This window comes from Rutidosis leptorrhynchoides, chromosome 4, assembly GCF_046630445.1.
Source record: "Rutidosis leptorrhynchoides isolate AG116_Rl617_1_P2 chromosome 4, CSIRO_AGI_Rlap_v1, whole genome shotgun sequence".
NCBI classification, from domain to species: Eukaryota; Viridiplantae; Streptophyta; class Magnoliopsida; order Asterales; family Asteraceae; genus Rutidosis; species Rutidosis leptorrhynchoides.
In genome coordinates, this window is record NC_092336.1 from 450504097 (window position 1) to 450576185 (window position 72089).

Below are 72089 nucleotides of genomic sequence, written 5' to 3' on the forward strand. Positions count from 1 at the left end.
GAGCAGTGTGGAGGACCACATTTGACAAAAGATTGTCTCAGTATTGAATTAACAATGGAACAAAGAGAGAATATTTCATACATAAACCAAAGGCCTGGAAATAATTATCAGAATAATTATCAACCGCCAAGACCGATTTACAATCAAAACCAGAATTATAACCGAAATATTCCATACAACAACCAACAAGGTCCTAGCAATCAACAAGTATCCAATAATAATTACAATCAGCAAAGACCAAATTTTCAAAACAAACCACTACAACAAACCGATGATAAAAAACCGAATTTAGAAGATATGATGACGAAGCTAGTTAAAACTCAAACACAGTTTTTCACATCTCAGAAACAAACCAATGAACAAAATGCTCAAGCATTTAGAAATCAACAAGCTTCTATTCAAAATCTGGAACAAGAAGTAAGTAACCTAGCAAGGTTAATAGGTGAAAGAAAACCGGGAAGTCTACCTAGTGATACAAACGCTAACCCCCGGAATGAAACAGCTAAAGCTATTACCACAAGAAGTGGTACAACACTTAAACCACCTGAAATACCTGTAACTTCTGATGAAACCATTCCTACTCCACAAGAACCACAACCTGATCAAGATAAGGAAAAAGAACCGGTAGTTGAAAAGGTTAATGAAGATAACACAGTTAAGGATAAACCTTATGTTAAACCATACCAACCACCACTTCCTTACCCGAGTAAAATGAAGAAAGAAAAACTTGAAGCCGAGCAATCCAAATTTTTGGATATGTTTAAACAGATAAATGTAAATCTTCCTTTCATTGATGTGATTTCAGGAATGCCTAGATATGCTAAATTCTTGAAAGATCTAATCTCAAATAGAAAGAAAATGGAAGAACTCTCGACTGTTACTATGAATGCTAATTGTTCAGCAGTGCTGTTGAATAAGATACCAGAAAAACTATCTGATCCAGGAAGTTTCACAATTCCATGTTTTCTGGGTAGTCTTAGTTCAATAGAAGCATTGGCAGACTTAGGTGCTAGTATAAATCTAATGCCGTATTCACTATACGCTAAACTAGACCTTGGAGAATTGAAACCAACCAGAATAAGCATACAACTAGCCGATAGATCAATAAAATATCCTAGAGGGATAATGGAGAACATGCTAGTTAAAGTTGGTACTTTAGTATTTCCAGTAGATTTTGTTGTTTTGGACATGGAAGAAGATTCTCAAGTTCCTCTCATATTAGGAAGACCATTCTTAAACACGGCTAAAGCAATGATAGACGTGTTCGGTAAGAAACTGACCCTAAGTATAGAGGATGAGAGTGTTACCTTTTCAGTTGATAGAGCAATGCAACAACCACAATCTGCAGATGATACATGTTATTATATTCAAACTATAGATGCACATGCAGAATTATTAGAAGAATTTCCAGAATTACAAGGAACAGGAGAATGTTCTTTAGGAGAAGGTAATGAACCAATTGATGAAGCTGAAATGTTAGCTACACTTATAGCTAATGGATATGAACCAACAACAGAAGAAATTCAAATGCTAAAAGAAGAAGACAGATATCGATATAAATCATCGATAGAAGAACCTCCAAAATTAGAGTTAAAGCCACTTCCAAACCATTTGGAATACGCTTATTTACATGGTGAATCTGAATTACCTGTAATAATATCGTCTTCTCTTACTGAAAATGAGAAATCACAACTCATTTCTGTGTTTAAAGCTCATAAACCAGCCATTGCATGGAAGATTCATGATATTAAAGGAATAAGTCCTTCGTATTGCACACATAAAATCCTTATGGAAGAAGGTCATAAAACGTATTTGCAACGCCAACGAAGACTAAATCCTAATATGCAAGATGTAGTTAAGAAAGAGATTATTAAACTGCTAGATGCAGGTTTGATATATCCAATTTCTGATAGTCCATGGGTAAGCCCAGTTCAATGCGTGCCTAAGAAGGGTGGCATGACTGTCATTACAAATGAGAAAAATGAGCTTATTCCTACTAGGACTGTAACAGGATGGCGTGTATGTATTGATTATAGAAAATTAAATGACGCCACCAGAAAAGATCACTTTCCCTTACCTTTCATAGATCAAATGTTGGAAAGATTAGCCGGAAATAGTTACTATTGTTTTCTAGATGGATTTTCCGGATATTTTCAAATTCCAATAGCACCCGAGGACCAAGAGAAAACCACATTCACGTGCCCTTATGGTACTTTTGCTTACAAACGCATGCCATTTGGACTTTGTAACGCCCCTGCAACCTTTCAAAGATGCATGATGGCGATTTTTCACGACATGATAGAAGAATGCATGGAAGTATTCATGGATGACTTTTCAGTCTTCGGTGATACATTTAAATCATGTCTAGTTAATCTGGAACGAATGCTAATTAGATGCGAAAAATCAAATCTAGTACTTAATTGGGAGAAATGCCATTTCATGGTTAAAGAAGGCATCGTTCTTGGACATAAAATTTCAAAAGAAGGAATTGAAGTGGATAGAGCTAAAGTAGATGTAATTGCTAAACTTCCACATCCCACCAATGTTAGAGGAGTTAGGAGTTTTCTAGGGCATGCCGGTTTTTACCGACGTTTTATAAAAGATTTTTCTAAAATTGCCACTCCTATGAATAAACTCCTAGAAAAGGATGCGCCATTCATCTTTTCAGATGAATGTATCAAATCTTTTAATATTCTTAAAGAAAAACTCACTAATGCACCGATCATGATAATACCAAATTGGAATCTACCATTTGAACTAATGTGCGATGCAAGTGATTTTGCAATGGGAGCCGTTTTAGGACAAAGGATTGAAAAACGATTTCAACCTATATATTATGCTAGTAAGACGTTACAAGGAGCACAAACGAACTATACAACTACTGAAAAAGAACTCCTTGCTATTGTCTTTGCTTTTGACAAATTTCGATCATATCTCGTTCTAGCAAAAACGGTGGTCTATACCGACCATTCTGCTCTTAGATACCTATTTTCAAAACAAGATGCTAAACCAAGATTAATCCGTTGGATCTTACTCTTACAAGAGTTTGATATTGAAATCCGAGATAAAAGAGGAGCAGAAAATCTCGCCGCTGATCATCTTTCTCGTCTTGAAAATCCTGAGTTAGAAGTTCTAAATGAATTGGCCATACAAGACAACTTTCCTGATGAATATCTATTGAAGATAGATTATAAAGAAATCCCATGGTTTGCAGACTATGCAAACTACTTAGTTTGTGGATTCCTTGAAAAAGGATTATCGTACCAAAGACGAAAGAAATTCTTCAGTGATATAAAACACTATTTCTGGGAAGATCCACATCTGTTTAAAAGTTGTCCCGATGGAATAATACGCCGATGTGTATTTGGAGATGAAGCTAGTAAAATTTTAAACCATTATCACACAGGACCAACAGGAGGGCATTATGGGCCTCAACTAACAGCAAGAAAAGTTTATGAAGCTGGATTCTATTGCCTACAATTTACAAAGACGCACACCTTCTTTGCAAATCTTGTGATGCATGTCAAAGGGCCGGAAAAATAAGTCAACGTGATGAAATGCCACAAAATGTCATCCAAGTATGTGAAGTATTTGACATTTGGGGTATTGACTTTATGGGTCCATTTCCAAAATCTAATAATAATCTATATATACTCGTAGCCATTGATTATGTATCTAAATGGGCGGAAGCACAAGCTCTCCCAACTAACGATGCACGAGTTGTAGTCAACTTTTTAAAACGTCTTTTTGCAAGGTTTGGAACACCGAAAGCTTTAATAAGTGATCGGGGTACTCATTTCTGTAATAATCAACTTGAGAAAGTTCTTAAAAGATATGGAGTAACTCATAAAATCTCCACCGCATATCATCCACAAACAAGTGGACAAGTTGAAAATACCAACCGAGCTTTAAAACGTATTCTAGAGAAAACCGTAGGATCAAATTCGAAGGAATGGTCCATTAAATTGGAGGATGCACTCTGGGCTTTTAGAACAGCCTACAAAACTCCAATTGGAACCACACCTTTTAGACTTGTTTATGGAAAAGCATGTCATCTTCCAGTAGAAATTGAACACAAAGCATTTTGGGCTTTGAAAACATGTAATCTTGATTTACATGAAGTCGGACGTCTACGATTAAGTCAACTAAATCAATTAGAAGAATTAAGACATGAAGCATACGAAAATTCGTTAATCTATAAAGAAAGAACGAAGAAATGGCATGATAAAAGAATCAGAAGTTCAAAAGAATTTAAAGAAGGAGACAGAGTTCTTCTTTTCAATTCACGATTCAAGCTATTTCCTGGAAAATTGAAATCAAGATGTTCTGGACCATTCATAGTCAAAAGAGTTTTCCCATACGGAACGATAGAATTGATAAATTCAAATGGGATTGAATTTAAAGTTAATGGTCACAGAGTTAAACATTACATACATGGTCCGATGGAAGTCGACAACGAAGTTAATCACAATTTCGATACCACAGCTAACTAAGTGTGGGGAGAATCAAGTCTTTAAAGGATAATATGTATTTCTGTTAGAGTTAGATTGTCTGTTTTCGTGTAGTTCTCGAAAATGGAACCTGAATGGTCTTTCCCTAGCAGACCCTAAAGAACTAGTCTTCTCCCCCCATTCTGAATTTTTATTTTTTTTAGGTTTTTACGAAATGAAGACTGCCTGTGAACTAAACCATGGTCTAATGCTACACGCTTTGATCACTAAACGTAGTAATGACATACTACCGAGTGAAATAGTATCAGTAATCAGAGAAAGAATGGACGGAGTTAGAAAAGAATCCAGATGCGAAGATAATAAGTTACAATTTGGTAAAGGAAAATCAAAATCCGCAGCGAAAAGAAGAGCACGACACCTAGAACGATGTCACAAATGCGGAAAATGGTCACATGGAGGTAAATGTTCAAATAATCAAACCTATTCAAATACCGAATTTGTTACTTTATGCAGAGACGGACCGTTCATATGTTTAGAAGAAAAGACACTGAATGCTCGAGATTACGCCTATGTAGCCATGGAAAACCAATTAAACCGACTATCTTATGAATGGGATAGATCATATAACTAAGAAATCTATTTCACAGGTATGTCTGTACAGTTTTTATTTTTATTTTTTTTATTTTTAACCTTTTGATAATAAACGCTAATTTGTTCGCTAAAAAGTATTAAATTGGTATTGAATAAAATTAGGTTTGGCGACCGAAATTATTGATATCATTCAAAAATTTATTACATCACTGCGAAATTTAACGTTTATTACATCACCGTTTCAAAGGGGGAAATTACTCCTATTTGGATATAGATAGAGCCGAGTTAAGAGTGATACATAGGTTTTTAGCTAATTCGATTACACAAAGGGGTAAAAACAAGGAAAAAGTAAATGAACAAGATTTGTTTTACCATATGTGTATTCGAGACCCACAAAGCGCTGTAAGTATACCATATTGTGTGGGTTATTATTTATCAGCTATGGTTCGGGGGATGCGACCACATAGCATAATAGGAGGTGGTATTTTTATTACTTTGATTGGTGAATATCTCGGTGTGGATATAAGTCGGGGGGGATTATTACTAGAAGAGCCGGAACCCCGCGATACTATAGGTTTAAATGTATACCATGGTGCGAAAGTTTTGAAGAGGCGAAATAACGCCGCAGTACGATACCATGGTAGACATCCACAGGTGGAGAGAAACCAGCAGCAAGGTAATGTAGGAGGGGGGAATGAGATGCAAGAAATGCATAGGTTTATAGCTTCTCAGGAATACGAAAATGCTAGACAGAGAGCATTTGAAGATTGGCAAGTTCATCAGAACCAGATCATAGCTCATTGCCAACATATAGGTAGAAACTATATTCCTACACCGAAACCCATCTTCCCTCCTTGGTCGATAGAGATGCAGCCACCATATCCTACGTATGACCCTGCCGAAGCATTCTATAGCACTTATGGTTATGCCTGGAACCCCTATTGGTACCAATATCATCCTTAGTTTACTTATTATTTTTTTATTTTGTAATTTGTAATTATTGATACGTTTAATACTTTTGTTAATATTGTAATCATTTTTATAATTATCTAACTTTTATTCTTAGACTTTAATAATTTTTGAATGTGGGGTAATATACCAAACTTCAAAAATATGTATATATGTTTGCAGTTTATCTTATGTACACAACAGGGTAAAACAACGCATTTTCAAAGACTGGCATTAAGTTCAGCAAAAGCAACTAATTTTGACGACAAGATGCAAAATATATGTGAAATAACAACAAGACGGAATGAACAAATGATGTGCACCATTTATCATTCAGCAAACAAACGCCAATATATTTGGAAACTTTGGTAAAAATTTAATCATTTTCACACAAATCACCCTCAATAATTTAAATTGTTACTGATTTCTTACAAATGAGGGCATTGCAAGATCTTAAGTGTGGGAAGGGGTTAAATTCTTTCGGATTTTAAATTTTTTTTTTTAAACACTTGGTTACCATTAAAAATGCTAGTAATGCAGTAGTTGTGTTAGAATCTAGTGCTCTCCGATAACAAGGAACAGCCCTAGTCTTATATACTGACTACCCACTTCTAGTAAATTTTTCAAAATTTTTAACAAAATGGATTCAAAATCATGTTTATACATATTTATGAACGATTAAAACTAGGTCATTGAGCCGAAATTATCGTTACCTCGGAAAGGACATAAATTGAGAAACAACCAAAACGTTAGAATTCATTTAATAAGAATGGAATAGAAGAGAAAAAGGCAAAGAAAAATATAAATAAAAGCCAAGTGTGGGAAAAGTTTGCCAAGTTATTCAAAACATATCACATATTTTTGTACAAACAATTGAAAATACTTTTGTTTTGAACAATAATCAAATGTTTTACCCGATGAAAGAAAAGAAGAGATGGATCTACATGATGAATCAATTCCATCATTAAAAGGAAGTAAAGTCTTCCGAAAAAGACACGCGCTTCTTGATTTAGGTCATGAAGTTGTCGTCCAGACCAGCTGTAGGTTGACGAAAAATCTAGAAAAGTCATCACTAAAATCAGCAGGAAATCCACGGACCTCAGCATAAAACAGGGTCGCCAGGTGGTCAGATTTATCCTAACCATGAGAAGGATTTATCTCGTACAATGGGGGGGCACCGTGCAAATTAGCTTGATAAGACTAATGAATCAGATCCCCAGAAAGGATAATCTCCTTAAAGATTAAAAATCAGCTTTTAAGACTGATATTACTCAATCCTTGAGATTGACCTTAAAGATTGAGAATTTAAACTCATGGAATTCAATGATATCTAAACTCGAGCTTGAACGAGAAAATATTTTGATCAAAAATACAAACCGATTTGTTTTATGAAAAACCATTTTCAATGCGTTCATTACCATTGAACGTAAAATCCTAGGAATTCACCTGGAATTCATTAGGTCACCTGAACTAAATCGGGTGTCAACCGTAAGAACGGTGGTTGCATAACATGGTCAAAGACAGGACCTTGTGCCAGGCCGAAAAATTATAAGGGTGAGCTTTACTATTGCTCCTACCAAGGATAGTAATTGCGTCCGACACATTATAGACCATAATTAAAAGCATGTCAGGGGACATTGCCTTAACAGTTGCTTGTTCAACGCTTTCCTTTACAACCGGACGGTAGTTTACCGAAAGGTAATATACGGAACAAGTAAACTGGACGTGTTGCTTTCCAAATACAAGGTTAGCAAGTGGGTGACACAAAACCGCAAGTTTTGAGCTAAAATTTTCAAATCTGAAACCCACCAAACCCACAAAAATATTTTGCAAACACCGGTAAAGGGTTATTCCGGAAAACTTATCTAGGGTAAAAACTAGATTTCAAAAGATCAAATGTTTTCATAAAGATCCAATTTCCTTAATGGATCTAAATTTTTATAGTCATGTGGGACTGTAAACCATATCGTTACTACCATTGTTTATACCGCCGTATAGAAATCACTGATGTATAAAGTGTGAAGAATAAAGAAGTGATTCTAGTATTTCAAGACAATATTGCTTGAGGACAAGCAACGCTCAAGTGTGGGAATATTTGATAATGCTAAAAACGAACATATATTTCATAGCATTATTCCTCAAGAAAGACAAGCTTTTAGTTGCAATTGTTCTATTTACAAGTGATATTCGTTTAAATAATAAAAGGTGAAGACAAAAGACAGATTCGACGAATTGAAGACGCAAACGACCAAAAAGCTCAAAAGTACAAAAGACAATCAAAGAGGTTCCAATTATTGATAAGAAACGTCTCGAAATTACAAGAGTACAAGATTCAAAACGCAAAATACAAAATATAAAATTGTACGCAAGGACGTTCGAAAATCCGGAACCGGGACCAGAGTCAACTCTTAACGCTCGACGCAACGGACTAAAAATTACAAGTTAACTATGCATATAAATATAATATAATATATAATTAATTATATTAATTATATATATATATTATATATATATATTATAAAACCGTCGGCAGAGAAACTCCAAGGGTGTGAGCTGTAAATACATTCTCCGCGACTCGCGGAGTTTGAAGAGTATTTTGCCGCGAGTCGCGGAGCCCCAAAAATCAACTCTGGCTATAAAGCAAACCGAATTCTGATCAAAATTATATATTCTATTTCTCTCATCTCTCTATCTATACGATATATATATATATATAATTTATATTTTAATTTTAATTATAATTCTAATAATAAGGGTATGTTAGCGAATGTTGTAAGGGTGTAAGTCGAAATTCTGTCCGTGTAACGCTACGCTATTTTTAATCATTGTAAGTTATGTTCAATCTTTTTATATTAATGTCTCGTAGCTAAGTTATTATTATGCTTATTTAAAACGAAGTAATCATGATGTTGGGCTAATTACTAAAATTGGGTAATTGGGCTTTGTACCATAATTGGGGTTTGGATAAAAGAACGACACTTGTGGAAATTAGACTATGGGCTATTAATGGGCTTTATATTTGTTTAACTAAATGAAAGTTTGTTAATGTTAATATAAAGATTTACAATTGGGCGTCCCTATAAATTACCATATACACTCGATCGGACACGATGGGCGGGGTATTTATATGTACGAATAATCGTTCATTTAACCGGACACGGGAATGGATTAATATCCACTAGAATAATTAAAACAGGGGTGAAATTACATTCAAGGGTAATTGGTGTAATTGTTAACAAAGTAGTAAAACCTTGGTTTACACGCAGTCGATAACCTGGTGTATTCATTAAACAAAGTATTAAAACCTTGTTACAATTCGAATCCCCAATTAGTTGGAATATTTAACTTCGGGTATAAGAATAATTTGATGAGGACACTCGCACTTTATATTTATGACTGATGGACTGTTATGGACAAAAACCAGACGGACATATTAAATAATCCAGGACAAAGGACAATTAACCCATGGGCATAAAACTAAAATCAACACGTCAAACATCATGATTACGGAAGTTTAAATAAGCATAATTCTTTTATTTCATATTTAATTTCCTTTATTTTATATTTAATTGCACTTCTAATTATCGCACTTTTATTTATTGTTATTTAATCGCACTTTTAATTATCGTACTTTTTAATTATCGCAAGTTTATTTTATCGCACTTTTATTATTCGCAATTTCATTATCGTTATTTACTTTACGCTTTAATTTAAGTCTTGTATTTATTTTATATTTTACATTAGGTTTTAACTGCGACTAAAGTCTTAAAATCGACAAACCGGTCATTAAACGGTAAAAACCCCCCTTTATAATAATAATATTACTTATATATATGTTTGTATTTTTATATAGCGTTGAGCTTTGTTTAAAGATTTCCCTGTGGAACGAACCGGACTTACTAAAAACTACACTACTGTACGATTAGGTACACTGCCTATAAGTGTTGTAGCAAGGTTTAAGTATATCCATTCTATAAATAAATAAATATCTTGTGTAAAATTGTATCGTATTTAATAGTATTTCCTGCTAAAATTAATAACTATTTTATATACACCTCGCATAACATCAAAAACGTTAACAAAGTATTAGACGTATGATACTTTAAATGAACGTATTTGTTTCAATATATGTTTAATATATTTATCGACGGAATTAAAAGATAATATCAAATGATTGAATTATCAGATACATTGTAATATGATTACGGGTCTATGTTATGAGGTCCACCGTGATTTAAGAAATCTATTCTTTTTGACAACATTCAGAAAATGGTAAAGTGATTTATAAGTAAGAACAAATGTGTCAATTAACGGGAAATAGACAAGGGTTAGTGGAGTTTCCTGTTCAATTTCCTATATAGGTGTTAACTAGTTAACTTTCATATTATTTAGGGTGAAAGTGAAATTTGGGAATATAGATAACTTAGGAAATAAATATCGAAAAGTTAAGTAAATCAACATTTTACATTAAGATGGTTTCATACGCTTATATTAATCATTGGACTTTATCCCACGTTTCACTAACAAACGGTAATTTAAAAAAAAAACTTGAAACCTATTATGAGTATATTTTAATTCTACTTTTCTTAAAAGTTTTATGATATGACGATTTCCATTATTTTAACATTTTAACAAAATGATTCTTAAAAATATTTAGTTTTGGAAAACAAAATTATCGTATTTAATTGATTTAGTTTCAAACGTAAAAAAAACGTTTTCAGTTTAAAAAGAACTTTATTACTAAAACGTATATAACTTTTATGAATATCTAGAACCACTTTTGACAACTCATTACTTAACCAGTATGATAAAGATAACGCTTTTTATATTTTATTTTATTAAATATATATAACGATTTAGATTAATATTATATATATTTATACGCGTATTATACATACATAGTTTTATACTTTTTAACTTTACATTTACTTTACTTTAACTTTAATAATTCACTTTAATAATTCATACTTTAATAATTCACTTTAATAATTCATACTTTAATAATTCACTTTAATAATTCATATTTTAATAATTCACTTTAATAATTCATACTTTAATAATTCACTTTAATAATTCATACTTTAATAATTCACTTTAATAATTCAAAAATCTATTATAAATAGAATTCAATAGGTTTCATTATTTCATAGAAACTTGAAAATATATTTCTCTAAACTCTCTCAATCGATTTACATATATATATTTACTCCACATTATTATTAGTATTATACATAAAATATTACGACGAGGTCATGAGCGAGTTATTTCAAAACAGGTTTTTCAAGCGGGATGGAATTAAGAAAATTATGGGTTGTAGCTATGGAGGTGATGGCTATTATTCGGGGGTATACTCGTGAGAGAAATCTAGTGTTTATCATCTCCGTTGCGTCTACGTACCTTCCTGCAATATTAAATCTCAATATTGATACGTGAGCACTCATAACTTAACTTTTATATATTATTAGTGTATCCCTGACTAGTGCTCGAGTATATAGGATCATGCATGATTGTATGTTTATTATTGTTGTTAGATAGGTTATGTTGAATCTTTAATTAGATACATATGCTACTGAGATAAGGTATATGATATGCATGTCGTTGGAAAGCTAGCGAAAAATTAAGAACTTTTCCTTTAGAACTCGTGTGATTTCGATGAACGGATTAAAAGATATAGTCAACTGAATTATTATTAATTTTAGTATATTTTTTGTTAAAATGATTATTATTACTATCGTCGTTATTATCGTCGTTATAATTATTATCTAATAATTATTATTATTATCAATATCATTATCGTTATAAGTATTATTATTAAGAATTGTCATTTTTAATATTATTACTACCGTTATTATCATTAAAATTATTATTTAACATTATCATTACTATTATTACCATTATTATTATTATTATTATTATTATTATAAATGCGATATAAAAGAGGATTAAAAAATATTAAACAAATCGATTAGGAAATAATGAGTATGAGTATCATGATGAAATTAAAATATGGTAAGTTATTGATTTAGATAAAAATATCATTTTCAATATTTTTATCATTACTATTACTATTACTATTAAAAGTATTATTAATATTAAAACTATCATTTTTACTAAACCTATTATTGTTAATAGAAATATCATTGTTATTATAAAATATGATTTTTATTATCATTTTAGTATTATTATTAATAAAAATTATCATTTTTAATAGAATTATTATTTTTATGAAATATTATTATTATTACAGTTAATATTAAAAAGTTTCGTTATTATTAAGATTATCATGATTAGAATTATCATTTTATCATAATTAATATTGTCTTTAGTTAATATAAATATTGTTATTATTATTATTAGTAGAATAATAATAATTATTATTATTACGATATAATACAACTTTTACTTATTATTGTTATTATCAATAACAAATAAATATGTGATACAAAGATATTTTTACCACACGTAATATAATTTACATTAATATTACATACCACTATATTTTTATGATATTAAGTGAACTTTATAAATTATATTACTTAAGATATATACAAGTATATTTTTATCATATATAAATTTTAATATAAATTTCAATATAAATTTTTATTTATTAATAAATGACTTGTATTATTTTTACTTTAATAAAATCTGATAAATATATTTAAATATATAAAATGACTATTTAAGTTATATAATAAACATGAATAAAATTTTGTAAATCATCTTGAGTCAAATAGACTTTTGTTGACTTTTGCATATCGATCTCGAGCATTAGGATTGCGATACACTCTAGCCTGACCTAAATTATTAGACAGTAATTGACCAACATATATATATATATATATATATATATATATATATATATATATATATATATATATATATATATATATATATATATATATATATATATATATATATATATATATATATATATACACACACACTTAATATAGGTTCGTGAATCTGAGGCCAACCTTGCACTTGTTCAATGACGTTATATGTATTTTTACTACGAGATACAGTATTGTGAGTTTCATTTGCTCCCTTTTTAAATGCTTTTGCAATATATATTTTTAGGACTGAGAATACATGCGCTACTTTTATAACTGTTTTACGAAATAGTCACGAGTAATCAAAACTACATTCTATGGTTGAATTATCGAAATCAAATATGCCCCTTTTATCATGTCCGAAGTTGTCCCTGAATGATGGCAAATTTATCATGTCTGAAGTTGTCCCGGATTGATGGCGAATTTATCATGTCCGAAGTTGTCCCGGAATGATGAAAATATTCTATATGCATCTTGTTAAGGTCGATTACCAGGTGTTCAATCCATATGAATGAATTTTATGCATGATATTTATGGGAAATGAGAATATTAAATCTTGTGGTCTATCAAAATGATGAATTTTATTGTTTACGATAAACCTATGAACTCACCAACCTTTTGGTTGGCACTTTAAAGCATGTTTATTCTCAGGTATTAAAGAAATCTTCCGCTGTGTATTAGCTCATTTTAAGGATATTATCTGGAGTCATTCATGGCATATTTCGAAAGACGTTGCATTCGAGTCGTTGAGTTCATCAAGATTATTATTAAGTCAATTATAGTTGGATGTATTATGAAATGATATGCATGCCGTCAACTTTCGATGTAAAGAAAGTTTGTCTTTTAAAAACGAATGCAATGTTTGTAAAATATATCATATAGAAGTCAAACACCTCGCGATGTAATCAACTATTGCAAATCGTTTATAATGTATATGAACGGGTCCTTTCAGTTGGTATCAGAGCGGTGGTCTTAGCGAACCAGGTCATGCATTAGTGTGTCTAACTGATAGTTGATAAGATGCATTATGAGTCTGGACTTCGACCTTAGCTGCATGTCAAAAAGTTTTGGTTATCATTTCTTGTCGGAAATTACCTGCTTATCATCCTTAGGAAATTACCTGCTTATCATTCTTAGTCTAGACACATCTTACTACATTGATTGCATGAATAGTGTATAGACAAAAATTCATATCTTATCGTATCTGCTAATTCATATCTTAACGTATCTGTTACTGTAAACTTTACCTGGTATTTTTCAAAGATTCCTCCGTAAATTATGGGATTTTGGTATTATATATGCATATGCAAATTATGTATTGAAGAATACCAATCTAAATCCTATAATCTATCTCATACAAAAAATCATTCCCCTAATTATACAAGATGGATCACGTATCTAGTTCAAATTCTTTAGATTCCGGCAACTATTCCGATATGGAGTTTCACTCAAGCTCCGAAAGCAGTGTGACCGGAATGGATCAACCAATTAGCCATCATCTATTGTGGATGAATTGGGGATGGGTTCGTAGCCTACTTAATCATTGGAGACAAGAAGAAGGCGATCCCTTCCATCCACCACATTGCCCTCTTGGCGATGAACCTGAAGCACTTACCGGTGAACCTATTCGAAACACCATTTTCTCTCTCATTTCCAGAGTATCTCGTCATGATTATATACTGTCTCAAATTCGAGATCTTATTCATCCGCTCGTCCGAACCGACAACCACCCCGGTGTAATAGAAGAAGTCAACGAGCTTCGCGCTCGAGTATTGGCTTTGGAGAATATGGTGCAAAGATTACAAGCACCATCAGGAACACCAGTACCACCAACAACATCCACATCGCAAGCCTCAATACCACAAACACCAACATCATCACTGGCATCAACAGTACCACCATCATCAACATCAACAATATCATTACCATCACCAACAACAATATCCGCATCTCATGATTCAACATCACCATCTGTACCTCGAGCATCAACGTCATACGCACCATAGATACCAAGGAGTACCAACCACAATAATCGATGAAGTATTGATTCGTAACTTCATCAGAGAAATATTCTACCGTGATTATGTAATCTCTAAAGTTTTAGAGATTATTTATTCGAATCAAAATCGTAAATCAAGATGAGTGAACGGATAGGAATGATAGAAAGAAGAATAGAAACTCTGACAAAAATGGTGCGTACGTACAAAATAGATTTGTTATACAAGCAGTACCAGCAGTACCATCAGCATCATCAACATCATCTGTACCGACAGCATCACCCGCACCAACATCACCTATAACATCACAAGCTCCGCCAGTTCAAGAATCACCGTGGACATCATTACGAATCAACAACGAGTATATTGTATTAACGAGTTATGAAGTATTAACTCAATTCCTCTGAAGAATTTATATGTATACCTTATATATATATATAAATTCTGAAACCATAATATATCTTTTCGTATTAAGCTATTATGTATGAATTAAAAAGGGGTAGATACTACTCGGGTAAATTCATATTATTAATATGCTATGATATACATCATTCGTTAACAACTTAACCATCGTTAACTACAATCTCTGTCTCAACTCAATGAATCCTAATTCATGATAAACCAAGTGTATTATTCAATTACATGTTTGATTTTATACTTTCGATATACTCAAAAACTTACTAGAAAACATCAATCGTATTTTGCGAAGTTAGCAAGAGTTCTATGAGCATCAACATGATTCACTAAGGAAATATCTATAAGAATAAATAATGAAGTATTAATCACAGTAGTGAAATACTCTGTGAAGATTATGTAATCTCTAATGTTAGAGATTATTCACTTCTAACTCCAGCCTAAGATCAAATGAACTTAACTCATCAAATCTGTATTACTTCTGAAGAAAATATACATATATTTTCATAAAGATTGTAATAAAAATTCTCTGATACAAAATATTACTTGTGAATTTTTTTTAACGGGTAGGTAATACCCGAGAGATATATAAAATTCACAATTAATATGTTATATCTTTAGATTCTGATTCAATAAATCATCAACTATACTCACTACTTTCACAACAATATACATTCTTTCATAGAAATCAAAACAACCATTCTAATCCAAATTTGATTACATATTCTGATTTTTGACAAATCAAAATCCAAGTCAAGAGTTAACAGAAGGCATCACTCTTAGATTCCTACATCTTTTCAAGTTATACATTGACTTCAAAACTGTGCTAGAACATCATATGTATATCAACGATTACAATCTGTGTTCAAACCCTCCGAAATTCCTGAAGACATTTCAGTTAATGAACAATCGAGATGATGATCCAACCACATGTTACCCACAATTATGTACCTGAAAAACTCCCGAAACCAATGTCATAGTTTAACACGTATCCGTGTCAGACCCTTTGGCATTTATTAGCAAAAATAACTTTTCAATACTTTTCCAAAGTAGTCAGTTTTGTCAAAGCTCCAACAAGTCAACCTCGACTTTTCAGTTGAAACAGTCTTATTATAACCCCGATATATACGTTGCCCTTTCGCCATCATTACCGGGGAGCCGTTTATATTCCATCATATCAGCAATAAACTTACCAACAACTTCACTGATCTTTGACTTTACGAAAAATCATTATATTTATCGAAACCCCATTATTTACTCATTCGCATCTTGTAACAAGAATTGTCACGCCAATTACTGGGATTCAGCAATCAGTATTTTGAAATCTCGCAGCATGTCTATGCCAACAATTATATGTGTACATATAACGTCTAGCTCCTAGACTTACATACTTCGAATGTGAAGTTTCTGAAAAACACCCTAAACTGCGAATTAGTTCTCGAAATTTTGAAAAATGCTGATGAAGCAGCAAAAACTGTAAATAACCTTAACAGTAAAAAGTTTGATGATAAAGAATAGTGTGTTGGCAAAGCTCAGAAAAAGAGAAGGTTTGGAACTGGAAAACGGATTGAGCAAACTATGAAGGAGGCTGTGGACAAATCACAAAAACTAAACCTGCTTTCAAAGAATCCAAATGATTCAGTATCTACTGAAGTCATTAACGAATACCTTGCTCCTGACTCTAAACCCTTGTGGACAATATTCTTCATCATCCTCTTATCTTAAATATTCTAAGATATCATCGTACCTTTCATTATAAATATTCTCCATATTTCTGAAGATATTTTCATAACCATTCTTATCTGAAATCATTTATTTCCTCGCATTATCTGTATCACATCATAAAGTAAACTGTTTTAGTTTCTAAATTCTGAAACCTTCGAGTTTAAAATAAGAATATTTTGGAAGTAGTGATGGGAACTGAAGCATGAGTTAGTATAATATAATGACACTTGATCAACGTGATTATATTATAGTAAGTCATGCTAAGTTTCTAGATGGAACGTGATGATTCACAGATCATAACATCATCATGTACCATGTTACACGACTCTTGTATTCTACTCAACCTTTAAACATATCAAGAAAATATTTTTCTTGATGATTCGGTCTTTTCTGAGGTATTCTAGTAATTTGACAAATCAAGATCGTGCCATTATGATTCCCTTCTTAGAACATTAACTATGTTCATTTCTAAATTCATATCTGCGAATTCTGGACCATTACAAGCGGTACTTAATCGCAAGAAGAGGAAACGAAAGAATGAAGCTCTGAAATAGAAATGGGAGTATAAACCGTAGCAAATAGAAGGGAGTATTAACTGTGGATGACAATGATTATAGAAGACAGAAGCAGGGACTTTGAAATATAAAGGAGGATATAAAGCCCAACGACAACCCAGAAAATTATAAACCATATATATCTATGCATATAGCAATATAAAGACACGGGAGAACTAAAAACACTATAAAACCAAGGGTATAGTAAAAATAAATAGATTCTTCCGGCGACAGATGAAAAAGAAGAACGACAGATATGAAAGTGAGGAGTATATCGAGAATCAACACTGGATGGAACATATTGACGAATACTTTAAAATATGAGTTGAGGGAGAAAGAATAGAAGGTGTGAGTTGTAAGGAAACGAAGGAAGTGGATTTATAGTGAAATATCCGACAGAGAAATCGAGATGGATTATCGCATTAAATCGAAGAGGATCATAATTTCCTTAATCACAGAAGAATCAAATCTTATATAGATTACAAAGATTTTCTTTAATCCAGAGATCAACTGTGATGACGTCAAAAGATAAGACAAATCTCTATTTTCTCATTTCACTCTTTTGTGATGACTTCACTCGTACTCTTCACAAAAACGAATTATTTTATCCATATTACTCACTGATGATAAAACTCTAATTTCTAGCTTATATGCGTCATGAAAACATACTTATTGTCAGCCATGACCATTCAAATCAAATTTTGGGACGAAATTTCTTTAACGGGTAGGTACTGTGACAACCCGGAAATTTCCGACCAAATTTAAACTTAATCTTTATATGTTTTCGACACGATAAGCAAAGTCCGTAATGTTGAAAATTTTGTAACTATATTCATGTAAGCAATTAGCCTTTGATCGTGCTCGACGATTCACGAACATTTATGTGCATATAGATATATATATATATATATATATATATATATATATATATATATATATATATATATATATATATATATATATATATATATATATATATATATATATATATATATATATATATATATATATATATATATATATATATATATATATATATATATATATATTAATTGAAAACGTTAACAAAGTATTAGACGTATGATACTTTAAATGAACGTATTTGTTTCAATATATGTTTAATATATTTATCGACAGAATTAAAATATAATATCAAATGATTGAATTATCAGATACATTGTAATATGATTACGGGTCTATGTTATGAGGTCCACTGTGATTTAAGAAATCTATTCTTTTTGACAACATTTGAAAATGGTAAAGTGATTTATAAGTAAGAACAAATGTGTCAATTAACGAAAACTAGACAAGGGTTAGTGGAGTTTCCTGTTCAATTTCCTATATAGGTGTTAACAAGTTAACTTTCATATTATTTAGGGTGAAAGTGAAATTTGGGAATATAGATAACTTAGGAAATAGATATTGAAAAGTTAAGTAAATCAACATTTTACATTAAGTTGGTTTCATACGCTTATATTAATCATTGGACTTTATCCCACGTTTCACTAACAAACGGTAATTTAAAAAAAAAAACTTAGAAACCTATTATGAGTATATTTAATTCTACTTTTTTAAAATATTTTATGATATAACGATTTCCATTATTTTAACATTTTAACAAAATGATTCTTAAAAATATTTAGTTTTGGAAAACAAAGTTATCATATTTAATTGATTTAGTTTCAAACGTACAAAAACGTTTTCATTTTAAAAAGAACTTTATTACTAAAACGTATATAACTTTTATAAATATCTAGAATCACTTTTGACAACTCATTACTTAACCAGTATGATAAAGATAACGCTATTTATATTTTATTTTATTAAATATATATAACGATTTAAATTAATATTTTATATATTTATACGCGTATTATACGTACATAGTTTTATACTTTTTAACTTTACCTTTACTTTACTTTTACTTTACTTTAACTTCAATAATTTACTTTAATAATTCATACTTTAATAATTCACTTTAATAATTCATACTTTAATAATTCACTTTAATAATTCAAAAATCTATTATAAATAGAATTCAATAGATTTCATTATTTCATAGAAACTTGAAAATATATTTCTCTAAACTCTCTCAATCAATTTACATATATATATATATATTTACTCCACATTATTATTAGTATTATACATAAAATATTACGACGAGGTCATGAGCGTGTTATTTCAAAACGAGTTTTTCAAGCGGGATGGAATTAAGAAATTTATGGGTTATAACTATGGAGGTGATGGGTATTATTCGGGGGTATACTCGTGAGGGCAATCTAGTGTTTGTCATCTCCGTTGCATCTACGTACCTTCCTGCAATATTGAATCTCAATATTGATATGTGAGCACTCATAACTTAACTTTTATATATTATTAGTGTATCCCTGACTAGTGCTCGAGTATATAGGATCATGCATGCTTGTATATTTATTATTGTCGTTAGATAGGTTATGTTGAATCCTGAATTAGATACATATGCTACTGAGATAAGGTATATGATATGCATGTCGTTGGAAAGCTAGCGAAAAATTAAGAACTTTTCCTTTAGAACTCGTGTGATTTCGATGAACGGATTAAAAAATATAGTCAACTGAATTATTATTAATTTTAGTATATTTATTGTTAAAATGATTATTATTACTATCATCGTTATTATCGTCGTTATAATTATTATCTAATAATTATTATTATTATGATCAATATCATTATAGTTATAAGTACTATTATTAAGAATTGTCATTTTTATTAGTATTACTACCGTTATTATCATTAAAATTATTATTTAATATTATCATTATTATTATTATCATTATTATAAATGCGATATAAAAGAGGAGTAAAAACTATTAAACAAATCGATTAGGAAATAATGAGTATGAGTATCATGATGAAATTAAAATTATGGTAAGTTATTGATTTAGATAAAAATATCATTTTCAATATTTTTATCATTACTATTACTATTAAAAGTATTATTAATATTAAAACTATCATTTTTACTAAACCTATTATTGTTAATAGAAATATCATTGTTATTATAAAATATCATTTTTATTATTATTTTAGTATTATTATTAATAAAAATTATCATTTTTAATAGAATTATTATTTTTATAAAATATTATTATTATTACAGTTAATATTAAAAAGTTTCGTTATTATTAAGATTATCATGATTGGAATTATCATTTTATCATAATTAATATCGTCTTTAGTAAATATAAATATTGTTATTATTATTATTAGTAGAATAATAATAATTATTATTACGATATAATACAACTTTTACTTATTATTGTTATTATCAATAACAAATAAATATGTGATACAAAGATATTTTTACCACACGTAATATAATTTACATTAATATTACATACCACTATATTTTTATGATATTAAGTGAACTTTATAAATTATATTACTTAAGATATATACAAGTATATTTTTAGCGTATATAAATTTTAATATAAATTTCAGTATAAAATTTTATTTATTAATAAATGACTTGTATTATTTTTACTTTAATAAAATCTGATAAATATATTTAAATATATAAAATGACTATTTAAGTTATATAATAAACATGAATAAAATTTGTAAATCATCTCGAGTCAAATAGACTTTTGTTGACTTTTGCATATCGATCTCGAGCATTAATTATTAGACAGTTATTGACCAACATATAAATATATATATATATACTTAATATAGGTTCTTGAATCCGAGGCCAACCTTGCACTTGTTCAATGACATCATATGTATTTTTACTACAAAATACAGTATTGTGAGTTTCATCTGCTCCCTTTTTAAATGCTTTTGCAATATATATTTTTGGGACTGAAAATACATGCGCTACTTTTATAACTGTTTTACGAAATAGACACAAGTAATCGAAACTACATTCTATGGTTGAATTATCAAAATCGAGTATGCCCTTTTTATCATGTCCGAAGTTGTCCCGGAATGATGGCAAATTTATCATGTCCGAAGTTATCCCGGAATGATGGCGAATTTATCATGTCCGAAGTTGTCCCGGAATGATGGCGAATTTATCATGTCCGAATGTCCCGGAATGATGAAGATATTCTATATACATCTTGTTAAAGTCGATTACCAGGTGTTCAATCCATATGAATGAATTTTATGCATGATGTTTATGGGAAATGGGAATATTAAATCTTGTGGTCTATCAAAATGATGAATTTTATTGTTTACGATAAACCTATGAACTCACCAACCTTTTGGTTGAAACTTTAAAGCATGTTTATTCTCAGGTTTTAAAGAAATCTTTCGCTGTGCATTAGCTAATTTTAAGGATATTACTTGGAGTCATTCATGGCATATTTTGAAAGACGTTGCATTCGAGTCGTTGAGTTCATCAAGATTATTATTAAGTCAATTATAGTTGGATGTATTATGAAATGGTATGCATGCCTTCAACTTTCGATGTAAAGAAAGTTTGTCTTTTAAAAACGAATGCAATGTTCGTAAAATGTATCATATAGAGGTCAAACACCTCGCGATGTAATCAACTATTGCGAATCGTTTATAATGTATATGAACGGGTCCTTTCAACTTAGGTCCCTAACACTCTTAGGCATTTGAGAAGTCAGGAAGGCATCTCCTTTCACAAGGTCATAGTGTCTTCCACTGATGCTCAGCCATACCCAAAGACTTGGGAGTTGCCTCAAGACATATCGTATTACTACTTGCTACACGTACAACTCGACACGAGACCCAGATTGAATTTCTAGGAAGGAACCTAACGACATTACCTGAACCCGAACATTTTGAAGAAAATTTCGGGACATTTAGCCATTGATGCATAATCTACGGAACCTACGCACCCACACCTAGAAACCGTGAGATTAATTATGTAGATTTTGTTTTGATATAGCATAGATAAAGCACCATTAGATGAAATTGATTAGAACTTGAAGTGATCACGTTACATTGACCATATGGAGTGATATTGGAACTTGATATAGCATAGATAAAGCACCATTAGTACAATATAATGACGCCAGGCCAGCGTGATTATATTGAAGTAAATCATGTAGAAGTTCCAATGTCACTATATAAGGAATATGAAGTGATTCAAAGAAAATTTTGGTAGGAACCACTTGAGTATACGCATTATGGTCTGTTAGAGGTAGGGAAAGAATAACCACGTAGCCCAGATACTGTACAAGGAGGGCCTTGATTGCAGAATTGATAACCCAAAAATTTGTTATAGATATAGACACCCTGGACACTTAAGGAAAAAGTTCTCAAATAGGAAAAACTTTGGACTTACTTGCGGTAGAGCAATCGTTATCTCAGCTATGGAGACTCGCATGGATCCTGATTTTAGTTAGGGTACATTTCGTCACAACGTTTTATTGTCTCAAAGTTTTTTAATATTAGAGTGATAGAAACCTTATATCTAAGAACCTTAGTGTTATGACTAATAAGCCATTAACAACAATGAGAGTTAAATATTCTATAGCACAAGCTAATGGTAAGCTGACAGAGATAGAGGAATAATTTAAGGTAGTACCTTAAAATTAACAGGCGGGTCATTTGGAGATGACCTCATGTCAACAAAACTTGGAAGTTTTAAAGGAGTAGTTGGAAAGGATTAGTTATCTACGCACAAGCAGATGTTATTTGAGAAGATTGATATAATTTTTCATGGTAGTATAATAAGATTTGGTCGGAATGAACCTTAAGATTAACCTAACACCCATCAATTTGGGAAGCTTGATGTAAAAGTTAGAATGGACTTTAGGATTAACCTAATACTCATTAAGTTAGGAAGCTTTGATGTAATAGTTGGAATGGACTAGCTTTTAAGGATAAAAGCGAAAGTTATTTATAGTGAGAAGATTTTTCGTATACCTCGCGAGAATGGTAAGCCATTAATAGTTTACGGGGAGAGAAGTAGTCCGAAATCCCACAATAGGAGTGGGAAGGAATAACAATGGATTTCATCACGAAGCTACCAAAACGGAAGGCAGATTATGACACTATCTGGGTTATTGTTGACTGCCTCACCAAATCTGCTCACTTTCTAGCTATGAAGAAACCGATACAATGGACAAACTTGCACAACGATACATAAAGGAAATTGTATCCCGTCACTTCAGTGATTCAAATTCTATATTAAAGACTACCCAAGAATCTTATTTGATACTCATTCTTACGCGACTCTAAATCCTAACTTATTCCGAGAGATTTCTTATTTGACGATAATCACACCATCATCCTTCTTACTTCGGTATTAGTCATACGAGTTCAAAATTTTCCAAAATCAATGGGTGGTTAATTCTCATCCTCATACTCTCCCATTCATATCTCACTTATAATCAACAACTTCACACTTAAGCATTTTTGGTCGAAGGACTTATGCCCTACTAATAGTCATCAACTACATTTAAATTCAATAGTTTTCATTACCTCGTGACATTGTTGCTCAAATATCACCCAAAATTTTCAAAAATCTTTTACTCGATCCTTATCAATCTTTTTCCAACTTGTAACCTCCGAAATATGGAAATTTTGTTTGCTAAAATTTTACACGCACTATTTTACTGTTTGATCCTCTCAAAGTTTTATAAAAAAAAAATTATTTTATTGCCATTCGTAAAAATTTTAGAAACCGTATATGTTAAAGTAAATAATTACTTATTTTTGACTAGTCTACATGAAATTTTACTTACACTTTTACAAATCAATTCTTTTATTCAAAAGATATTTTACTTAGAATAGTGCATGTTGTACATAACTCTAGTTTGCTAAGAACTTCGCTTCTTTTCTTACATTGTCACCTTAAACGATTTCTATAAAATTTTTGTTGCTTGTTATATTAAATTTTTTGTGTTATTCGTATCCAAGTCATCATGAAGACTTTACAACCGTCGAAACCGAAAGATTCATGTGTGTGTGTGTGTGTGATAAATGCACTTACTGCCACGTCATGCAGAGCCTTTGGGCATCCACTAATACTTAAACCATTCAAAACTATTGCGTTACCTCAAGGATCTTATTTGCCACACCTGTTGGAACGATGCTCTTTCTTGCATAACTCTAAGTCCTTATTTATTCCAAGAGATTCTCATTTAGTGATATTAATACCATCAGTATTCCGACTTTAATATTAGTCATATCCTGTTTGGAATTTTGCAAAGTCAAGAAGCGATTAACTTCTCGTCCTCATGCTCTATCCTTCACACCTCACTTTTTCGCAACGGCTTCGCACGTGAACATTTTTGGCCCGAAGACTTATGTCCAGATAATTATCAAAACTACATTTAATTCATTAGTTTTCATTACTTAGTAACATGTCACCCGATGATTCAAAGATTTTTTTTTTCACTCGATCTTTTTCAACTCGTAACCTCTGAAATACGAAAAACTATGTTTATCAAAAAAATTTACACGTTGTTTATTTGTGCGGTCCTCACGAGATTTATGGACAAATGAAAGTAATAAAATTTTTCTGTCACTTATGCGATTTATAAAATCATATATGTATGTATATAATTAAGTTAATAAATTTACCCTTACTTATTTTGGGTTAGTACATACTAGGTTATACCTTCAAATTATTTAAAAATCGCTCCTTTATTGAGTTGTTTAACTTAAGTCAAATAGTTTTGTGCAAAATAGTACACGTTGTACATACTTTTAAATTTACTAAGAACTTTGTTCCGTTTATGTTGTCACATCAAACGTTTAAAGGTTTTTCGAAACTTCCCTGGTTGATTTTACTAAAGGTTTTCATATTAGTCTACATCATGTATGGATCACACTTCTTCTCATCCTCCGTTTAGGAATGATGCTTACCATTAAGATCTTTGTTAAAAACTCTTGAGCCACTTTGGATGACAGTTTTATAAAGTTTGTTAGAAAGTCCTTGCGCTCATAAAATGTTCCTTTTAAGGTTAGACATGGCAAAAACGCGGGCCGATAAATCAGTTTTCTGGGGTACACTCAGTGGTCACCCCATTGTAGGAAAGGCACTAGGTGGGTTTCTACTCTCAATATTTCACGGCTAATCGCAACACCCTCGTAAACATCATCTCTATGAATCAGTATATTGAGGTACAAGAAATCATTTTTGAGATTCTTTTCACTTGGAGTAAACCGTTCTTTATGACCAAGGGTTCACGTATCTTCTCATCCGCGCATCTCCTTAAGTATAAGGATAAATTCAGATCAACTCGCTCGTTGTACGAAGAGTTCACTCTCGTTCAAAGATCACATCTTTCGTGCGATTCTCTTTCGGAAATGTAATGTAAATTACTTTAAAGATCTATGAATCTTGTTATCCTCTTGGAAGGGACTGCTTAAAACATCTATAACACTGATGTGGGTACTCTATATATTTCTTCCTTTGTTGGTTGCAACTATATGTTGTTCTAGTCAATGTTAACCCTAACTTCAACATGTAACTGAAAGAATATAGTTACATTATGGAAATGTGCTTTTATTCCATCCAAGGATAAGTTCACATGCGATATGTTGTGATCGCCATGTTTTCCATTCTATCTGTCAACTTTGTATTGCGACATAAGCGCTCAATGTTTTAAATGAGTTTGGTAACATTCATGATGCATTTCATGCATCCAGCTTATTGAAGATGTCTGTAAGGCTAAAAAAACCATCTTTCCTTTTGTGGGTATATATTCAGATGACATATTCATGTTAACAAGAAACAAAATTAATTTGTTGATCTCTAAGGTCAAGAGACTTAATTAATGGCATATACCTATTCTTACTTTTATACGCCCAAGTACCTTTCAAGGTAAACAGCTCACTTCTGAGCCCACGAGTCTCTCAGAACTTTGATACGCTCCTTCTTCTCCAAATTCGGTACCGTTGTTGGTCACTCCTCAAAATTTAGGGAAAAAATTTTCTTTAACGGGTGGGTAATGTAACGACCCGACTTTTTCGACTTATATTTTTGTGCTCTATACTTTCACGAAACTGCGTATTTATGCGTACTGAGCTAGTTTATGCTCTGGGATCTTATTTCATGATAATTACTTTCGTTAATACCTTACAGCGTGTTATTAAGTGCGTAATCACTTAACTTGATCCTCGAATGCTTTTACGATCGTTAGTGTCACTTGTCGTTTGAAACGAGCTATGTACTTGGTACACGTTTAACATTTGTCATAATTGGAATATTATGACTTCGTAATACTAATTGTTATTTATTAATAACAATTACTTGGCTTATTGGTTGCTTAATTATGGTTAGTAATTTACTAATGCACACTAGTTAGTCTTATTGGACTTTTTACCTTAATGGACCTAAGCCCACCCTACTCTAGCTAATGGACTTTTAAGTTAGCCCAATTTTAATAAGATTATGACCCATTAAGAAGTAGAACAAAAACCTATTAATATGAGCCAACATACTAGCATGATCCCAACAACAAGCACCACCTTTAGACCACCACCATGCAAAAAGCAAAAAGTTGTCCCCTTGCCCCCCCCCCCCCTAAAAAAAAACCTACGGCCACCAATACCCTCCACCACTATATATATCAAGCTTATTCCTTCCATTTCACACTTGATCTCATTCTCATTTTACACACACTTGCTCTCTAATTTTCTCTCTAGTCTTTCTCACACTAAAAATTGTAAGTTTTAAATTTTCTTCTTCTTCGTTTTCTCTTCATGATCACGACATCATCATCATCATCATCTAAGATCAAGCTTTCTAGCTTTTTGATCTTGTTATATCTTGTAGATTCAAACTTATGTCTTGCTTGTTTGCTTGAATCAAAGTTTGTAGCTTTAATCTTAAATAGAACTTGTGTTTGTGTTAAGATTAAGAACATGATGTAACCTTGGTTCATCATCCTTCTAAAGCTCTTAAGTGAGTTGTATTACTTCTTAGTCTTGACATTGTGTGTTGATGGTTGAAACTTGGTAAAATTGATGTTAAAACATCAAAGAGTTGTACACTTGAAGCTTACACGCACCAAGAATGAGAACCCTGATGAGCATCACGCAACAAGAAACCCACTGAAGCACTTGTTTACTATTTTTCGGGGTCTGATCAGACTCCTGGGACTTCTGGAAAGTTGATTTTCAGATAGTTCGGTTCGGTTAGATGACTTTTCGTTTAAGACTCGCCTAAATCCGATATACGGTTTAGGATTTATAGCCTTCCGAAAATCACTACGCCTTTGTAACGACGTGCTGAAAATTCTGACCTACCCGCGCTTAAACCGTCGCCACGGTCAAACATCGAGTTAAGATCTGAAAATTGGACAGCGGTACGAGGACTCACATACGGAGCCTTGGCCACTGGCCGCACGTCTTTTCTGTTTGTATAGAATTCGTAGCAGCTGTCCGAAGTCAGCCTTTTGTTTCGACCTCTATTCTTATTGAAAACTTACTTTATCTTTTACGAATGATGATGATGATACTTAAGACTTAACTTATTTAATTTTAAACTTTTGGAGACAATTTACTGACTTAGTAACCATTGACTTAGGTTGAGGACCTTTTGGATCGACCAACTTACTTGTTTGGACCAACTTACTACTTGCTTACATTTTCGTATTGATTTTACCGCACATTCACTGTGAGTTATAGCTCCCTTTCTACTTTACTATTTTTGGGACTGAGAATACATGCACTTTTTATGTTTTACTTACTTGACACGTGAAATGTCCCGTTCATATTGATTATAAATGTTCCATATTAATTGATTTCATCGCGAGGGTTTGACCTCTATATGAGATGCTTTTCAAAGACTGCATTCATTTTTAAAACAACCATAACCTTTATTTTATCGATAAAGGTTTAAAAAGAATTACGTAGATTATCAAATAATGATAATCTAAAATATACCGTTTACACACGACCATTAAATAATGGTTTACAATAAGAATATATTACATAAAAATAAGTTTATTGAATGCAATTTTTACACAATATCATACAAGCATGGACTCTAAATCTTGTCCTTATTTTAGTATACAACAGCGGAAGCTCTTAATAATCACCTGAGAATAAACATGCTTAAAACGTCAACAAAAATGTTGGTGAGTTATAGGTTTTACCTATATATTATCAAATCATAATAATTGACCACAAGATTTCATTTTTATAGCACATCTCATATCAGGCATTTCGCAAACTGCATAGAGATAAAAAAATCATTCATATGTTGAACACTTGGTAACCGACGTTAACATAATGCATAGAATATCCCCAAAACAGAACCTCTCGTCTGTATAATAATCTCGAAGTACTAAACCATTCATAACCTGAATGGGGATTGTTAAGCCCAATAGATCTATCTTTAGGATTCGCGTCAATTAGGGGCCATTTCCCTAATTCTTAGGTTACCAGACTTGAAGGGCGATATTCGGTTTAATAATTTAACCATAGAATGTAGTTTTTCGTAGTTGTGTCTATTTTGTAAAACATTTATAAAGCTGCATGTATTCTCATCTAAAAAAAAATTAGATTTTAAAAAGTGGGACTATAACTCACTTTCACAGATTTTTACTTCGTCGGGAAGTAAGACTTGACCGCTGATCGATTCACGAACCTATAACAAATATGTACATATATTTCAATTTATGATCGGAATATATTCACAACATTTTTTATTACGTTTTTATGATTGAAGTTTGGTAAGTTAGCAGTCCTCGTTAGTAACCTACAACTAGTTGTCCATAGTTAGATGTACAGAAATAAATCAATATATATATATATATATATATATATATATATATATATATATATATATATATATATATATATATATATATATATCTTGAATCAATCCATGACCCAGTGTATACACGTCTCAGGCTAGATCACAACTTAAAGTATATATATTTTTTGGAATCAACCTCAACCCTGTATAGCTAACTCAAACATTACTGCATATAGAGTGTCTATGGTTGTTCCAAATAATATATATAGATGGGTCGATATGATATGTCAAAACATTGTATACATGTCTATGGTATCCCAAGATTACATAATATGTATAATACAATATAAATTAGTTAGGATATCTTTAGTCTAGATTTGTTACAAAATTTTCGTAGCTAAAACTAGCAAGTTTAACCAATTTTGTTTTACCCGTCATTTCTTCGTTTCAAATCCGTTTTGAGTGATTCAAGTTGCTATGGTTTTATAATGAACTGAAATGTATGAAACTAAACAGAAAAAGTATAAGTTTATAGTCGGAAATACAGGTTACAAGTCATTTTTTAAAGAGGTAGTCATTTCCGTCGAAAAAACGACATCTTGATGACCATTTTGAAAAACATACTTCCACTTTGTGTTTAACCATGATTTTTGGATATAGTAACATGTTTATATGTAATATCATTTTTCCAGAAAACAAACTTCCAATTCAAAGATTAAGATACTTTTTATTTTTTTAACCCAAAACAGCCCCCGATTTCACTACGACGGCGTATGTCCGGTTTTACGGTGTTCTTCGTGTTTCCAGGTTTTAAATCATTAAGTTAGCATATCATATAGATATAGAACATGTGTTTAGTTGATTTTAAAAGTCAAGTTAAAAGGATTAACTTTGTTTGCGAACTAGTTTAGAATTAACTAAACTATGTTCTAGTGATTACATGTTCAAATCTTCGAATAAGATAGTTTTATATATATGAATCGAATGATGTTATGAACATCATTACTACCTCAAGTTTAGTAGGTAAACCTACTGGAAGTGACAAAAATTGATCTTTCTTCAAAGAATTCTTGGATGGCTTGAAAGTTCTTGAAGTAGAATCATGACACGAAAACAAGTTCAAGTAAGATTTCCACTCGAAATAAGAGAGTTATAGTTATAAAAATTGAATCAAAGTTTAAATATGAGTATTACCTTGTATTAGAAAGATATCTTACAGTAAATAAGAAAGATTTCTTGAGCTTAGATGATTAATTGGATTGGATTAGAAAGCTTGGAAGTAATCTTGCAAACTTGATAGTATTCTTGATTTTATGAAACTAGAATTTATAGAATTTATGAAGAACACTTAGAACTTGAAGATAGAACTTGAGAGAGATTAATTATATGAAGAAAATTGAAGAATTAAAGTGTTTGTAGGTGTTTTTGGTCGTTGGTATATGGATTAGATATAAAGGATGTGTAAGTTTGTTTTCATGTAAATAATTCATGAATGATTTATAATATTTTTTGTAATTTTGTGAGATATTTCATGCTAGTTATCAAATGATGGTTCTCACATGTTTAAGGACTCACATGGGCTGCTATGGAGCTGATGATTGAGTGTATATACCAATAGTATATACATCTTAGAAGCTGTGTATTGTACGAGTACGAATACATGTGCATACGAGTAGAATTGTTGATGAAAATGAATGAGAATGTAATTGTAAGCATTTTTGTTAAGTAGAAGTACTTTGATATATGTCTTAAAGTCTTTCAAAAGTGTACTAATACATCTAAATACACTACATGTATATACATTTTAACTGAGTCGTTAAGTCATCGTTAGTCGTTACATGTAAGTGTTGTTTTAAAACCTTTCAGTTAACGATCTTGTTAAATGTAATTAATTCATTGTTATTATACTTAAATGAGATGTTAAATTGTTATGTTAACATGATAACATGGTGTATGAATATATCTTAACATCATATATATATGTTAAAATACTATTACAACGATAATCGTTACGTATATATATTGTTTCAAAATTCTTAAGTTAGTAGTCTTGTTTTACATATGTAGTTCATTGTTAATATACTTAATGATATATATAATTATCATTTTATCATGTTAAATATAGTGTAACAATATCTTAATATGATACATATGTATTTAGTAAGACGTTGTTATAACGATAATCGTTATATATATCGTTTCGAGTTTCTTAACTTAGTAGTCTCATTTTTATGTATATAACTCATTGTTAATATACCTAGTGATATACTTACTTATCATAATATCATGTTAACTATATATATATATATATATATATATATATATATATATATATATATATATATATATATATATATATATATCATATAGTTTTTACAAGTTTTAACGTTCGTGAATCGCCGGTCAACTTGGGTGGTCAATTGTCTACATAAAACTCATTTCAATAAATCAAGTCTTAATAAGTTTGATTGCTTAACATGTTGGAAACATTTAATCATGTAAATATCAATCTCATTTAATATATATAAACATGGAAAAGTTCTGGTCACTACAGTACCTACCCGTTAAATAAATTTCATCCCGAAATTTTAAGCTGTAGAAGTTGTTAACGAATCTTCTGGAAATAGGTGCGGGTATTTCTTCTTCATCTGATCTTCACGCTCTCAGATGAACTCGGGTCCTCTACGAGCATTCCATCAAACCTTAACAATTGGTATCTTGTTTTGCTTAAGTCTTTTAACCTCACGATCCATTATTTCGACGGGTTCTTCAATGAATTGAAGTTTTTCATTGATTTGAATTTTGTCTAATGGATTAGTGAGATCTTCTTTAGCAAAACATTTCTTCAAATTCGAGACGTGGAAAGTGTTATGTACAGCCGCGAGTTGTTGAGGTAACTCAAGTTGGTAAGCTACTGGTCCGACACGATCTATAATCTTGAATGGTCTAATGTACCTTGGATTTAGTTTCTCCCGTTTACCAAATCGAACAACGCCTTTCCAAGGTGAAACCTTAAGCATGAACAACTCTCCAATCTAAAATTCTATATCCTTTCTTTTACTGTCCGCGTAGCTCTTTTGTCGACTCTGGGCGGTTTTCAATCGTTGTTGAATTTGGATGATTTTCTCGGTAGTTTCTTGTATTATCTCTGGACCCGTAATCTGTTTATCCCCCACTTCACTCCAACAAATCGGAGACCTGCACTTTCTACCATAAAGTGCTTCAAACGGCGCCATCTCAATACTCGAATGGTAACTGTTGTTGTAGGAAAATTCTGCTAATGGTAGGTGTCGATCCCAACTGTTTTCGAAATCGATAACACATGCTCGTAGCATGTCTTCAAGGGTCTGTATCGTCCTTTCACTTTGCCCACCAGTTTGTGGATGATAAGCAGTACTCATGTCTAGACGAGTCCCCAATGCTTGTTGTAGTGTCTGCCAAAACCTTGAAACAAATCTGCCATCCCTATCAGAGATAATAGAGATTGGTATTCCATGTCTGGAGACAACTTCCTTTAAATATAATCGCGCCAACTTCTACATTTTATCATCTTCTCTCATTGGCAGAAAGTGTGCTGATTTGGTAAGACGATCGACTATTATCCAAATAGTATCATAACCACTTGCAGTTCTTGGCAATTTAGTAATGAAATCCATGGTAATATTTTCCCATTTCCATTCTGGGATTTCAGGTTGTTGAAGTAGACCTGATGGTTTCTGATGTTCAGCTTTGACCTTAGAACACATCAAACATTCTCCTACATATCTCGCAATACCGGCTTTCATACCCGGCCACCAAAAATGTTTCTTGAGGTCCTTGTACATCTTTCTCGCTCCGGGATGTATTGAGTATCTGGTTTTATGTGCTTCCCCAAGTATCATTTCTCTCACATCTCCAAACTTTGGTACCCAAATTCTTTCAGCTCTATATCGAGTTCCATCTTCCAGAATATTAAGGTGTTTCTCCGATCCTTTGGGCATTTCATTCTTCAAATTCCCTTCTTTTACGACACCCTGTTGCGCCTCCTTTATTTGAGTAGTAAGGTTAGTACGAATAATTATATTCATAGCTTTTACCTGCATAGGTTCTCTGTCCTTTCTACTCAAAGCGTCTGCTACCACATTCGCCTTCCCCGGATGGTAACGAATCTCGAAATCGTAATCATTCAATAACTCAATCCACCAACGCTGCCTCATGTTTAGTTGTTTTTGATTAAATATGTGTTGGATACTTTTGTGATCGGTATATATAATACTTTTGACCCCATATAAGTAGTGCCTCGAAGTCTTTAATGCAAAAACAACCGCGCCTAATTCCAAATCATGCGTCGTATAATTCTGCTCGTGAATCTTCAATTGTCAAGACTCATAAGCAATTACTTTCGTTCGTTGCATTAATACACAACCGAGACCTTGCTTTGAGGCGTCACAATATATCACAAAATCATCATTCCCTTCAGGCAATGACAATATAGGTGCCGTAGTTAACTTTTCCTTCAACAATTGAAACGCTTTCTCCTGCTCATCCTTCAATTCAAACTTCTTCCCTTTATGCGTTAATGCAGTCAAGGGTTTTGCTATTTTGGAAAAATCTTGGATGAATCTTCTGTAGTAACCAGCTAGTCCTAAAAATTGGCGTATATGCTTCAGAGTTTTCGGGGTTTTCCACTTTTCAACGGTTTCAATCTTTGCCGGATCCACCTGAATACCTTCTTTGTTCACTATGTGACCGAGGAATTGAACTTCTTCCAACCAAAATGCACACTTTGAAAACTTAGCGTACAGTTTTTCTTTCCTCAACAACTCTAGCACTTTTCTTAAATGTTCTTCGTGCTCTTGATCATTCTTTGAGTAGATAAGTATGTCATCGATGAAGACAATGACAAACTTGTCAAGATATGTTCCACACACTCGGTTCATGAGGTTCATGAACACATCCGGTGTGTTAGTTAAACCAAACGGCATAACCATAAACTCGCAATGATCGTAAAGCGTCCTAAAAGCATTCTTCAGAATATCATCCTCCTTCACCCGCATTTGATGATATCCGGAACGTAAATCAATCTTCGAATAAACTGACGAACCTTGTAGTTATTCAAATAAGTCGTCGATTCTCGGTAGTGGGTAACGGTTCTTGATGGTAAGTTTGTTCAACTCTCGGTAGTCGATACACAACCTGAATGTACCATCTTTCTTCTTGACAAACAAAATAGGAGCTCCCCATGGTGATGTGCTTGGTCGAATGAAACCACGCTCTAAGAGTTCTTGTAATTGGCTTTGGAGTTCCTTCATTTCGCTGGGTGCGAGTCTGTATGGAGCACGAGCTATTGGTGCAGCTCCTGGTACGAGATCTATTTGAAATTCAACAGATCGGTGTGGAGGTAGTCCTGGTAATTCTTTCGGAAATACATCGGGAAATTCTTTTGCGACGGGAACATCATTGATGTTCTTTTCTTCGAGTTTGACTTCTTCGATGTGTGCTAGAAAGGCATAGCAACCTTTTCTTATTAGTTTTTGCGCCTTCAAATTAGTAATAAGATTTAGCTTCGCGTTGCTCATTTCTCCGTATACCATTAAGGGTTTTCCTTTTTCTCTTACAATGCGAATTGCATTTTTGTAACATACGATTTCCGCTCTCTCCTTTTTCAACCAGTCCATGCCGATTATCACATCAAAACTCCCTAACTCTACTGGTATCAAATCAATCTTAAACGTTTCGCTAACCAGTTTAATTTCTCGATTCTGACATATCTTATCTGCTGTAATTAATTTACCGTTTGCTAATTCGAGTAAAAATTTATTATCCAAAGGCGTCAATGGACAACTTATTTTAGCACTTAAATCCTTATTCATATAGCTTCTATCCGCACCAGAATCATATAAAACATAAGCAGATGTATTGTCAATAAGAAAGGTACCCGTAACAAGCTCCGGATCTTCCTGTGATTCAACCGCATTAATGTTGAAGACTCTTCCTCGGCGTTGCCCATTATTATCCCCCAGATTTGGACACACATTTTTGTAGTGGCCCTTCTTCCCGCATCCGAAACAGGTAATGTCGGCATAACTTGTTCCGACATTATTTGTTCTCTTAGCCATTGATCCGTAGATTTTGCACTTTGTCGCACCATGGCCCTTTCTTTTACACTTAGTACACACTGCAGTACAGAGCCCAGTTGGATGGTATCCTTCACACCTCTGACATGGTTTCTGCCTCTTGTTGTTTTTGTTGGGATTGTTGTTGTTGCGGTTGTTATTGTTGTTGAAACGGTTGTTGTAGTTGTTGCTGGGGTGGTTGTTGTTGTTGCGAAAATTGGTGTGATTGTAGTTGTGATTGTTGTGTTGATTGTTAAAATTGTGACCCTTGTCACTGGTTTCTTCCCACTTTCTCTTGATTTGTTTCGTGTTGGCTTCTTTGGCCGCCTGCTCTTTATCTCTTTCCTCAATCTGATTTATGAGTTTATGAGCCATTCGACTCGCCTTTTGTATGGAGGCGGGCTCATGTGAACTTATATCTTCTTGGATCCTTTCTGGTAACCCTTTTACAAATGCGTCGATTTTCTCCTCTTTATCTTCGAACGCTCTTGGGCACAATAAACACAACTCCGTGAATCGTCGTTCGTATGTGGTAATATCGAATCCTTGTGTTCGTAATCCCTTAAGCTCTACTTTTATCTTATTGACCTCGCTTCTGGGATGATACTGCTCAGTCATCAGATGTTTGAATGCTAACCACGGTAGTGCGTAAGCAGCATCTTGTCCCACCTGCTCGAGATAGGTGTTCCACCATGTTAACGCAGCACCTGTGAAAGTATGCGTAGCGTACTTTAGTTTGTCTTCTTCAGTGCACTTACTTATGGCAAACACCAATTCGACCTTTTCGGTCCACCGTTTTAATCCGATTGGACCCTCGGTTCCATCGAATTCCAGAGGCTTACAGGCAATGAATTCTTTGTAGGAGCATCCTATACGATTTCTTGTGGCGTTATTTGCATTGCTAGATTCAGAGTTATTGTTGTTGTTTTGCATTGCAGCCTGTACTGCGGCTACGTTTGCTGCAAGGAAAACACGGAAGCCTTCCTCGCTCATGTCCAAATTCTGACGAGTCGTCGGTGCCATTTCCTTCAAAAATAGCCCAAAAGAATTAAGTTAATCATATAGAATATTAAGAGTAGTCAATAGTATTTCGTAGCATAATATGAACTCATTTATAAAAGCTTTTTCTTCATATTAGCGTTTTATAGTTTTAATTCGGGTAGTACTTAGCCGTTAAGTTCATACTTAGTAGCTAATATACCATTCAACTACTACAATTCTATATGAAAAACTGATTATAATAATATTTCGCGTTCAAACTTTTATACAATATTTTACAAACTTACAATACGGCTATTATACATATAACATGAAATATAGCACACAATAACTTTGATACAAAATAGTTGTGACAATAATTTCTAGTTTAACGCAAGTCGTTCAGCAAAGGCAATAAAGACACGTAATTCATAGGTCCAGAAACAAGTCATGCATTCTGGTTTTACTAAGACTACTTCCCATCCTTGGTCTTGTGGAACATAACCGTTGTGGCCGTTGACAAGAAAACATGTTGTAACATCGTCGAAGGGATGAGGGTTTCGTAATGTCCAACAGCCCCTTAATAATCTAAAAACTTTATTTCTCACCCCAACTACTGAATCCGTCACTTGTGGGAAGGTTTTATTTAAAAGTTGAAATCCGATGTTCTTTTTCTCACTTTGGTGAGAAGCGAACATCACTAACCCGTAAGCATAACATGCTTCTTTATGTTGCATGTTAGCAGCTCTTTCTAAAGCTCGAAGTCCTATGTTGGGATATGTTGAGTCAAAATAGGTTTTTAACCCGTAGCGTAAAATTGCATTTGAGTTCCCCGCATTTAACCCTTTAAAGAGAAAATTTACGGTCTCCCCAATGTGATATACCCCATCTTTCAAATGAAAGCCTTTTATAAACTAAGGCATGCCTGAAACTTTCATCAAATGTTCTACACACTAATTTCGCCGTAAATAATTGTACCGATGAATTCTGATCGACTTTAGACAAGATTTCATCAATCATGTCCCCGGGTAGGTCTTCTAAAATTTTTGGTTGTCTATCCTTAACATCCATTTTTGTTTTTATACTGTAAAAATAGACGAGGGTTAGATTCGTAAAAGATAATTATCAAATAATACAAGCAATTTTCACATACAACAAGAAAAGTACAAGCACACTTATTTTACATATTTTACACCCCATGATTACAACTCTTTAATCCGACTCACTAGTTTCTTCCTCTTCGGACCTGTTTCATTTTGCTAACTTTCTAGGGATATATGGTGCTCCGCTAATACGAGCCGTTCTTTTCACAAATGGTCTAGAAAAACCTGGTGGCTTAGAGGTTCCCGGGTTATTGTTACAACTTAAGAAATACGGGTGTTGATGATACATATATAGTTCATCGGGGTTGGAATCAAGTTTCTCTATTTTAATGCCCTTTCCCTTATTATTTTCTTTTGCCTTTTCAAATTGGGTCGAGGTAATTTCTATAACATCATCGGAATCCTCATCGGGATCCGATTCATCGGAAAATTGGTATTCTTCCCAATATTTTGCTTCCTCGGCGGAAACATCATTGACCATTATTAATTTTGGTCCATTAGTTGAGGGTTTTCTTTTATTTGTCTGTTTTTCAGTGGTTCCTAAAATTTCCCCCTCCGGAACCTCTTCTTCCGGTTCCTCTTCTTCCGGTTCCTCCTCTTCCGGTTCCTCTTCTTCTGGTTCCTCTTCTTCCGGTTCCTCTTCGGGAATTTGTGAATCTTCCCAAAATATATTCGATTCTTCATTATTATTAGGTGAGTTGATGGGATTTGTACTAGAGGTAGACATCTAACACACAATATCAAACATGTTAAGAGATTAATATATCACATAATATTTACATGTTAACAATATATAGTTTCCAATAAAAATGTTAAGCAATCGTTTTTCAAGTAAACACGGTCGAAATCCAGACTCACTAATACATCCTAACGAACTTGATAAGACACACTAATGCAAATTTCTGGTTCTCTAAGACCAACGCTCGGATACCAACTGAAATGTCCCGTTCATATTGATTATAAACGTTCCATATTAATTGATTTCGTCGCGAGGGTTTGACCTCTATATGAGACGTTTTTCAAAGACTGAATTCATTTTTAAAACAACCATAACCTTTATTTTATCGATAAAGGTTTAAAAAGCATTACGTAGATTATCAAATAATGATAATCTAAAATATACCGTTTACACACGACTATTACATAATGGTTTACAATAAGAATATATTACATCAAAATAAGTTTCTTGAATACAGTTTTTACACAATATCATACAAGCATGGACTCCAAATCTTGTCTTTATTTTAGTATGCAACAGCGGAAGCTCTTAATAATCACTTGAGAATAAACATGCTTAAAACGTCAACAAAAATGTTGGTGAGTTATAGGTTTAACCTATATATTATCATATCATAATAATTGACCACAAGATTTCATTTTTATAGCACATCTCATATCAGGTATTTCGCAAACTGCATAGAGATAAAAAAAAATCATTCATATGTTGAACACTTGGTAACCGACGTTAACATAATGCATAGAATATCCCCAAAACAGAACCTCTCGTCTGTATAATAATCTCGAAGTACTAAACCATCCATAACCTGAATGGGGATTGTTAAGCCAATAGATCTATCTTTAGGATTCGCGTCAATTAGGGGCCATTTCCCTAATTCTTAGGTTACCAGACTTGAAGGGCGATATTCGGTTTAATAATTCAACCATAGAATGTAGTTTTTCGTACTTATGTCTATTTTGTAAAATATTTATAAAGCTGCATGTATTCTCATCCCAAAAAAATATTAGATTTTAAAAAGTGGGACTATAACTCACTTTCACAGATTTTTACTTCGTCGGGAAGTAAGACTTGGCCACTGGTCGATTCACGAACCTATAACAAATATGTACATATATATCAATTTATGATCGGAATATATTCACAACATTTTTTATTATGTTTTTATGATTTAAGTTTGTTAAGTTAGCAGTCCTCGTTAGTAACCTACAACTAGTTGTCCATAGTTAGATGTACAGAAATAAATCAATATATATATATATATATATATATATATATATATATATATATATATATATATATATATATATATATATATATATATATATATATATATATATATATATGTATGTATATATATATATATGTATGTATATATATATATATGTATATACATATACATATATACATATATATATATATATATATATATATATATATATATATATATATATATATATATATATATATATATATATATATATATATATATATATATATATCTTGAATCAATCCACGACCCAGTGTATACACGTCTCAGGCTAGATCACAACTCAAAGTATATATATTTTTTGGAATCAACCTCAACCCTGTATAGCTAACTCAAACATTACTGCATATAGAGTGTCTATGGTTGTTCCAAATAATATATATATAGATGGGTCGATATGATATGTCAAAACATTGTATACGTATCTATGGTATCCCAAGATTACATAATATGTATAATACAATATAAATTAGTTAGGATATGTTTAGTCTAGATTTGTTACAAAATTTTCGTAGCTAAAACTAGCAAGTTTAACCAATTTTGTTTTACCCGTCATTTCTTTGTTTCAAATCCGTTTTGAGTGATTCAATTTGCTATGGTTTCATAATGAACTGGAATTTATGAAACTAAACATAAAAAGTATAAGTTTATAGTTGAAAATACAGGTTACAAGTCATTTTTTAAAGAGGTAGTCATTTCCGTCGAAAAAACGACATCTTGATGACCATTTTGAAAAACATACTTCCACTTTGTGTTTAACCATGATTTTTGGATATAGTATCATGTTCATATGTAATATCATTTTTCCATAAAATAAACTTCCAATTCAAAGATTAAGATACTTTTTATTTTTTTTTAAACCCAAAACAGCCCCCGATTTCACTACGACGGCGTATGTCCGGTTTTACGGTGTTCTTCGTATTTCCAGGTTTTAAATCATTAAGTTAGCATATCATATAGATATAGAACATGTGTTTAGTTGATTTTAAAAGTCAAGTTAGAAGGATTAACTTTGTTTGCGAAAAAGTTTAGAATTAACTAAACTATGTTCTAGTGATTACATGTTCAAATCTTCGAATAAGATAGTTTTATATATATGAATCAAATGATGTTATGAACATCATTAATACCTCATGTTTAGTAGGTAAACCTACTGGAAGTGACAAAAATTGATCTAGCTTCAAAGGATTCTTGGATGGCTTGAAAGTTCTTGAAGTAGAATCATGACACGAAAACAAGTTCAAGTAAGATTTCCACTCGAAATAAGATAGTTATAGTTATAGAAATTGAATCAAAGTTTAAATATGAGTATTACCTTGTATTAGAAAGATATCTTACAGTAAATAAGAAAGATTTCTTGAGCTTAGATGATTACTTTTATTGGATTAGAAAGCTTTGAAGTAATCTTACAAACTTGATAGTATTCTTGATATTATGAAACTAGAACTTATAGAATTTATGAAGAACACTTAGAACTTGAAGATAGAACTTGAGAGAGATCAATTAGATGAAGAAAATTGAAGAATGAAAGTGTTTGTAGGTGTTTTTGGTCGTTGGTATATGGATTAGATATAAAGGATGTGTAAGTTTGTTTTCATGTAAATAATTCATGAATGATTTATAATATTTTTTGTAATTTTGTGAGATATTTCATGCTAGTTGCCAAATGATGGTTACCACATATTTAAGGACTCACATGGGCTGCTATGGAGCTGATGATTGAGTGTATATACCAATAGTATATACATCTTAGAAGCTGTGTATTGTACGAGTACGAATACAGGTGCATACGAGTAGAATTGTTGATGAAAATGAATGAGGATGTAATTGTAAGCATTTTTATTAAGTAGAAGTACTTTGATATGTGTCTTGAAGTATTTCAAAAGTGTACTAATACATATAAATACACTACATGTATATACATTTTAACTGAGTCGTTAAGTCATCGTTAGTCGTTACATGTAAGTGTTGTTTTGAAACCTTTAAGTTAACGATCTTGTTAAATGTAATTAATTCATTGTTATTATACTTAAATGAGATGTTAAATTGTTATGTTAACATGATAACATGGTGTAGGAATATATCTTAACATCATATATATATGTTAAAATACTATTACAACGATAATCGTTACGTATATATATTGTTTCGAAATTCTTAAGTTAGTAGTCTTGTTTTACATATGTAGTTCATTGTTAATATACTTAATGATATATATAATTATCATTTTATCATGTTAAATATAGTGTAACAATATCTTAATATGATACATATGTATTTAGTAAGACGTTGTTATAACGATAATCGTTATATATATCGTTTCGAGTTTCTTAACTTAGTAGTCTCATTTTTATGTATATAACTCATTGTTAATATACCTAGTGATATACTTACTTATCATAATATCATGTTATATATATATATATATATATATATATATATATATATATATATATATATATCATCATCATATAGTTTTTACAAGTTTTAACGTTCGTGAATCGTCGGTCAACTTGGGTGGTCAATTGTCTACATGAAACTCATTTCAATAAATCAAGTCTTAACAAGTTTGATTGCTTAACATGTTAGAAATATTTAATCATGTAAATATCAATCTCATTTAATATATATAAACATGGAAAAGTTCGGGTCACTACAACACGAGTACTTAAACTTTATATATGTGTGAGTTATATAACGGCATAAACTTTTCCCTTAGCACGGTAACGTTTAACTATTGGTTTTTGAACCGGTAGATGCGAATCTTAGATATGGATCCATAGGGCTTGACATCCCCACTCGGGCTAGTCGCGCTAGCATTCAACGGGTGTTTAATACTTCGAGAACATACGCACACGCCAAGTGTACTTTTAGGGGGTAATATATTATTTTTACGTTAAGTTAGTTACCGGGTGCCCACGGGTAAGCATATACTTTATCGTACTGATTTGAAATACTATTTTGAAATGCTGATTTGAAGCACTGAAATCTCGTGGTCTATATTACATTACTGATTACAAACAAACTATAGCAAACCAACATTCGTGTTAACTTTTTAAGCATGTATTTCTCAGGTGCTTAGACGTTGTTGCTTCCGCTGTTAGACTTGCTGTTATAGACTCGATGTGTTAGAATTCCGCTGCATTGTTTAGAGATGTCTCAATCATGGAACTTTTATCTTGCATTCACAACTTATGTTATTTTTAAACAATGACTTTGTAATGACCTTTGTGTCACATACTTATGTTTATGCTTTCTATTCGTAGAAGCAAGTTATCATTTGTAAAACGTTATCTTTTCATGAATGCAAAACTTGTTTTTAAACAGCATATAATGTTTGACCTTGTAATGATCATGTTGTTGATGATCCGTACACATTGATTTTGTACGGGGCGTCACAAAATGCATGTCAAAGCCAATTACATGTGATTGAAAAAAAAATTAAATAACAAAATTTTTTTGAATTTTTTTTTTTTTGAAATTTTTTTTTTGAAAAATGTTCTTTTTTTGAAAAATGTTCTTTTTTTGAAAAATGTTTTTTTTTTTTGAAAAAAAAATTAAGAATTTTTTTTATTATTTTTAAAAAATCACATGTGATATTCGCGCCACATGTTGTACTCTGATTGGTCCCTTGGATCTCAACTTAAAAGTTAGATTTATTTGAATATTTCTCTAAGTATAATCAGTGTTGTAAATCTCCCGAGATCTCCCCGAGATCTCCCCCGAGATCTCGTTTTTAGAAGGCAACCAAGACGAGATATTCATCTCCCGAGATTTCTCGGTCAACGCGGTCAAACTTAGTCAAAGCTACGATTTCTCGGATTTTCTTGCTAATTTGTAAGATTTTCTTGTAAAATTCGTAATTTTTAAGATTTTCTCGCTCATTTCTCGAATATTTTTATAAAATCTCGTAAAAACGTATATAAATATACATATATTTACGTTTTTATGTATATTTTTATTAAAAAAACTATAGTCAACGTAAGTCAACGTCTGAGATCTCCCCGAGATTATTCCGAGATGCCGAGATCTCCCTAAAAAAGTCCAAACGAGATCTCTTCGAATTCCGAATTCTCCAACCTTGAGTATAATATATAACTCTCATACAAGCTTTTACTAACGGGGATAGAACTTTTAAGGGATAGGGAAATGCCATGCCCCCTCCCTAAATTTTGTAGTATTACGATAACTTTGTTAATAATTTAAGGTATTTCGGTGTTCTATTTGCTCCGTCCATCTCAAGAAACTAGAAACAAAATAGCAACGTAATCACTTTACTTCTAGTAAAATAGTTTATCTACTTACTGCTCACCATTTTATACGTAATAAATTTTGAAATTAAAATTTAGTAATTAGTTAATCACATAATCAAACTTTGTATATCAAAATTTCCTTCGTTAAATTTTTAAGTGTGTGTTATATATTGCTAGAATAGTACGGAGTATCTCTTTTATATTTCATTTCTTCTTACTTTTCATGTAACACTATGGAATAAATATATGGGTTATTCGTGTTTCTAGATCGTGTTTTTGTAATGGGCTGGGCTCCCTTTTAGCCCTTTATATAATATAAAATTGCTGGCCTTTCGGAAAAAAAATGGATATATGGGTTGCTGTGTATATAATAATAAAGAATTACATTACATTATTAATTTGATAAACACTTTACAGTTTCCCCCAACAAACGTGTTGTGACAAAATTAACTAACTACTATTAAAGTGAATACCATTTGTGACAAAATTTCCGGCTAAATACTATTTGTTGCTGCAAAGGGTATTTAATTTGTAGCACATCCTTAGACCAGGGATAACCTAAAAAGATCAAACTAGATTACATGTCAGCTTCTTGGCGGTCTGATCGATTCACCTGTTGGAATCGGGACTTGAACTATCATCATAATTGGGTTATATCACGATAAAAGAAATAGGAATATACAGGTTGGTTTATTCGATGACCTTTATTTACATCATACTTACATGACCTATTCCTTACAACTTTCAAGATCATTTTCGCTCGGTATCTGATTTTTGGATAGCGCACGCCACTTGTCTACGTAAGCCATAGAATGCTTATCCATATCTGGTAATTGTCGCGTTTCAAGGATGCTAAGGATCTTTTTGGATTTACCAAGAATCTGAGCTGCAGTCCTAATGCTGTCTTGCCTTTTCTCTATGGCGTCATGATGACACTTCATTATGATAACACGTGATAAGTTAGTAAAGCAAGCGAATAATATATCTGCAATTATTGTTGTTACTCGCTCATAGACTTCCTGGTCGGTTTGCCAATGTTGTTGCTCATTGTAGTGAACTAGTAAGGTTTGACTGATTCTGTACATGCTATTCGCTGCAACGAATTTGTGGAACGAGTGATCAAGACTTGCATTTTTGTAATTCTTGAACTGTTTCACAATTTGTATCGCTTCATCACTCAACCATTGAATAATCTCTTTTGATGTTTTCCCTTTACGAGCCATCTTTTGAAGATCAATTTGAAGCCATGTCTGGTACACTTCAACTTCTAAGCCTACACGTTGAGCCACTTTTCTTGAACTCGCCAAAGACTCACCGACATTATTGAGACATTCTTCAACATGTCTAACAAAATAGAGGCCTTCGGCTACGCTCAAAAGTAGTCGCTTGAAACGGTTATTTTCTAAGCTAGGAAGTGCAATTCCAATGGCTGTTAATGTCACTACAACTAGACTCCATGAGTTTTCGATTACTTCTGATATCAAAGGCGGGACCCGTTCGTCGTCAAACTCTATCACCCCATTGAATCCTTTAGAGGTTTGTAGAAGTTTAATCAGATTTTTTGGGCTTTTCTTTTCAGACACTTGAAGCAAACGAGTAATAGAGTTGAGTGTATTTCTTAATATTCTATTCGAAAACTTTGTGTCATCTTCGATTTGTAAAACATATCTCTTGTATTCCTCCATCTCTGCTCTCACATTGATTTCAGAGACACTTGGTTTGAGTCCTAACTTTTTCAACAATGAGTTGTAGGTATACTGAAAAAAGGTAAACAAGATCGATAAAGATCTTGGAACGAGACATATAATTTTACACGTAACAACCACCATCACCTGAAGTGCTATACAAATATTTAAAGCGGCGCTTTTTAAAAATTGGACAACTATTTTGCAATGACGGCCTGGGATATGTGAACTAACATGGTCGCGTTTCCATAACTGAAGCATTTGGATCCAATGTTTCTCTACTCGAAAAACGTTTATATGATTTCTGCTCCATGTCTTAGAGATCTTGAAATAACTTATGCTTGTGAAACATCTAAAAATTGGTGCTATACAACCTACAATAATACCCCCTAATTGCACGAAAATAATAAACTTTAATGACCATTTATACTCTGATGTTTCGGCTTCTAAGTTCGATGGATCATCAACATAACCTATCATCAAAGGTACTGAATATAAAAGAAAGATTGGGCATAGAACCCCAAAAATCGAAGAAACTTGTGAACAAGCAAGAGCAAATTGAGGGTTACCGGTTTCTGCCATCATCCAATACTTTTTAACATGATGTGTTAATTCCTTATAGGAGAAATTTATATCTTGATCATTTAAAGACAATTTGTGCAACTCCTTGTATTGGCGTTCTAAATTTCTTCTAGAAGCCGGAACTATTAAAGCTACCGATAACACCATCAAAAGGGGAGATATCAAGATTAAAATTATCATGGGGCTTATATAGCGCATTAGAGTTAAACGTTGGATCCATATGTTAACATTGATAGTGATTATGAGGATCACGAATGCTACCATGTTGACTAGAAGTTCGTTATCATTCATAAGCCCTAACGAAGGGAGAATGTTGGCTAACATTGTGAACAAAAAAAATTATACCGGTAACTTTTGCAATGTTACGATGATCATGAACACCAGACCGGTTGGAATTTAGATCAACCGGTAGCTTCATAGCTATAGCGATTAACGTGAGGGAAGCTGCATTGAGAGTGAAATATTTGTTTGGAAACCAATGTTTCCATCGTAAAAAACCATGGAAGGCATCTATGGCCATTGCGAGAATGCACACTAGAGATGCAATTGCAACATACAAGCCCACCCAAGGCATGGTATCCTCTGGAGTATTAAAAGGCATCTTTCTAAAACAGGTATAATAGTTATATGTGAAGATTTGAGCTAGTTGATACTTGGTATATAAGAATTTAAGCTTAAACTTGATTGATTGCAAGTTCCATGAAGGATGATCAAGATTTTGTTTTGCTTTTAATAGGAATAGATATAGATATATTTATGCCAATAGTTAAAAACTTATAAATTCATGCATAATTAAATAAAGGTTAATTTAGTTTTAAATCATGGGACCCTGAGAAGGACTTGAAAATCTTAATTATTGTTGAATATATAAACAACTAGAAGTTCTTCATGTTGAAAAATGTTGGACAAGTGATGTTAAACCTGTCTTTACATATTTGTTTAGATGTAGTTGGATATATGGAAATTAGATCAACATTTCATTATCCTTATTTTATCAAGTCTGTCTTCATGATATTTTTCATCTTTCCTTTTCAAGGTCGGCCCTGCCGGCCAACGTATTGTTTTCATTGTGGATGAAAGCACGCATGCCTAATCTAAGACCTGGTCCGGAATGAAATCATCCATCAATTTTGTTAAAGTTTATTAATATATGGTATTAAAAAATTACTGTACATGTAAACCTATTAACTTGAACTAAATTGTTTACTAATGAAGATTGTTTTAGCTAACTTTATATCCAAATGAGAGCTTAAAATGAAAAAAAAAAAAAAAAAAAAATGAGATGAGGAGGTGTGTGCGTGTGTACATTATATTTCTTTTCAATCAATATTTATGGGTTGTAATAGGTTACAGATAGTGATATTTGTTGGTTTAGTGTGCACGTCATAACACAAATCTATACTACCGCTTATATACAAGCCTACGGGGTCACACACAGTGGGCACTTAGATATCCGGTTATTTGTATATATTGTATATGCATATTTATAATCACCAAATAGAGAGGAATGATAAGGACATTATTAACCAGTTGAGTTAATTATTTATTAATTAATAAATATGAATTATTAATTATTAAATATTAAATATTATATACATAAAATAAAGAGTTCGTGTTAATTATTGGAGCCTACACAAGCTCAATTATATACTCTCTTCTTTAGACTTTGGAGTGGTTAAAAAAAAAAGAAATGATAATATATATTGTTATAGTCATGGTTCTGAGTGGTGATAGAAGAAAAAGGAAAAAAAAACACACAAAATAATATGCACATGATTTTCTCTCGGTTTGTTTTGTGAGCCGCAAAAACAAATAAAAAGATGACGATTCAGCGCAAGAGAACATATACAAACTCAGTATGTGTTTCCATTGAGCATTTAATGCTAGATGATTATGATTAGAACTCTTATGTGCTTCTATAAAGAAATTAATTTTCCTTTGGTATACATCAGGCGCAAAAGTGACATATATAAGATTCTGTTTTAATATTTAGTGTCATCTTTGCTTCATGTAAAAGAAAGGTGTGAATTAATTTTATATATCAATCAAAGGAATTGTTTCTCTGACTGTTATGATAGAAAGCAAACGTTATTCTTTTGTTATTTGTTGATTCAAGATCTAGCAGTCTCCGGTGTTTGCTTGACGTGTTCTGTGGACTATCTGTAGAGGTGTTCTACTTTGGATACTTGTTTCAATCTACTCATGACCATCGCTCGCTAAAGGTATATCTAAACTCCACTTTGTAAATTATTTATTTGACAATTATTAGTGGTGTAATTGGATCTTGTTAGGATGTTAATCGTGTGAATGTTTTACTTGAAAGTTTATCATAAATAATAAAAGACGTTTATTATTAAATAAAAATATATTTATTTTCATGTTCCGCTGCGTTTATAAAATTTAAAAGTACACACGGTTTTCCATCAGTGGTATCCGAGCCGCTTTTACACCATTCTAATTGCCGGGTGTTTATTCTTTAGATTTAGCTTTGTGGTGTATTTGTGAAAGTCGAAACCTTTTTGGTTTTTAAAGTCAACGCGGTTGATTTAGACTTTACCTAATGACGCACAAATATGATTGAAAGAATATCACTAATTTAAATTGTAGATTTAATTATTATGGCTTGAATATTTATTATAATTGTTGATTGCTGTATTCTATGGTTGTACACATGCATTGTAACCATGGACAAGCCATATGTAGATTTTTAATAATATAGTTATTAAAATTGTGATTGCATACATAGCCCATAATGCCCCGACCTATGTGAGATTGTTGTGATTGTTGATTACGGCAATATTATGTCATGTTGATTATTTGTATTATTAGAAAGGCCATTTTGAAGCCAAAGTTGTATTATATTTATTTTTCATTTTCATAGTATTGTATTTAAGTTTATTTCAATTTGTAAAAGTAATAGTTTAGTTGTATTTTCAAATTTAAATAAATGTAACAAGATGAAGATTGAAGATAAAATACAACATGCTTTTTGGCTTAGAAGATGTCGAATCGATCAAGTTAACAACGATGGCGTTCGTCAAGTTTTCACTTGATTCTTGAATCAAGTGGGAGCAACGGTATTACCCTTAGTTTGACCTCTTGATCCCATGTCGGCTCATGGGATCGAGCATAGGATTTTTAGGCTAGACTATGTGTGTGTGATGCATGGTTGTATTTTATTTTATGCATTTATATTTAATTGTTGATTATAATATATGCTAAATGTTTTTTATGAAAACATCAAATAAAACCGGTAACGAGTTTCAAGATTAAAATTGATGATTTTAAAAAGTTAAACTCGTTAGAGTTTAAAGTTAAATGTTTTTTGAAACTCAAATAATATATATGGGCGACATCTTTTAAAACTGTTTTAAAATGATACACAATGTGTATTTGTTATTTTTATATATAAAATAAAATAACAAACTAGACGCATAAACACGATTGGCATATATATAATTGGTTAAAATGTTTTTTAACTAATAGTGTAGCGAATCTTGTGTGCATGCATTATTCGTTGACACGAATGTTTTCTAAAATACCCGTCAAATTTAAATCATGCCATCCAATGAGCTTGCAAACACTCCTCGTTATTTTTCTGATCTAGTGAGACTAGGCTGAATTATAGCCACGAGGTGGATTTTTCGATCTAGTGAGACTAGCGTGAATTTTCATTGTTTCCATATTGGACGACTTAATCGTATTCACGGTGAGACCTGAGTTCGAGGCAAGGATGAGACAAACATGCCATTAGATAATAGTGGTTTGTTGGACTACATATATCTCTAGGTCTCATAAAGATCTAAGACTTGTACTTGTAATGCAATTGGTACCCGCTACCTACCAATAGACTCCATAACTGCTAGCTGATCAATAGATTTGGCTATGGAACCTCTATGTGGATCTTAGGCTTTCGTAAATTAATTGTTTTTTAAAAATATTATAAAAACTTGGATAGTTAATTTATTAAAGCTCAATATCGAAAATACTAAATTGAATCTTATATCTATTGTAGATGTCAAATAATCAAAACGTAAACCAAAACACACTTCCTTCTTTGTTTGAGAAGGATAAACTCAATGTTCAAACTTCATAGACTGGCACTGCAACCTGAGAATTCTTCTCAAGCATGAATGGAAGTTGAACAAAATTAGAACCCTTATCCGATCCTCCTGTTTGCACAGCTCCTGCTGCTAAGAAAAATGCTTATCGGAAGTTGGTCGATGAGTAGGAGAAGTAGGATGAAAGGGTGAAAAAGAATAACCCGAATACTTTGTGGAAGGGATATGGTAAATCATTTGCTAGGAAAATATTCCACCTTCCAAGAAGTAAATCCCAACAAAGGACGCCGAATGTTTCCATTGTGGAAAGGTTGGCAATTGGAAGAGGAAGTTGTCCTATCTACCAATCTGAGCTGAGAAAAGGCAATGCTGGTAAGACTAGAAATCTCAAGTATATTTCATATACAGTTATATACTTCTTCTATTGATTCCTAGATCATTGTTAACCGGTTGCGGCCTTCACACCTATAACAATATAAAGGGAATGAGAAGAAATAATAGACTGAAGAAAGGCACACTGGATTTGCGAGTGGGCATTGGGAATCAAGCTTCGAGTGAAACTATTGGTCACTATGAGCTTACTCTTCCAAGTGGTCTTATGGTTTTGTTGGAACAACTTTATTATGCTCCTAGTATTAGGAATAATATGATTTGAAAGATGCTGGTTTTGAACTTGCATTTACGCACTTTGATATTTCAATTTCTAAGGATAATATTTTTTTTATCTTAATGCCTATCCAAGTAATGGTATTTTTGAAATTGATATGCATGGTGTGATTTCAAATGAGAATTCTATGTATACCTGTACCGCCAAGCAATTCAAGCAATGCTTGAATAAGACCTATCTATGACATTGTCATCTTGGTCATATAAACGACGCATTTCAAAACTCCATTTTTATGGACTTTTGGAATCAAATGGCTTTGAGTCATTTGATGTATGTGAGTAATGTTTATGTGAAAGGATGACAAATGCTCATTTCTCCAACTTAGGTGAAAGAGCTACATATCTTTTAGGACTAATACATATTGATGTATGTAGCCCTTTAGAACAATGTCTAGAAACGGTAAGTCTTGTCTTACTTCATTACAATAACCGATGGTTATAGTAGCTATGATTATGTTTTAATTGCTGAAACATAAACATGAAGTTTTTGAAATGTTCAAAAGTCTTTCAAAATAAAGTAAAGAGTCATCTTGGAAATATCATTAAATCACTTCACTATGATGGATGAAGTGAGTATATGAGTCAAGAGTTTTTGGACCACCTGTAGAATTGTGAGATTGTCTTACAATTCACCTCACCTCACACACCATTACTCAATGGTGAGTCTGAATGGAGGAATCGAACTTTACTTGTTATGGTTTGATCTATGATGAGTCTGACTACTCTACCACCGTCTTTTTGGGGTTATGCATTAGAGTCTGCTGCAGGCATACTCAATATGGTTCCAACCAAGAAGGTAGAAAAGACACCATATGAAGTATGGCATGGGAAGATTCCCAAGTTGTCTTATTTGAAATTCTGGGGGTTGTGAAGTGTATGTGAAGCATGACACTTCAAACAAATTAAAACCCTGAAGTACTAAATTTCACTTTATGGGATACCCAAAGGAAACAATGGGTTACTACTTCTACTACCAAGCTGAAAATAAAGTGTTCTCTGCTCGGTTTGCTGAATTCTTTGAAAGAGATATTCTCTTATAAGAAGTCAGTGGGAGTAAAATAGATCTTGAAGAAATTCAAGAATCACAAAGTGACATACCTTCTGAAGGCACTAGCCAACCGGACATTAAAGCTGAACACACTGTTGGTGAGTCAGAACGTGTTGCACCTGAACTTCATAGGTCTGGTAGAACTCCTCATCGGCATAAGATGTTTGATCATCTGATTAATTCAGATGAACCTTACCTAGAGGATTATGAACCCTCTAGCTACGTTGAGGCCATATAAGATCACGAATCTTAAAAATGGTGAGATACTATGAATGCAAATATGCAGTCCATGAAAGATAATCAAGTATGTGACTTGATTGATCTTCTACTCAATTGTAAGACAATGGAGTGTAAATGAGTCTTCAAAGAGAAGACTAGCATGGACGATAATGTAAACACTTTTAAAGCTCGATTCGTGGCAAAAGGTTATGATGAAACTTTTTCACTGATCGCGAGCTTTATACATTAGGATACTTATTGCCATAGCTAATTTTCATGATTATGAAGTATGGTAAATAGATATCATAATCGCTTTTCTAAAATGGCGACCTAAGAGAGGACGTATAAATGGTTTAGCCAAAAGGATCTATATATCCTAAGCATCATATTAAAGTCTGCAAGCTTCTAAAATCCATTTATGGATTAAATCAAGCATTCAGGAGCTAGACTCTTATGTTTGATGAGAATATCAAAGAGTTTGGTTTTTCTCAAAAACAATATGAGCTCTGTGTTTACATTAAATCTAGTGGGAGAAAATTAGTCTTCTTAATCTTGTATGTTGATGACATACTGTTTATTGAAAATAACATTTCAACTTGCAAGATGTCAAGTCTTGGCTTGAAAATGTTTTTTTTTTCATAAATGATCTTGGAGAAGCTACTTATATACTTGGAATCATGATCTATAGAAATAGATTCAAATGAGTTATTGTTTTGAATTAATATACATATCTTATCTTGCAGAGATTTAGCATGCATTACTCCAACCTTGGAACATTGCATGTTTAAAAGGACATATCTTTGAGCAAGTGTCAAAGTCTTATCACACATGATGAGATAAGACAAATGAAAATGTATCCCATATGCTTCGGCTATGGGATCCATTATGTATGTCACGTTATGTACTAAAATGATGTCTAGTTATTTTTGTGATTGACGAGTCGTTATCAACAAAATCTAGGTTAAGAACATTTGATTTTTGTTAAGAATATTCTTAAGTATTTGTAGAGTACTAAAGATATGTTCTTGATTTATGATGGTTTGGAAAAGGAGTTAAGTATTAATCATAATACATATGCTAGTTTCCAAACTGATCGAGATGATTCTCGATCCCAGTCAGGTTGTGTCTTTGTCATTATGGACGAGACAGTTAATTGAAAGAGCTCAAAGTAGAGCATTGTTTCACATTTTACAACAAAAGCGGAATACATTGTTACCTGAGATGCTGCTCAGAAAGTTGTCTGGATAAGGAAGTTTGTTGTTGAACTCGAAGTAGTTCCCAACATTAAATCTTCTATGAAAATGTATTGTGATAGTTCGTCGCATATTATACTTGCGAGAGAATCACATATACATTAATCCATCTGACACATTCTTCAAAAGTTTGACTACATTCATGAAGTCGTTGAGAAGAATGATATTAGTATTCTTAAGGTTCAAACAGATGATATCGTGGCTGAACCGTTCACGAAGCCCTTGATGCACAACCAGCATGATGATCATGCTAGTAATATTGGACTTCATTAAGCTACTAATCTTTTTCATTTGTAATTTAGTATTTTGATATCTCTGGAACATTCAACAGTTTTATCTAAATGAATTGAGATACTCGGTATTGTCGTTTTCATTTATATTACTGTGTTCTATGTTAGCATGTTTAATCCATGAATAATTGTTGATTATTCTAAATCTCCATAATCGGTCATGTTATGGGAGTAACATGAATTAAGATTATTATGAAATTTGGTTTTATTCGATGATGGTGAATAGTTAACTAGCTGAGGCCAAAATTCATATGTATTCATTGATGATGAATATTGGAATGACCCAATCATGAGATGTCACTACATGGATCGTCGTCAATAGTGAATCTCATAATGGTTATGTTTTTATTTCCTTAAGACCTGAGATGTATATGTTGTTTTTGATTGTATGACATATTATACTTTAATATAGTTAAACGCTATCATGAACAAGGTAGTTATAAAGGCCATCATTGGATATGATATGAAGTACATGACAGACGCATATAATCAAAATGGGATTTATTTCTCTATGTGAGAGCATGATATCACTGTGATAATGCTAAAAACGAACATATATTTCATAGCATTATTCCTCAAGAAAGACAAGCTTTTAGTTGCAATTGTCCTATTTAAAAGTAATATTCGTTTAAATAATAAAAGGTGAAGACAAAAGGCAGATTCGGCTAATTGAAGACGCAAACGACCAAAAAGCTCAAAAGTACAAATGACAATCAAAGAGGTTCCAATTATTGATAAGAAACGTCTCAAAATTACAAGAGTACAAGATTCAAAACGCAAAGTACAAGATATTAAATTGTACGCAAGGACGTTCGAAAATCCGGAACCGGGACCAGAGTCAACTCTCAACGCTCGACGCAACGGACTAAAAATTTCAAATCAACTATGCACATGAATATAATATAATATATAATTAATTCTTAAAATTAATATATATAATATATTATATTTAAAAACCGTCGGCATAAAAAAACAAAGACTTTTGAGTCTCCCCAGCTGGCCATGCGATCGCATGGCCTGGAGGAAGAAACTCCATGCGATCGCATGGTGCACAGTTCCAGCCCACATGCATATAAAAATCGAGCTTTGGTGTAACACAAAACACATCTTTTTCTTCTTCACTCAAACGTAGTATATGTATATATAATTTATATTTTAATTTTAATTTTAATTTTAAATCCTAATAATAAGGGTGTGTTAGCGAATGTTGTAAGGGTGTAAGACGAAATTCTGTCCGTGTAACGCTACGCTATTTTTAATCATTGTAAGTTATGTTCAACCTTTTTACATTAATGTCTCGTAGCTAAGTTATTATTATGCTTATTTAATCCGAAGTAATCATGATGTTGGGCTAAAAATATTAAAATTGGGTAATTGGGCTTTGTACCATAATTGGGGTTTGGACAAAAGAACGACACTTGTGGAAATTAGACTATGGGCTATTAATGGGCTTTATATTTGTTTAACTAAATGATAGTTTGTTAATTTTAATATAAAGATTTACAATTGAACGTTCCTATAAATAACCATATACACTCGATCGGATACGATGGGCAGGGTATTTATATGTACGAATAATCGTTCATTTAACCGGACACGGGAATGGATTAATAGTCACTAGAATTATTAAAACAGGGGTGAATTTTTGTACAAGGACACTTGGCATAATTGATAACAAAGTATTAAAACCTTGGGTTACACTCAGTCGACATCCTGGTGTAATTATTAAACAAAGTAATAAAACCTTGTTACAGTTTAAGTCCCCAATTAGTTGGAATATTTGACTTCGGGTATAAGGATAATTTGACGAGGACACTCGCACTTTATATTTATGACTGATGGACTGTTATGGACAAAAACCAGACGGACATATTAAATAATCCAGGACAAAGGACAATTAACCCATGGGCATAAAACTAAAATCAACACGTCAAACATCATGATTACGGAAGTTTAAATAAGCATAATTCTTTTATTTCATATTTAATTTCCTTTATTTTATATTTAATTGTACTTCTAATTATAGCACTTTTATTTATTGTAATTGTATTTAATTGCACTTTTAATTATCGTACTTTTTAATTATCGCAAGTTTATTTTATCGCACTTTTATTTATCGCAATTTCATTATCGTTATTTACTTTACGCTTTAAATTAAGTCTTTTATTTATTTAATATTTTACATTTTGTTTTAACTACGACTAAAGTTTTAAAATCGATAAACCGGTCATTAAACGGTAAAAATCCCCCTTTATAATAATAATATTACTTATATATATATTTGTATTTTTATAAAATAAAACTAATATAGCGTTAAGCTTTGATTAAAAGATTTTCCCTGTGGAACGAACCGGACTTACTAAAAACTACACAACTGTACGATTAGGTACACTGCCTATAAATGTTGTAGCAAGATTTAAGTATATCCATTCAATAAATAAATAAATATCTTGAGTAAAATTGTATCGTATTTAATAGTATCTCCTAGTAAAATTTAATAGTATTTTATACCCCTTAGCTTTAACTATCAAGTATTTTTGGCGCCGCTGCCGGGGAACTTTCTTGCTTAAAAGCCGGAAGCGCAACGCTAATATATATAAAAAATAAAAAGATTTTTATTTTTAGTTTACTTTTATTAAAATACGTTTTTGTAAAAAATACGTTTTAATATATTCGAAAATATAAAAAGAAAACAAAAATATAAATATTTTTAAGAGTTTGTTAAATATTTAAGTTCTATAAAAGTTTCTTTATATTTATTTTATAAAAATATAAGTTTTATTTAATTTATAAAAATATATTATATAAATATTTAAAACAGAAAAAAATAAATACAGCAAAATAAAAAAATAAAAAAATATTAAAACATTCGGCCTGCTACTGTAGCAGCCCGTAACTTGGCCCAAAATCCTGGCTCATGCGATCGCATGAGCCCGAAGGCATAAACTCATGCGATCGCATGAGATCGTCTGACACGCCACAATTTACCCTAATTCAGCATTTATTACGGGTATTATTTATTATTATTAATTTAAAACCCTAATTAGGTTATATATATTATATTATTTAGTTTAGTTATTTTATTATTTGTATTATTTAGTTTAATTAGTTTATAAAATTAATAGTTTTATAAAATAAATAATATAAAAATAATATTTTTATAAAAATTGTACTTTTTACAACTTTTAGTATATTTTTATATTTTGTCCCTTTTTAATTGTTTTAGCGTAATTTTTTGTATTTTTCGCTTGCATTTAGTTTTAATTCATAGTTTTTTCCATAGTTATTTTTATTTCTAGATTTTTAGGCTTTGCCGTAAAATCCCTTAAGTGCTTTTTCTTTAGACTAAGATATAGGTGCTTTAGAATTTTGCGACGCCTTTTTAAGTTTTAGTACCTTTTTAAGATATTGCCATTTGGGATATAGTTTTACTTGTAAGCTTTAATATTTTTAGACGCCTTTTATTTTTCGACGCGCACTTTTTCTTTCTTATTTCTCGCAATTCTAGTTTTAGGACATAGATTTTTATTCTACTTCTTATCTAAATTTCTTAAAATTACGAAAATTTATTTTAAGTGGTTAAATTGATAGACATCAAAAATTTCTGGTTCGTAGTAATAGTTGGATTTGTACGTGGACCGGGTTATTGGAGCCAAACAGTCCTCAATTATATTGAGACCAAACGAATCATGCCCCTCTGCTGCATCTTTTGGCTATTCGAAACGTGGGCAAAATCAGAAAAGTCTATTAATTGGATAACTTATATAATTTTTCTTTCCTTTTAAAAAACTAATAGGATATTCAGTGAATGCACCGAGCAAGACGTTCACCACCTTTTGTACGTTCACCACCTGTAACTAGATCAAGACATCTAGCAAATATTACCGTCGTTGATTTTTCTTTAGAATCGTTATCCAGTCAACCAAGTACTCCAGTTCAAATTTCCGATAATCCATTTTTTGAACCCGACCTCACAATTGAGAATCCGGAGAATATTCAGGGACGATTCATAGATCCTGAACCATTAAATTTTCCTCCGGAACCACCAATCATTCAAACGGAGATTGTTGAGGAACGAACCATTAAATCAGAATCCTCTAGTGATTCCGATTCAACAAATTCAATTATGGAGAATCTGGAACCTTTAAGTATGGAAGACCGAATGAGAGCTAAACGCACTGGCCAAGGTCACGCAATTACTCATCCAGACATTAATGCGCCAGATTATGAAATCAAAGGACAAATTCTACATATGGTGACTAATCAATGCCAATTTAGTGGTGCGCCGAAGAAAGATCCAAATGAACATCTTCGTACCTTTAATAGGATCTGCACTCTATTTAAAATCCGAGAAGTGGAGGATGAATAGATATATCTCATGTTATTTCCCTAAACTTTAAAGGGAGAAGCCAAAGATTTGTTGGAATAGTTACCTGAAGGGGCGATTGATACATGGGACGTTTTAGTTGAAAAATTTCTTAAACAATTCTTTCCGGCATCTAAAGCCGTAAGACTTCAAGGAGAAATTGTTACGTTCACACAGAAACTAAATGAAACTCTATATGAGGCATGGACAAGATTTGGAAAGTTATTAAGAGGATGTCCGCAACATGGTTTAGACACCTGTCAAATAGTAAAAATATTCTACCAAGGTGCGACATCACTACAAGAAAAGACATAGATATAGCAGTTGGTGGTTCTATTATGAAGAAAACCGAAACTGATGCTTACAAAATTATTGATAACACTGCTTCCCACTCACATGAGTGGCACCAAGAAAAAGATATCGTTAGATCATCTAAAGCAGCTAGAGCCGATTCTAGCCATGACTTAGATTCCATTTCCGCAAAGATAGATGCTGTCGAGAGACGAATGGAAAAGATGACTAAGGATATACACTCAATACGAATTAGTTGTGAGCAGTGTGGAGGACCACATTTGACAAAAGATTGTCTCAGTATTGAACTAACAATGGAACAAAGAGAGAATATTTCATACATAAACCAAAGGCCTGGAAATAATTATCAGAATAATTATCAACCGCCAAGACCGATCTATAATCAAAACCAGAATTATAACAGAAATGTTCCATACAACAACCAACAAGGTCCTAGCAATCAACAAGTATCCAATAATACTTACAACCAGCAAAGACCTAATTTTCAAAACAAACCACCACAAACCGATGATAAAAAGCCGAATTTAGAAGATATGATGACGAAGCTAGTTGAAACTCAAACGCAGTTTTTCACATCTCAGAAACAAACTAATGAACAAAATGCTCAAGCATTTAGAAATCAACAAGCTTCTATTCAAAACTTGGAACAAGAAGTAAGTAACCTAGCAAGGTTAATAGGTGAAAGAAAACCGGGAAGTTTATCTAGTGATACAAATGCTAACCCCCGGAATGAAACAGCTAAAGCCATTACCACAAGAAGTGGTACAACACTTAAACCACCTGAAATACCTGTAACTTCTGATGAAGCTATTCCTACTCCGCAAGAACCACAACCTGATCAAGATAAGGAAAAAGAACCGGTAGTTGAAAAGGTTAATGAAGATAACACAGTTAAGGCTAAATCTTATGTTAAACCATACCAACCACCACTTCCTTACCCGAGTAAAATAAAAAAAGAGAAACTTGAAGCCGAGCAATCCAAATTCTTGGATATGATTAAACAGATAAATATAAATCTTCCTTTCATTGATGTGATTTCAGGAATGCCTAGATATGCTAAATTCTTGAAAGATCTAATCTCAAATAGAAAGTAAATGGAAGAACTCTCGGCCGTTACTATGAATGCTAATTGTTCAGCAGTGCTGTTGAATAAGATACCAGAAAAACTATCTGATCCAGGAAGTTTCACAATTCCATGTTTTCTGGGTAGTCTTAGTTCAATAGAAGCATTGGCAGACTTAGGTGCTAGTATAAATTTAATGCCGTATTCACTATACGTTAAACTAGACATTGGAGAATTGAAACCAACAAGAATAAGCATACAACTAGCCGATCGATCAATAAAATATCCTAGAGGGAAAATGAAGAATATGCTAGTTAAAGTTGGTACTTTAGTATTTCCAGTAGATTTTGTTGTTCTGGACATGGAAGAAGATTCTCAAGTTCCTCTCATATTAGGAAGACCATTCTTAAACACGGCTAAAGCAATGATAGATGTGTTCGGTAAGAAATTGACCCTAAGTATAGAGGACGAGAGTGTTACCTTTTCAGTTGATAGAGCAATGCAACAACCGCAATCTGCAGATGATACATGTTATTATATTCAAACTATAGATTCACATGCAGAATTGTTAGAAGAATTTCCAGAATTACAAGGAACAGGAGAATGTTCTTTAGGAGAAGGTAATGAACCAATTGATGAAGCTGAAATGTTAGCTACACTAATAGCTAATGGATATGAACCAACAACAGAAGAAATTCAAATGCTAAAAGAAGAAGACAGATATCGATATAAATCATCGATAGAAGAACCTCCGACATTAGAGTTAAAGCCACTTCCAAACCATTTGGAATACGCTTATTTACATGGTGAATCTGAATTACCTGTAATAATATCATCTTCTCTTACTGAAAATGAAAAATCACAACTCATTTCTATGTTGAAAGCTCATAAACCAGCCATTGCATGGAAGATTCATGATATTAAAGGAATAAGTCCTTCGTATTGCACACATAAAATCCTTATGGAAGAAGGTCATAAAATGTATGTGCAACGCCAACGAAGACTAAATCCGAATATGCAAGATGTAGTTAAAAAAGAAATTATTAAACTGCTAGATGCAGGTTTAATTTATCCAATTTCTGATAGTCCATGGGTAAGCCCAGTTCAATGCGTGCCTAAGAAGGGTGGCATGACTGTTATTACAAATGAGAAAAATGAGCTTATTCCTACTAGGACTGTAACAGGATGGCATGTATGTATTGATTATAGAAAATTAAATGACGCCACCAGAAAAGATCACTTTCCCTTACCTTTTATTGATCAAATGTTGGAAAGATTAACCGGAAACAGTTACTATTGTTTTCTTGATGGATTTTCCGGATATTTTCAAATTCCAATAGCACCCGAAGATCAAGAGAAAACCACGTTCACGTGCCCTTATGCTACTTTTGCTTACAAACGCATGCCATTTGGACTTTACAACGCCCCTGCAACCTTTCAAAGGTGCATGATGGCGATTTTTCACGACATGATAGAAGAATGCATGGAAGTTTTCATGGATGACTTTTCAGTCTTCGGTGATACATTTGAATCATGTCTAGTTAATCTTGAACGAATGCTTATTAGATGCGAACAATCAAATCTAGTTCTTAATTGGGAGAAATGCCATTTCATGGTTAAAGAAGGCATCGTTCTTGGACATAAAATTTCAAAGGAAGGAATTGAAGTGGATAGAGCTAAAGTAGATGTAATTGCTAAACTTCCACATCCCACCAATGTTAGAGGAGTTAGGAGTTTTCTAGGGCATGCCGGTTTTTACCGACGTTTCATAGAAGATTTTTCTAAAATTGCCACTCCTATGAATAAACTCCTAGAAAAGGATGCTCCATTCATCTTTTCAGATGAATGCATCAAATCTTTTAATATTCTTAAAGAGAAACTCACTAATGCGCCGATCATGATAACACCAAATTGAAATTTACCGTTTGAACTAATGTGCGATGCAAGTGATTTTGCAATGGGAGCCGTTTTAGGACAAAGGATTGAAAAACGATTTCAACCTATATATTATGCTAGTAAGACGTTACAAGGAGCACAAACGAATTACACAACTACTGAAAAAGAACTCCGTGCTATTGTTTTTTCTTTTGACAAATTTCGTTCATATCTCGTTCTAGCAAAAACGGTAGTCTATACCGACCATTCTGCTCTTAGATACCTATTTTCGAAACAAGATGCCAAACCAAGATTAATCCGTTGGATCTTACTCTTACAAGAATTTGATATTGAAATCCGAGATAAAAGAGGAGCAGAAAATCTCGCCGCTGATCATCTTTCTCGTCTTGAAAATCCCGAATTAGAAGTTCTAAATGAATCGGCCATACAAGACAACTTTCCTGATGAATATCTATTGAAGATAGATTATAATGAAATTCCATGGTTTGCAGACTATGCAAACTACTTAGTATGTGGATTTCTTGAAAAAGGACTATCGTACCAAAAACGAAAGAAATTCTTTAGTGATATAAAACACTATTTCTGAGAAGATCCACATCTGTTTAAAAGTTGTCCAGATGGAATAATACGCCGATGTGTATTCGGAGATGAAGCTAGTAAAATTTTAAACCATTGTCACACAGGACCAACAGGAGGGCATTATGGGCCTCAACTAACAGTAAGAAAAATTTATGATGCTGGATTCTATTGGCCTACAATTTACAAAGACGCACATCTTCTTTGCAAATCCTGTGATGCTTGTCAAAGGGCCGGAAAAATAAGTCAACGTGATGAAATGCCACAAAATGTCATTCAAGTATGTGAAGTATTTGACATTTGGGGTATTGACTTTATGTGTCCATTTCCAAAATCTCATAATAATCTCTATATTCTCGTAGCCATTGATTATGTATCTAAATGGGCAGAAGCACAAGCTCTTCCAACTAACGATGCACGAGTTGTAGTCAACTTTTTAAAACGTCTTTTTACAAGGTTTGGAACACCGAAAGCTTTAATAAGTGATCGGGGTACTCATTTCTGTAATAATCAACTTGAGAAAGTTCTCAAAAGATATGGAGTAACTCATAAAATCTCCACCGCATATCATCCACAAACAAGTGGACAAGTTGAAAATACCAACCGAGCTTTAAAACGTATTCTAGAAAAAACCGTAGGATCAAATCCGAAGGAATGGTCCATTAAATTGGAGGATGCACTCTGGGCTTTTAGAACAGCCTACAAAACTCCAATTGGAACCACACCTTTTAGACTCGTTTATGGAAAAGCATGTCATCTTCCAGTAGAAATTGAACACAAAGCATTTTGGGCTTTGAAGACATGTAATCTTGATTTACATGAAGCCGGACGTCTACGATTAAGTCAATTAAACGAATTAGAAGAATTAAGACATGAAGCATACGAAAATTCGTTAATCTATAAGGAAAGAACGAAGAAATGGCATGATAAAAGAATCAGAAGTTCAAAAGAATTCAAAGAAGGAGACAGAGTTCTTCTTTTCAATTCACGATTCAAGCTATTTCCTGGAAAATTGAAATCGAGATGGTCTGGACCATTCATAGTCAAAAGAGTTTTCCCATACGGAACGATAGAATTAATAAATTCAAATGGAATTGAATTTAAAGTTAATGGTCACAGAATTAAACATTACATAGATAGTCCGATGGAAGTCAACAACGAAGTTAATCACAATTTCGATACCACAGCTAACTAAGTGTGGGGAGAATCAAGTCTTTTAAGGATTTTATGTATTTCTGTTAAAGTTAGATTGTCTGTTTTCGTGTAGTTCTCGAAAATGGAACCCGAATGGTCTTTCCCTAGCAGACCCTAAAGAACTAGTCTTCTCCCCCCATTCTGAATTTTTATTTTTATTTAGGAAATGAAGACTTCCTGTGAACTAAACCATGGTCTAATGCTACACGCTTTGATCACTAAACGTAATAATGACACACTTCCGAGTGAAATAGTATCAGTAATCAGAGAAAGATTGGACGGAGTAAGAAAAGAATCCAGATGCGAAGATAATAAGTTACAATTTGGTAAAGGAAAATCAAAATCCGCAGCGAAAAGAAGAGCACGACACCTTGAAAGATGTCACAAATGCGGAAAATGATCACATGGAGGTAAATGTTCAAATAATCAAACCTATTCAAACACCGAATTTGTTACTTTATGCAGAGACGGACCGTTCATATGTTTAGAAGAAAAAATGCTGAATGCTCGAGGTTACGCCTATGTAGCCATGGAAAACCAATTAAACCGACTATCTTATGAATGGGATAGATCATATAACTAAGAATACTATCTCACAGGTAAGTCTGTACAGTTTTTATTTTTTATTTTTATTTTTAACCTTTTGATAATAAATGCTAAATTGTTCGCTATAAAGTATTAAATTGGTATTGAATAAAATTAGGTTTGGCGACCGAAATTATTGATATCATACAAAAATTTATTACATCACTGCGAAATTTAACATTTATTCTTAAGGTATAAATATCTTTAATCAATCAACCCAAAATATTTCAAAAATTCGTCATGAGTTAAATTAGGTCATGGAACCGAAATTACTTTATCGAAAAGAGGGGCGCATATTTTTGATAATATTTGATTGATTAAAGTGGGATAAAAGACCAAAAAGATTTTTAATTTTATTTTTACCATGTTTTTAAAATTAATATATAAATCTTAAATTAATATTGTAAACTTTTTAAATCAATATATTTAAAATTGTAAATATTTGAAAAATTAATCTTTTTAATATAAGTTTGCATGTATAAAAACAAAAATATAATTTAAGTTTGGTGTGAATTTATAATATGAATTTTTAATTAAGTTTGGTGTGAATTTTTTTATTTTATGCATTTTAAATTTAAGTTTGGTGTGAATTTAAAAACAAAAATTTACTTTATTTCGTTAAGTTAAAAATATGATTTTTAAAATTCGTCGTAAGTTGAAGACTAGGTCTTTGAACCGAAATTGCTTTACCCGAGGGAGGGACGAGAACTTTTATTATCATTATTTTTAATCTTATTAAACTAAAGTATGCCAAAAACATAAAAAAAAACTCAAAAATCTTTACTTTTAAAACCACGCTTTGATTTGACAAATTTTAAAAATTTTGTCGAGGGACAGACTAGGACATCGATCCGAAACGCCCTCATCCTAAAAAGAAACAAATTTTTAAAATTTTTTTATTTTTTGTTTTATTAAGAATAATGTTTTATATAAAAAAAAAAAAAAACCCCGAAAGTACCGTACCCGGAACCCCATGCGATCGCATGGGGTTTACTCTTCAACCTCATGCGATCGAATGAGGCTGGATTCCAGGCCAGTTTGATAAAAAGAACAGCTAGCTGTTCTGCACAAAAAATACACACACATATACGAACCAACCCCAAAATCACCTCTAAAATTCACAATTTTTCACCGTAATTCGTCATTTTTCTTGCTCTAATCATGCCTAGATTCTCATTCTTCAGCAAAATGGTAAAACTTACACCCCTAAACTCTATAAATTCCTAGTTTTTGTGATAATTACCAATTTTTTACCTAATGCAATTTTGTTAATTTCTAGTGTAATTAGTGTTAAATTGTTAGTATTTTATGCATGTATAACCTAGATTGATGCTATTTAACATGATTTGAAGCCAAAAACTTCAAAATTTTTAGAAATCTAGGGTTTGTGTTCTTGAGCAATTTGGGACTTTTTGATATAAACAGGTTATGGCCGATTTTTGTCATGAATTATTGCTAAATTGAGTAGTGTAACATGTTTAGATAGTTAAATGATCCAAACATTGATCCTAAACATGATTTTTAGAGATTAAAGTGGACTTTTTAAGTCCAAAATTCATGAACTTGATTAATTTGATATATTTGCCATTTGAGACTTGTTTAATTATTAGTAATGACTATTTTGACATGTTATTTGAGTTAAATGCTTATGAATTTTTTATACATTTTCATATGTGCTTATTTGAAAAGTGTAGAATTGTGAAAAATTGTGAAAATGTGTATAAGTTTAATTTTGATTTAACATGTTATAGTGATTGTTTTAAGTTGTTATTTTGCTAACACTAATGCATATTTGGATGCACAAATTTTGTGTTTAATGTGTTTTGCAGAAAGCCGATACTGGAGGTTCAGGAGCATCATCATCTAGACGACCAGCACCAGCACCAGAACCAGAAATGCAACACGAACAACAACCACAACAGGAACAACAACAACAGCCTGATCAGCACGTACCTTATTATGATCCGGTACAGTTTGTTGATGAATTCATAGTATTCCCAATGAGGCAGCCAGTAGAATTCCCAACGATTCCTGAGCACACTCTGCATCCTAATCTGAGATTTGATAGGAGATGGAGAGATTACGAGACATATCAAAGGAACAAATTCAAATTAGTAACAAAAAATGTAGAGGTGCCAAGGGTAATCGATTGAGCCCCTTTGGAAACGGTCCATCTAGCTGACCGTGTTAGACAACTTTTGGTACAAAGGTATGGCAGTTCTTCTTTTACAGATTAGGAACGTCTTTTCACCATTCGTAGACCTGTATATAAGGAATGGTGTGTTGAGTTGATGAGTACTGTATCACTTGATACAAATATAGTTAGAATAGATGATAGAAGATTTCTTAGGTTTATCCTTGGCGGTAGGATGTACAGAATGTCCATGCTGGACATGGCCAGGGCCTTACAGATATATACTCCTGGTGAGTTGCTATTACCCGATTGTACAAATTTGATTCATTATGGTGAAAGGGTAGATAGTAACTTTGACGCTGACTCCATTTGGAGGCGTATGTCACATTTTGATGTTTTTACACGAGCAGGAGGACACTCCTATACACATATTGACAGAGCCGAGCTTCGTATTATTCATATATTTTTGGCTAACTCGATTACACAGAGAGGTCACAATAAAGAAAAAATTACCTTACACGATTTATTCTACCTAAAGTGTATTCGGGATCCTAGAAGCTTTGTCAATATCCCTTACTGTGTTGCTTTTTATTTATCTAAAATGGTAGAGGGAATGCAGGACGGGAGTATAATAGGAGGAGGTATTTTTGTTACTCTCATTGGAGAGTATTTAGATGTTGATAGCAACCAAGGGGGTCTATTACAGCTTTGTAGAGAACAGGTTGAGCCCTTAGGATTGAAAGTTTATGTGGGTGCTAAGGTATTGAAAAGTAGACGTAACCAGGCAGTACCCTATGAGGGATCTCATCCTCAGGTAGAGAGAGGCTCAGACGAGGAAATGGAGGAGGCGGAAGACATTGGGGATGTCTTTCGAGATGCTATTCTTGACGTCCACGTTCGTATAGATGAGGAAGCAATGACGAACGCGGCCAGACATAGTATGTATGAGCAGTGGAACTCCGAGCGAGTATACGAGGATTATAGGCGACGCCAACACGATAGCTGGGTAGTTCATCAGCACCAAATCATGAGCCAGCTATCATATCAAGTACCAAATAACTATGTACCTACTCGACCTGCTCATTTTCCGCCACACAGCCCCAATATCCGACCACCCTTTAACCGGTATGACTATAACCAAGCCTATCAGAACACCTATAACCAACAATAGAACCTACCTGATGAGATGAACTGGAACCCCTATCCAGACTGATTTGGTTCCATTTGGTTATTTATATGATTTTTATGTTTTTATCTTTTTACTTATTCATGTTTAAACTTATGTTATTAAATATACTTATATAATTTTTATAATTTTTAGTATTATTGTGTACTAATATTTTACATTTAGGATTTGAAAGTGGGATATTAAGTCCCATTTCAAATTGCCATGCATGTTTATATTTGTATGTATGTATATTGTAAATTGTACAAAACAGGGTAAAACAGCGCATTTTCAAAGACTGGCATTAAGTTCAGCAAAAGCTACTAATTTTGACGACAATATGACAAATAAATGTGATGTAACAACAGACGGAATGAACAAATGATATGCACCATTTATCATTCAGCAAACAAACGCCAATATGTTTGGAAACTTTAGTAAAATTTAATCATTTTTTTATTCTAATCACCATCAATAATTTAAATTGTTACTGATTTCTTGCAAATGAGGGCATTGCAAGATCTTAAGTGTGGGAAGGGGTTAAATTCTTTCGGATTTTAAAATTTTTACTTTATACACTTGGTTACCATTAGAAATACTAGTAAAGTAGTAGTTGTATTAGAATCTAGTGCTCTCTGATAAAGAACAGCCCTAGTCTTATATACTGACTACCCAATTCTAGTAAAAATTTTCAAAATTTTCAATTAAATGAACTCAAAATCATGTTTATACATATTTATGAACGATAAAACTAGGTGTTAACACCGAAATTATTGTTACCTCGGAAAGGACATAAATTGAGAAACAAACCAAAATGTTAAAATTCATTTAAAATGGAATAGAGGACAATAAAAAGGAAAATAAAAGCCAAGTGTGGGAAAAATTACCAAGTTATCTTAAACATATGTCACATATTTCTGTAACAAATAATTGAAGATACTTTTGCTTTAGACTAAACTAAACTGTTTTACCCGATGAAAGAAAAGAAGAGATGGATCTACACGATGAATCAATTCCATCGTTAAAAGGAAGTAAAGTCTTTCGAAAAAGAAACGTGCTTCTTGATTTAGGTCATGAAGTTGTCGTCCAGACCAGCTGTAGGTTGATGAAAAATCTAGAAAAGTCATCTCTAAAATCAGCAGGAAATTCACGGACCTCAGCATAAAACAGGTTCGCCAAGTGGTCAGACTTATCCTAACCATGAGAGGATCTGTCTCGTACAATGGGGGGCACCGTGCAAATTAGCTGGATAACACTAATGAATCAGATCCCCAGAAAGGACAATCTCCTTAAAGATCAAAAATCAGCTTTTAAGACTGATATTACTCAATCCTAGAGATTGACCTTAAAGATTGAGAATTCAAACTCATGGAATTCAATGATATCTAAACTCGAGCTTGAACGAGAAAATATTTTGATCAAAAATTACAAACCGATTTGTTTTCTGAAAACCCATTTTCAATGCGTTCATTACCATTGAACGTAAAATCCTAGGAATTCATCTGGAATTCATTAGGTCATCTGAACCAAATCGGGTGTCAACCGTAAGAACGGTGGTTGCATAGCATGGTCAAAGACAGGACCTTGTGCCAGACCGAAAAATCATAAGGGTGAGCTTTACTATTGCTCCTACCAAGGATAGTAATTGCGTCCGACACGTTATAGACCATAATTAAAAGCATGTCATGGGACATTGCCTTAACAGTTGCTTGTTCAAACACTTTCCTTTATAACCGGACGGTAGTTTACCGAAAGGTAATATACGGAGCAAGTATACTGGACGTGTTGCTTTCTCAATACAAGATTAGCAAGTGGGTGACACAAAACCACAAGTTTTGAGCTAAAATTTTCAAATCTGAAACCCACCAAACCCACAAAAATATTTTGCAAACAACGGTGAAGGGTTATTCCGGAAAACTTATCTAGGGTAAAAGCTAGATTGAATTTTCAAAAAGATCAAATGTTTTCATAAAGATCCAATTTCTTAAAGGATCTAAATTTTTATAGTCACGTGGGACTGTAAACCACATCGTTACTACCATTGTTTATACCGCCATAAAGAAATCACTGATGTACAAAGTGTGAAGAATAAAGAAGTGATTCTAGTATTTCAAGACTATATTGCTTGAGGACAAGCAACGCTCAAGTATGAGAATATTTGATAATGCTAAAAACGAACATATATTTCATAGCATTATTCCTCAAGAAAGACAAGCTTTTAGTTGCAATTGTCCTATTTACAAGTAATATTCGTTTAAATAATAAAAGGTGAAGACAAAAGGCAGATTCGACGAATTGAAGACGCAAACGACCAAAAAGCTCAAAAGTACAAAAGACAATCAAAGAGGTTCCAATTATTGATAAGAAACGTCTCAAAATTACAAGAGTACACGATTCAAAACGCAAAGTACAAGATATTAAATTGTACGCAAGGACGTTCGAAAATCCGGAAGCGGGACCAGAGTCAACTCTCAACGCTCGACGCAACGGACTAAAAATTTCAAATCAACTATGCACATGAATATAATATAATATATAATTAATTCTTAAAATTAATATATATATTATATTTAAAAACCGTCGGCATAAAAAAACAAAGACTTTTGAGTCTCCCCAGCTGGCCATGCGATCGCATGGCCTGGAGGAAGAAACTCCATGCGATCGCATGGTGCACAGTTCCAGCCCACATACCTATAAAAATCGAGCTTTGGTGTAACACAAAACACATCTTTTTCTTCTTCACTCAAACGTAGTATATGTATATATAATTTATATTTTAATTTTAATTTTAATTTTAAATCCTAATAATAAGGGTGTGTTAGCGAATGTTGTAAGGGTGTAGGTCGAAATTCTGTCCGTGTAACGCTACGCTATTTTTAATCATTGTAAGTTATGTTCAACATTTTTACATTAATGTCTCGTAGCTAAGTTATTATTATGCTTATTTAATCCGAAGTAATCATGATGTTGGGCTAAAAATATTAAAATTGGGTAATTGGGCTTTGTACCATAATTGGGGTTTGGACAAAAGAACGACACTTGTGGAAATTAGACTATGGGCTATTAATGGGCTTTATATTTGTTTAACTAAATGATAGTTTGTTAATTTTAATATAAAGATTTACAATTGAACGTCCCTATAAATAACCATATGCACTCGATCGGATACGATGGGCAGGGTATTTATATGTACGAATAATCGTTCATTTAACCGGACACGGGAATGGATTAATAGTCACTAGAATTATTAAAACAGGGGTGAAATTATGTACAAGGACACTTGGCATAATTGATAACAAAGTATTAAAACCTTGGGTTACACTCAGTCGACATCCTGGTGTAATTATTAAACAAAGTAATAAAACCTTATTACAGTTTAAGTCCCCAATTAGTTGGAATATTTGACTTCGGGTATAAGGATAATTTGACGAGGACACTCGCACTTTATATTTATGACTGATGGACTGTTATGGACAAAAACCAGACGGACATATTAAATAATCCAGGACAAAGGACAATTAACCCATGGGCATAAAACTAAAATCAACACGTCAAACATCATGATTACGGAAGTTTAAATAAGCATAATTCTTTTATTTCATATTTAATTTCCTTTATTTTATATTTAATTGCACTTCTAATTATAACACTTTTATTTATTGTTATTGTATTTAATTGCACTTTTAATTATCGTACTTTTTAATTATCGCAAGTTTATTTTATCGCACTTTTATTTATCGCAATTTCATTATCGTTATTTACTTTACGCTTTAAATTAAGTCTTTTATTTATTTAATATTTTACATTTTGTTTTAACTGCGACTAAAGTTTTAAAATCGACAAACCGGTCATTAAACGGTAAAAACCCCCCTTTATAATAATAATATTACTTATATATATATATATTTGTATTTTTATAAAATAAAACTAATATAGCGTTAAGCTTTGATTAAAAGATTTTTCCTGTGGAACGAACCGGACTTACTAAAAACTACACTACTGTACGATTAGGTACACTGCCTATAAATATTGTAGCAAGGTTTAAGTATATCCATTCAATAAATAAATAAATATCTTGAGTAAAATTGTATCGTATTTAATAGTATCTCCTAGTAAAATTTAATAGTATTTTATACCCCTTAGCTTTAACTATCACACTGGGCCCCTCGATTAAATTGAATGGATATTTACACGATCGTGTCCAAGCTATATTGATAGATGATCAATCTTAAACTTGGTGATCGCATTCAACTTTTCAAGATCGAGAAACAGAATTGGTTGACACATGAGAATGAATAGATCCATGTCTTATGTCAACTCGGTATCGGTAATAAAGGGACAACAGACACTCAATCATTAAATCATTTTTAATAATAATGATGTTTCGTTTAGCTTAAACAAACACTTGTATATTTTCGGGGGCATTGACGTGTTGCTAGACACCATTATATGTCTGTATAGTTTTCTAGATGTTATGGCATGCACAAGTGGGAGTTTGTTGGTTTAGTGTGCACGTCATAACACAAATCTATACTACCGCTTATATACAAGCCTACGGGATCACACACAATGGGCACTTAGATATCCGGTTATATGTATATATTGTATATGCATATTTATAATCACCAAATAGAGAGAAATGATAAGGACATTATTAACTAGTTGAGTTAATTATTTATTAATTAATAAATATGAATTATTAATTATTAAATATTATATACATAAAATAAAGAGTTGGTGTTAATTATTGGAGCTGACACAAGCTCAATTATATACTCTCTCCTTTAGACTTTGGAGTGGTTAAAAAAAAGAAATGATAATATATATTGTTATAGTCATGGTTCTGAGTGGTGATAGAAGAAAAAGAAAAAAAAAACACACACAAAATAATATGCGCATGATTTTCTCTCGGTTTGTTTTGTGAGCCGCAAAAACAAATAAAAAGATGACGATTCAGTGCAAGAGAACATATACAAACTCAGTATGTGTTTCCATTGAGAATTTAATGCTAGATGATTATGATTAGAACTCTTGTGTGCTTCTATAAAGAAATTAATTTTCCTTTAGTATACATCAGGTGCAAAAGTGACATATATAAGATTCTGTTTTAATATTTGGTGTCATCTTTGCTTCATGTAAAAGAAAGGTGTGAATTAATTTTATATATCAATCAAAGGAATTGTTTCTTTGACTGTTATGATAGAAAGCAAACGTTATTCTTTTGTTATTTGGTGATTCAAGATCTAGCAGTCTCCGGTGTTTGCTTGACGTGCTCTGTGGACTATCTGTAGAGGTGTTCTACTTTGGACACTTGTTTCAATCTACTCATGACCATCGCTCGCTAAAGGTATATCTAAACTCCACTTTGTAAA

At 32.4% G+C, this 72089-nt stretch overlaps 1 protein-coding gene across 1 annotated transcript; it reads right to left on the bottom strand.

Moving 5' to 3' along the window:
* Positions 1–44350: 44350 nt before the first annotated feature.
* LOC139842175 (uncharacterized) lies at positions 44351–46490 on the bottom strand. Its single transcript, XM_071832346.1, has 3 exons — positions 46235–46490; positions 45845–46020; positions 44351–45379 (listed from the first exon to the last, which is right to left on the bottom strand). Exons 1-3 carry the CDS (start codon positions 46488–46490, stop codon positions 44351–44353), a joined length of 1461 nt encoding a protein of 486 aa, XP_071688447.1.
* Between the last annotated feature and the right edge of the window lie 25599 nt (positions 46491–72089).

Coding starts and splice junctions, on each gene's coding strand:
- LOC139842175 (XM_071832346.1), bottom strand. CDS start 46,490: ATGCCTTTTAATACTCCAGAGGATACCATGCCTTGGGTGGGCTTGTAT. Junction 46,021..46,234: donor TAACATTGCAAAAGTTACCG/GTATAATTTTTT, acceptor TGTTATCGGTAG/CTTTAATAGTTCCGGCTTCT. Junction 45,380..45,844: donor TTGCTCTTGCTTGTTCACAA/GTTTCTTCGATT, acceptor ACCTTTTTTCAG/TATACCTACAACTCATTGTT.